The sequence below is a fragment of the Rutidosis leptorrhynchoides genome, chromosome 2, assembly GCF_046630445.1.
Source record: "Rutidosis leptorrhynchoides isolate AG116_Rl617_1_P2 chromosome 2, CSIRO_AGI_Rlap_v1, whole genome shotgun sequence".
NCBI classification, from domain to species: domain Eukaryota; kingdom Viridiplantae; phylum Streptophyta; class Magnoliopsida; order Asterales; family Asteraceae; genus Rutidosis; species Rutidosis leptorrhynchoides.
In genome coordinates this window covers 32,594,283-32,666,371 of record NC_092334.1, presented here as the reverse complement: position 1 = coordinate 32,666,371, position 72,089 = coordinate 32,594,283, and the positions used below count along the sequence as shown (strand labels likewise).

At 33.4% G+C, this 72,089-nt stretch overlaps 3 protein-coding genes across 3 annotated transcripts; 1 reads left to right on the top strand and 2 right to left on the bottom strand.

The window, feature by feature from the left end:
• Positions 1-28,080: 28,080 nt before the first annotated feature.
• LOC139890696 (serine/threonine-protein kinase STY13-like) lies at positions 28,081-31,452 on the bottom strand. The gene is made up of 3 exons (XM_071873603.1): positions 31,424-31,452; positions 29,963-30,924; positions 28,081-29,438 (listed from the first exon to the last, which is right to left on the bottom strand). The coding sequence occupies exons 2-3, from the start codon at positions 30,847-30,849 to the stop codon at positions 29,096-29,098; spliced, it is 1,230 nt and encodes a 409-aa protein (XP_071729704.1). The 5' UTR covers positions 30,850-30,924; positions 31,424-31,452; the 3' UTR covers positions 28,081-29,095.
• Positions 31,453-32,085: 633 nt separating this feature from the next.
• LOC139890695 (protein DAY-LENGTH-DEPENDENT DELAYED-GREENING 1, chloroplastic-like) lies at positions 32,086-36,691 on the bottom strand. Its single transcript, XM_071873602.1, has 7 exons — positions 35,878-36,691; positions 34,193-34,278; positions 33,770-33,943; positions 33,565-33,679; positions 33,146-33,243; positions 32,877-33,012; positions 32,086-32,356 (listed from the first exon to the last, which is right to left on the bottom strand). The coding sequence occupies exons 1-7, from the start codon at positions 36,481-36,483 to the stop codon at positions 32,288-32,290; spliced, it is 1,284 nt and encodes a 427-aa protein (XP_071729703.1). The 5' UTR covers positions 36,484-36,691; the 3' UTR covers positions 32,086-32,287.
• Positions 36,692-52,483: 15,792 nt separating this feature from the next.
• On the top strand, positions 52,484-55,422 carry LOC139890694 (glucan endo-1,3-beta-glucosidase 6-like). The gene is made up of 2 exons (XM_071873601.1): positions 52,484-53,047; positions 54,230-55,422. Exons 1-2 carry the CDS (start codon positions 52,698-52,700, stop codon positions 55,335-55,337), a joined length of 1,458 nt encoding a protein of 485 aa, XP_071729702.1. The 5' UTR covers positions 52,484-52,697; the 3' UTR covers positions 55,338-55,422.
• The last annotated feature ends 16,667 nt before the right edge of the window (positions 55,423-72,089 follow it).

The window sequence follows — 72,089 nt, the reverse complement described above, 5'->3', positions numbered from 1 at the left end:
ATATATACACCACGATTGTCTAGGCCACCACATGAGGAACCCAACCCGCAGGTTGATCTCTCCTACCGAGGCCACCACACAATAGGGACGCACTGGGCTCCAGCAGACAAGCGTCAACCAACATGCAGTCATCACAATGTACTAACTATCCACAACAATAACTATATCTAACAAGCATGGCAGTCATAATATAACATGCTACTATATACTATATTCTCCTGTTTTATTCGATTTTCTTCTTTTTCGTCCCTCCCAAAATGGTCCTGCAATTTTAGTTCTTAATGACATTTTTCAGTCTCAATTTCATCCCCGTATTAAGCAGCCCCAATCTTATCTTCATCATGTACCAAAAATTTCCTTTTTTCACTTGAAAAAAAAAAGAGAGAAAAAGTGAGAAAAGAAACAAAGCAACACATAAACTTATAACACCCCAGATTTTTTTTTTTATATATATATATAGCGGAAGACCAATTTATAGATATATTATATGTATAAAATCTCATTAATAATAAACACGTAAATAAATAAATGACTGGGTGTTATATTAAACGTAGTTACAACTTTTATAGAAAAGACGCGACATCAGAGTTCCGACTAGTCAAACATATCTCCCAAGAATCCGTCTTCCTGGAATCTATCAAGTATGCAACAGTCAACCTGCAGGGAAGAGGAGGGGGTTAGTGTAGTGACCCGAACTTTTCCATGTTTATATATATATTAAATGAAATTGTTATTTACATGATTAAGTGTTTCCAACATGTTAAGCAATCAAACTTGTTAAGACTTGATTAATTGAAATAGGTTTCATATAGACAATTGACCACCCAAGTTGACCGGTGATTCACGAACGTTAAAACTTGTAAAAACTATATGATGACATATATATGGATATATATATATAGTTAATATGATATTATGATAAGTAAACATATCATTAAATATATTAACAATGAACTACATATGTAAAAACAAGACTACAAACTTAATGATTTTGAAACGAAACATATATGTAACGATTATCGTTGTAACGACATTTAATGTATATATATCATATTAAGAGATATTTGTACATCATAATATCATGATAGTATAATAATTTAAAATCTCATTTGATATTATAAACATTGGGTTAACAACACTTAACAAGATCGTTAACCTAAAGGTTTCAAAACAACACTTACATGTAACGACTAACGATGACTTAACGACTCAGTTAAAATGTATATACATGTAGTGTTTTAATATGTATTCATACACTTTTGAAAGACTTCAAGACACTTATCAAAATACTTCTACTTAACAAAAATGCTTACAATTACATCCTCGTTCAGTTTCATCAACAATTCTACTCGTATGCACCCGTATTCGTACTCGTACAATACACAGCTTTTAGATGTATGTACTATTGGTATATACACTCCAATGATCAGCTCTTAGCAGCCCATGTGAGTCACCTAACACATGTGAGAACCATCATTTGGCAACTAGCATGAAATATCTCATAAAATTACAAAAATATGAGTAATCATTCATGACTTATTTACATGAAAATAAAATTACATATGCTTTATATCTTATCCATACACCAACGACCAAAAACACCTACAAACACTTTCATTCTTCAATTTTCTTCATCTAATTGATCTCTCTCAAGTTCTATCTTCAAGTTCTAAGTGTTCTTCATAAATTCCAAAAGTTCTAGTTTCATAAAATCAAGAATACTTCCAAGATTGCAAGTTTACTTCCAAGTTTTCTAAATCCATTCCAAGTAATCATCCAAGATCAAGAAACCTTTGTTAATTACAGTAGGTTATCTTTCTAATACAAGGTAATAATCATATTCAAACTTTAATTCAATTTCTATAACTATAACAATCTTATTTCGAGTGGAAATCTTATTTGAAATTGTTTTCGTGTCATGATTCTGCTTCAAGAACTTTCAAGCCATCCAAGGATCCTTTGAAGCTAGATCTATTTTTCTCATTTCCAGTAGGTTTATCCAAGGAACTTGAGGTAGTAATGATGTTCATAACATCATTCGATTCATACATATAAAGCTATCTTATTCGAAGGTTTAAACTTGTAATCACTAGAACATAGTTTAGTTAATTCTAAACTTGTTCGCAAATAAAAGTTAATCCTTCTAACTTGACTTTTAAAATCAACTAAACACATGTTCTATATCTATATGATATGCTAACTTAATGATTTAAAACCTGGAAACATGAAAAACACAGTAAAATCGGATTTACGCCGTCGTAGTAACACCGCGGGCTGTTTTGGGTTAGTTAATTAAAAACTATGATAAACTTTGATTTAAAAGTTGTTATTCTGAGAAAATGATTTTTATTATGAAAATAAAACTATATCCAAAAATTATGGTTAAACTCAAAGTGGAAGTATGTTTTCTAAAATGGTCATCTAGGCGTCGTTCTTTCGACTGAAATGACTACCTTTACAAAAACGACTTGTAACTTATTTTTTCGACTATAAACCTATACTTTTTCTGTTTAGATTCATAAAATAGAGTTCAATATGAAACCATAGCAATTTGATTCACTCAAAACGGATTTAAAATGAAGAAGTTATGGGTAAAACAAGATTGGATAATTTTTCTCATTTTAGCTACGTGAAAATTGGTAACAAATCTATTCCAACCATAACTTAATCAACTTGTATTGTATATTATGTAATCTTAAGATACCATAGACACGTATACAATGTTTCGACCTATCATGTCGACACATCTATATATATATTTCGGAATAATCATAGACACTCTATATGTGAATGTTGGAGTTAGCTATACAGGGTTGAGGTTGATTCCAAAATATATATAGTTTGAGTTGTGATCAATACTGAGATACGTATACACTGGGTCGTGGATTGATTCTAGATAATATTTATCGATTTATTTCTGTACATCTAACTGTGGACAACTAGTTGTAGGTTACTAACGAGGACAGCTGACTTAATAAACTTAAAACATCAAAATATATTAAAAGTGTTGTAAATATATTTTAAACATACTTTGATATATATGTATATATTGTTATAGGTTCGTGAATCAACCAGTGTCCAAGTCTTACTTCCCGACGAAGTAAAAATCTGTGAAAGTGAGTTATAGTCCCACTTTTAAAATCTAATATTTTTGGGATGAGAATACATGCAGGTTTTATAAATGATTTACAAAATAGACACAAGTACGTGAAACTACATTCTATGGTTGAATTATCGAAATCGAATATGCCCCTTTTTATTAAGTCTGGTAATCTAAGAATTAGGGAACAGACACCCTAATTGACGCGAATCCTAAAGATAGATCTATTGGGCCTAACAAACCCCATCCAAAGTACCGGATGCTTTAGTACTTCGAAATTTATATCATATCCGAAGGGTGTCCCGGAATGATGGGGATATTCTTATATATGCATCTTGTTAATGTCGGTTACCAGGTGTTCACCATATGAATGATTTTTATCTCTATGTATGGGATGTGTATTGAAATATGAAATCTTGTGGTCTATTGTTACGATTTGATATATATAGGTTAAACCTATAACTCACCAACATTTTTGTTGACGTTTAAAGCATGTTTATTCTCAGGTGATTATTAAGAGCTTCCGCTGTCTCATACTTAAATAAGGACGAGATTTGGAGTCCATGCATGTATGATATTGTGTAAAAACTGCATTCAAGAAACATATGTCGATGTAATATATTTCTATTGTAAACCATTATGTAATGGTCGTGTGTAAACAGTATATTTTAGATTATCATTATTTGATAATCTACGTAATGCTTTTGAAACCTTTATTGATAAAATAAAGGTTATGGTTGTTTTAAAAATGAATGCAGTCTTTGAAAAACGTCTCATATAGAGGTCAAAACCTCGCAACGAGATCAATTAATATGGAACGTTTATAATTAATATGAACGGAAAATTTCAGCTGGTATCCGAGCGTTGGTCTTAGAGAACCAGAAAATTTGCATTAGTGTGTCTTATCGAGTTTGTTAGGATGCATTAGTGAGTCTGGACTTCGACCGTGTTTTCTTTAAAAATGATTGCTTAACATTTTTGTTGGAAACTATATATTATTAACATGTATATATTATGTGATATATTAATCTCTTAACATGTTTGATATTGTGTGATAGATGTCTACCTCTAGCACAAATCCCATTGACTCACCTAATAATAACGAAGAGTCAAATTTATATTGGACTGATTCACAAGTTCTCGAAGAGGAACCGGAAGAAGAATCAGAACCGGAAGAAGAGGAACCGGAGGAGGAAATAGAACCGGTGGGGGAAATAATAAAACGGTTAAGTAAAAGAAAATCCTCAACCAACCGACCAAGGTTAATTATGGTCAATGGTGTTTCCGCCAAGGAAGCAAAATATTGGGAGGATTACCAATTCTCCGATGAATCGGATTCCGACGAGAATTCTTATGATGTTATAGAAATTACCCCAACTGAATTTAAAAAGGCAAAAGAAAATAATAAGGGAAAGGGCATAAAAATAGAGAAATCTAATTCCAACCCCGATGAACTTTATATGTATCGTCAACCCCCGAAGTCCTTAAGTTGTAACAATGACACGGGAACCTCTAAACCACCAGGTTTTTCTAAACCGTTGTGGAAAATGACAGCTAGTATTAGGGGAACATCATATATCCCTAGAAACTTGGCAAAACGAACTAAAACCGAAGAAGAAGAAACAAGCGAGTCGGAATAAGATAGTTATATTCGTATGGTGTAATATATGTAATATAGTGTGCTTATGCTTTATGATATATATAAAAATTGCTTGTATTAATAAGTATTTTTTTTATGAATCTAACTCTTGTCTATTTTACAGTATAAAAACACAAAATGGGTAGACAACCCAATATTTTAAGAGACCTACCCGGAGACATGATTGATGAAATCTTGTCTAGAGTCGGTCAGAATTCCTCGGCACAACTCTTTAAGGCGAGATCAGTTTGTAAGACATTCGAAGAACGTTCCAAGAATGCCTTGGTTTATAAGAGACTTTCGTTTGAAAGATGGGGGATATCACATTGGGAAACCCATAAGTTACGATGTGTTTACTTTGACGCATATATTGCGGGGAACCCAAGTGCTATTTTATGCAACGGGTTAAGAATTTATTTTGACTCAATGTATCCGAACATAGGACTTCATGATTTAGAAAAAGCGGCTAACATGCAACATAAAGAAGCATGTTATGCTTACGGGTTAGTAATGTTCGCTTCTCACCAAAGTGAGAACAAGAACATCGGGCTACAACTATTAAACAAAACATTTCCACAAGTAACAGACTCAGTAGTTGGGGTGAGAAACAAGGTTTTTAGATTGTTACGGGACTGTTGGACATTACGTAACCCTCGTCCCTTTGACGACGTTACAACACGCTGTCTTATCAACGACCATAACGGTTATGTTCCACAAGACCAAGGATGGGAAGTAGTCCTAGTAAAACCAGAATGCATGACTTGTTTCTGGACGTATGAATTACGTGTCTTTATTGCCTTTGCTGAACAACTTGTGTACTAGCTAGAATTATCTTCACAACTATCTTGTATCAAAGTTATTGTGTGCTATATTTCATGCTTTATGTAAAATAAGCGGTATTGTAAGTTTGTAAAATATTGTATAAAAGTTTGAACGCGAAATATTATTATAATCAGTTTTTCATATAGAATTGTAGTAGTTGAATTGTATAATAGCTACTAAGTATGAACTTAACGGGTAGGTACTACCCGAATTTAAACTTATAAAACGCTAATATGAAGAAAAAGCTTTTATAAATGAGTTCATATTATGCTACGAAATACTATTAACTACTCTTAATATTCTGTATGATTAACTTGTTCCATTTGACTATTTTGAAGGAAATGGCACCGACTACTCGACACACCGTGAATATGAATAAAGAGGAATTCCGTACTTTTCTAGCTTCAAACATAGCCGCAGTACAGGCTGCGCTACATACCAACAATAACCTTGGATCTAGCAGTACAGAAAATCGTGTAGGATGCACCTACAAAGAATTCACTGCCTGCAAACCTTTGGAATTTGATGGAACCGAAGGACCGATCAGATTGAAACGGTGGACCGAGAAGGTCGAATCGGTGTTTGCCATAAGTAAGTGTACTGAAGAGGACAAAGTGAAGTACGCTACGCATACCTTCACAGGTTCTGCGTAAACATGGTGGAATACCTATCTAGAGCAAGTGGGACAAGATGATGCTTACGCACTACCGTGGTCAGCATTCAAGCACTTAATGAACGAGAAGTACCGTTCCAGAACCGAGGTCAATAAGCTCAAGACAGAACTTAGAGGGTTACGAACCCAAGGATTTGATATTACCACGTACGAAAGACGATTCACAGAATTATGCCTATTGTGTCCGGGAGCGTTCGAAGATGAGGAAGAGAAGATCGACGCGTTTGTTAAAGGATTACCGGAAAGAATCCAAGAAGATATAAGTTCACACGAGCCCGCCTCCATACAACAGGCATGTAGAATGGCTCACAAACTAGTGAACCAGATTGAAGAAAGAATTAAAGAACAGACTGCTGAAGAGGCCAATGTGAAGCAAGTCAAAAGAAAGTGGGAGGAAAACGGTGATAAGAATCACCAATACAACAACAACAATAATCGCAACAATTATCCCAACAATCGCAACATCAATCGCAACTACAACAAATGGCCCAACAACAACAACAACAACAACAACAACAACAACAACAACAACAACAACAACAACAACAACAACAACAACAACAACAACAACAACAACAACAACAACAACAACAGCAACTACAACAATCATCCCAACAACAATAACAACTGCAACAACAACAACAATCAGAAGCAGCTATGCCAAAGGTGTGAAAAGTATCACTCGGGGTTCTGCACCAAATTTTGCAACAAGTGTAAAAGAAATGGTCATAGCGTGGTGAAGTGTGAGGTCTACGGACCAGGGGTTAACAGAACAAAAGGAACAAATTGTGTCGGAACGAGTAATGGCGGAGCAAGTAGTGTCGGAGCAAGTTATGCCAATGTAGTTTGTTATAAATGTGGAAAACCGGGTCACATTATTAGAAATTGCCCGAACCAGGAGAACACGAATGGACAAGGCCGCGGAAGAGTTTTCAATATTAATGCGGCAGAGGCACAGGAAGACCCGGAGCTTGTTACGGGTACGTTTCTTATTGACAATAAATCTGCTTACGTTTTATTTGATTCGGGTGCGGATAGAAGCTATATGAGTAGAGATTTTTGTGCTAAATTAAGTTGTCCATTGACGCCGTTGGATAGTAAATTTTTACTCGAATTAACAAACGGTAAATTAATTTCAGCAGATAATATATGCCGGAATCGAGAAATTAAACTGGGTAGCGAAATATTTAAGATTGACTTGATACCGGTAGAGTTAGGGAGTTTTGATGTGATAATCGGTATGGACTGGTTGAAAGAAGTGAAAGCAGAGATCGTTTGTTACAAAAATGCAATTCGCATTATACGAGAAAAAGGAAAACCCTTAATGGTGTACGGAGAAAAGGGCAACACGAAGCTACATCTTATTAGTAATTTGAAGGCACAAAAACTAATAAGAAAAGGTTGCTATGCTGTTCTAGCACACGTCTAGAAAGTACAAACTGAAGAAAAGAGCATCAATGATGTTCCTGTCGCAAAAGAATTTCCCGATGTATTTCCGAAAGAATTACCGGGATTACCCCCACATCGATCCGTTGAATTTCAAATAGATCTTGTACCAGGAGCTGCACCAATAGCTCGTGCTCCTTACAGACTCGCACCCAATGAGATGAAAGAACTGCAAAGCCAATTACAAGAACTTTTAGAGCGTGGTTTCATTCGACCAAGCACATCACCGTGGGGAGCTCCTGTTGTGTTTGTCAAGAAGAAAGATGGTACATTCAGGTTGTGTATCAACTACCGAGAGTTGAACAAACTTACCATCAAGAACCGCTACCCACTACCGAGAATCGATGACTTATTTGATCAACTACAAGGCTCGTCTGTTTATTCAAAGATTGACTTACGTTTCGGGTATCATCAAATGCGGGTGAAAGAAGATGATATTCCAAAGACTGCTTTCAGAACACGTTACGGTCATTACGAGTTTATGGTCATGCCGTTTAGTTTAACTAATGCACCAGCTGTGTTCATGGACCTTATGAACCGAGTTTGTGGACCATACCTTGACAAGTTTGTCATTGTTTTCATTGATGACATACTTATTTACTCAAAGAATGACCAAGAACACGGCGAACATTTGAGAAAGGTGTTAGAAGTATTGAGGAAGGAAGAATTGTACGCTAAATTTTCAAAGTGTGCATTTTGGTTGGAAGAAGTTCAATTCCTCGGTCACATAGTGAACAAAGAAGGTATTAAGGTGGATCCGGCAAAGATAGAAACTGTTGAAAAGTGGGAAATCCCGAAAACTCCGAAACACATACGCCAGTTTTTAGGGCTAGCTGGTTACTACAGAAGGTTCATCCAAGACTTTTTCAGAATAGCAAAACCCTTGACTGCATTAACGCATAAAGGGAAGAAATTTGAATGGAAGGATGAACAAGAGAAAGCGTATCAGTTATTGAAGAAAAAGCTAACTACGGCACCTATATTGTCATTGCCTGAAGGGAATGATGATTTTGTGATTTATTGTGACGCATCAAAGCAAGGTCTCGGTTGTGTATTAATGCAACGAACGAAGGTGATTGCTTATGCGTCTAGACAATTGAAGATTCACGAACAAAATTATACGACGCATGATTTGGAATTAGGCGCGGTTGTTTTTGCATTAAAGACTTGGAGGCACTACTTATATGGGGTCAAAAGTATTATATATACCGACCACAAAAGTCTTCAGCACATATTTAATCCGAAACAACTGAATATGAGGCAGCGTAGGTGGATTGAATTGTTGAATGATTATGACTTTGAGATTCGTTACCACTCGGGGAAGGCAAATGTGGTAGCCGACGCCTTGGGCAGGAAGGACAGAGAACCCATTCGAGTAAAATCTATGAATATAATGATTCACAATAACCTTACTACTCAAATAAAGGAGGCGCAACAAGGAGTTTTAAAAGAGGAAAATTTAAAGGATGAAATACCCAAAGGATCGGAGAAGCATCTTAATATTCGGGAAGACGGAACCCGGTATAGGGCTGAAAGGATTTGGGTACCAAAATTTGGAGATATGAGAGAAATGGTACTTAGAGAAGCTCATAAAACCAGATACTCAATACATCCTGGAACGGGGAAGATGTACAAGGATCTCAAGAAACATTTTTGGTGGTCGGGTATGAAAGCCGATGTTGCTAAATACGTAGGAGAATATTTTACGTGTTCTAAGGTCAAAGCTGAGCATCAGAAACCATCAGGTCTACTTCAACAACTCGAAATCCCGGAATGGAAATGGAAAAATATTACCATGAATTTCATCACTAAATTGCCAAGGACTGTAAGTGGTTTTGATACTATTTGGGTAATAGTTGATCGTCTCACCAAATCAGCGCACTTCCTGCCAATAAGAGAAGATGACAAGATGGAGAAGTTAGCACGACTGTATTTGAAGGAAGTCGTCTCCAGACATGGAATACCAATCTCTATTATCTCTGATAGGGATGGCAGATTTATTTCAAGATTCTGGCAGACATTACAGCAAGCATTAGGAACTCGTCTAGACATGAGTACTGCCTATCATCCACAAACTGATGGCCAGAGCGAAAGGACGATACAAACGCTTGAAGACATGCTACGAACATGTGTTATTGATTTCGAAAACAGTTGGGATCGAAATCTACCGTTAGCAGAATTTTCCTACAACAATAGCTACCATTCAAGCATTGAGATGGCTCCGTTTGAAGCACTTTATGGTAGAAAGTGCAGGTCTCCGATTTGTTGGAGTGAAGTGGGGGATAGACAGATTACGGGTCCGGAGATAATACAAGAAACTACTGAGAAGATCATCCAAATTCAACAACGGTTGAAAACCGCCCAAAGTCGACAAAAGAGCTACGCCGACATTAAAAGAAAAGATATAGAATTTGAAATTGGAGAGATGGTCATGCTTAAGGTTGCACCTTGGAAAGGTGTTGTTCGATTTGGTAAACGAGGAAAATTAAATCCAAGGTATATTAAACCATTCAAGATTATTGATCGTGTCGGACCAGTAGCTTACCGACTTGAGTTACCTCAACAACTCGCGGCTGTACATAACACTTTCCACGTCTCGAATTTGAAGAAATGTTTTGCTAAAGAAGATCTCACTATTCCGTTGGACGAAATCCAAATCAATGAAAAACTTCAATTCATTGAAGAACCCGTTGAAATAATGGATCGTGAGGTTAAGAGACTTAAACAAAACAAGATACCAATTGTTAAGATTCCATGGAATGCTCGTAGAGGACCCGAGTTCACCTGGTAACGAGAAGATCAGATGAAGAAGAAATACCCGCATTTATTTCCAGAAGATACGTCAACACCTCCAACTGCTTAAAATTTCGGGACGTAATTTATTTAACGGGTAGGTACTGTAGTGACCCGAACTTTTCCATGTTTATATATATAATAAATGAAATTGTTATTTACATGATTAAGTGTTTCCAACATGTTAAGCAATCAAACTTGTTAAGACTTGATTAATTGAAATAGGTTTCATATAGACAATTGACCACCCAAGTTGACCGGTGATTCACGAACGTTAAAACTTGTAAAAACTATATGATGACATATATATGGATATATATATAGTTAACATGATATTATGATAAGTAAACATATCATTAAGTATTTTAACAATGAACTACATATGTAAAAACAAGAATACTAACTTAATGATTTTGAAACGAGACATATATGTAACGATTATCGTTGTAACGACATTTAATGTATATATATCATATTAAGAGATATTTGTACATCATAATATCATGATAATATAATAATTTAAAATCTCATTTGATATTATAAACATTGGGTTAACAACACTTAACAAGATCGTTAACCTAAAGGTTTCAAAACAACACTTACATGTAACGACTAACGATGACTTAACGACCCAGTTAAAATGTATATACATGTAGTGTTTTAATATGTATTCATACACTTTTGAAAGACTTCAAGACACTTATCAAAATACTTCTACTTAACAAAAATGCTTACAATTACATCCTCGTTCAGTTTCATCAACAATTCTACTCGTATGCACCCGTATTCGTACTCGTACAATACACAGCTTTTAGATGTATGTACTATTGGTATATACACTCCAATGATCAGCTCTTAGCAGCCCATGTGAGTCACCTAACACATGTGGGAACCATCATTTGGCAACTAGCATGAAATATCTCATAAAATTACAAAAATATGAGTAATCATTCATGACTTATTTACATGAAAACAAAATTACATATCCTTTATATCTTATCCATACACCAACGACCAAAAACACCTACAAACACTTTCATTCTTCAATTTTCTTCATCTAATTGATCTCTCTCAAGTTCTATCTTCAAGTTCTAAGTGTTCTTCATAAATTCCAAAAGTTCTAGTTTTATAAAATCAAGAATACTTCCAAGATTGCAAGTTTACTTCCAAGTTTTCTAAATCCATTCCAAGTAATCATCCAAGATCAAGAAACCTTTGTTACTTACAGTAGGTTATCTTTATAATACAAGGTAATAATCATATTCAAACTTTAATTCAATTTCTATAACTATAACAATCTTATTTCGAGTGGAAATCTTACTTGAAATTGTTTTCGTGTCATGATTCTGCTTCAAGAACTTTCAAGCCATCCAAGGATCCTTTGAAGCTAGATCCATTTTTCTCATTTCCAGTAGGTTTATATAAGGAACTTGAGGTAGTAATGATGTTCATAACATCATTCGATTCATACATATAAAGCTATCTTATTCGAAGGTTTAAACTTGTAATCACTAGAACATAGTTTAGTTAATTCTAAACTTGTTCGCAAATAAAAGTTAATCCTTCTAACTTGACTTTTAAAATCAACTAAACACATGTTCTATATCTATATGATATGCTAACTTAATGATTTAAAACCTGGAAACACGAAAAACACCGTAAAACCGGATTTACGCCGTCGTAGTAACACCGCGGGCTGTTTTGGGTTAGTTAATTAAAAACTATGATAAACTTTGATTTAAAAGTTGTTATTCTGGGAAAATGATTTTTATTATGAACATGAAACTATATCCCAAAATCATGGTTAAACTCAAAGTGGAAGTATGTTTTCTAAAATGATCATCTAGACGTCTTTCTTTCGACTGAAATGACTACCTTTACAAAAACGACTTGTAACTTATTTTTCCGACTATAAACCTATACTTTTTCTGTTTAGATTCACAAAATAGAGTTCAATATGAAACCATATCAATTTGATTCACTCAAAACGGATTTAAAATAAAGAAGTTATGGGTAAAACAAGATTGGATAATTTTTCTCATTTTAGCTACGTGAAAATTGGTAACAAATCTATTCCAACCATAACTTAATCAACTTGTATTGTATATTATGTAATCTTGAGATACCATAGACACGTATACAATGTTTAGACCTATCATGTCGACACATCTATATATATTTTGGAACAACCATAGACACTCTATATGTGAATGTTGGAGTTAGCTATACAGGGTTGAGGTTGATTCCAAATTATATATAGTTTGAGTTGTGATCAATACTGAGATACGTATACACTGGGTCGTGGATTGATTCAAGATAATATTTATCGATTTATTTCTGTACATCTAACTGTGGACAACTAGTTGTAGGTTACTAACGAGGACAGCTGACTTAATAAACTTAAAACATCAAAATATATTAAAAGTGTTGTAAATATATTTTAAACATACTTTGATATATATGTATATATTGTTATAGGTTCGTGAATCAACCAGTGGCCAAGTCTTACTTCCCGACGAAGTAAAAATCTGTGAAAGTGAGTTATAGTCCCACTTTTAAAATCTAATATTTTTGGGATGAGAATACATGCAGGTTTTATAAATGATTTACAAAATAGACACAAGTACGTGAAACTACATTCTATGGTTGAATTATCGAAATCGAATATGCCCCTTTTTATTAAGTCTGGTAATCTAATAATTAGGGAACAGACACCCTAATTGACGCGAATCCTAAAGATAGATCTATTGGGCCTAACAAACCCCATCCAAAGTACCGGATGCTTTAGTACTTCGAAATTTATATCATATCCGAAGGGTGTCCCGGAATGATGGGGATATTCTTATATATGCATCTTGTTAATGTCGGTTACCAGGTGTTCACCATATGAATGATTTTTATCTCTATGTATGGGATGTGTATTGAAATATGAAATCTTGTGGTCTATTGTTACGATTTGATATATATAGGTTAAACCTATAACTCACCAACATTTTTGTTGACGTTTAAAGCATGTTTATTCTCAGGTGATTATTAAGAGCTTCCGCTGTCGCATACTTAAATAAGGACGAGATTTGGAGTCCATGCTTGTATGATATTGTGTAAAAACTGCATTCAAGAAACATATGTCGATGTAATATATTTCTATTGCAAACCATTATGTAATGGTCGTGTGTAAACAGTATATTTTAGATTATCATTATTTGATAATCTACGTAATGCTTTTGAAACCTTTATTGATAAAATAAAGGTTATGGTTGTTTTAAAAATGAATGCAGTCTTTGAAAAACGTCTCATATAGAGGTCAAAACCTCGCAACGAAATCAATTAATATGGAACGTTTATAATTAATATGAACGGGACATTTCAGTTAGTACGAAGCTAAGTGAGTATGACTAACTACAGGCAATAGTATACAGAAACCGTCATACTAATCATGTCACAAAGGCTAACACACAAACATCACCCAAGTGCCGTCTACAGAGACTCTGGCGGCTCGGCCAAACCATTAACCACCAGCTGATCGGACTGGGGCTTACCAGAAGTTCCTCCACCACCGTGTGTATATACATAATCCACACGCGACAGACGCATCATTCACATATATATACACCTCGGTTGTCTAGGCTACCACATGAGGAACCCAACCCGCAGGTTGATCTCTCCTACCGAGGCTACCACACAATAGGGACGCACTGGGCTCCAGCAGACAAACATCAACTAACATGCAGCCATCACAACGTACTAACTAACCACAACAATAAGTATATCTAACAAGCATGGCAATCATATTATAACATGCTACTATATACTATGTTCTCTAGTTAGTCCCACTCACCGATACCGACATCACTCGGTAGTCTAATGTCACCGAGTCTTCTCCTCGTCTGTATCACCTGAAAACAATACTCACAAGTTAGTTATAATATTATGATCATCAAAATACAAACGGGCAGCATAACGGCTAAAAAATCAACACTTAGTAAAATTTTACACTGCCAAAGACACTCGGTCGACTGTCAGAGACAGTCGGCCGACTGTCTACACACACTCGGCCGAGTGTCTTGTCACTCGATCGATAGTCTCTCACAGACACACTCGGCCGATGGTCGAGTCAGTCGGTCGATGGTCGCGTCGGTCGGTCGACTGTCAAGAGACAGTCGACTGACTGTGTTCATCTGCAGAAGCTGAAGACAAAGTGACGGGTTTCACCCAAAATCGACCAATTCTCGATCTAGAGCACGTTTTTACCCTCAAAACTTACCAAATCTGATACATTGAACATTTAGAAACACAAATCCACAAGGTTTTGACACTAACAACACCAAATTTAACCACTTTGACCCAAAATACACACTTTGTAAAAACTAACACAAAAACTCAATTTTCTCAAAGATTAAAGCATGAAAACTTGTGATTCTTACCTTGATAGACTCAGTAGATCACAAGGAACACGAAAATGTAAATGATTTGTGTAACGACCCGGAAATTTCCGACCAAATTTAAACTCTAATCTCTATATGTTTCCGTCACGATAAGCAAAACTTTTAATGTTGAGTCTAGAAAGTTTGAAATCTATATTTGGATAATTAATTGACCTTTCGACTGTTCCCGACGATTCACGAACGACTATTTGTAAATAAATATATATATATATTTAAATATAAATAGTTATGAAAATTTATACAATTATTTTATTATACTGTTATTATTATTATTAATATTATAATCATTACTCATATCATATGTAGTGTTAATTATAACTGCAAGTTAACATACTATTAATGTTATTACTTTTATTAAATTAAATATTGATAGGAGAATCAATAATAATAATAATATTATATATAACATATAGATATAAAATTTGATATGTAAAACTTATGATTATTACTAATAACATTAATACTATTCTAATTAGCATTAATATGGGTATCATTGATAATATTATTACTATCATTATGCTTGTCGTTATTATTAAAGATTATTAGACTTATCTGTAAATTTAAAATGTTCATTTTCTTTATTATTAATAATTTCTATTACACTGTGTTATTTGATATTGTTATTATTAATGATATAATTAATTCTATTACTATTTGTATTAGTATTTTTTTTACGATTATAATCATTATTATTATTAGAAAATAATATATCTTATTATTATTAACACTAATAATATTATATTATTATCATTGATTATTATTAGTATCATTATTAATTATTATTATTATTAATATAATTATTATGGGTATTAGTGATTATTATTATCATTTTTAATATTATCATTATTATAATTTTAATTTTTATCATTAGTATTGGTATTATATTTACTAATATGTTTTTATCATAAATTAATTGTATAATAGGTTAAATACAAAATTAATCGCATCACTATCAGGATCTGTTTTAAACTGTGCTCCTTGTGATTTTCGGTCTGGGATATTACGAGTTAAAACCAATCGAAATACAAAACCTGTATCGCTTTCAACTATTTTTTTCCCCTTTTCTCTTTTTGATTTATAAATTCTCGAATTCTGTTTTGCTATAAGAAAATTCTTTCCAGCTGTTATTAGATACATAAGACTTTACAATATCAAATACAACTCACAAATATCATTTACAGCCATTAAACTAACTGGATTAAATCAAAATAAAACCAAGAACAGCAGTTGCGTTGTTTTCTTTTTCTGATGCAATCGAGTCCCAATCCAAAACCACCAAACATCACCCACATCTATGATGATAATGGGACGGGAACGGCGGTGATAACAGAAGAGTAACGAATGATGTATGATGAATACATTTAAAGAGAACGATAGAGAGATTATGATTGGTAACCTGCAAATTTTTTTTTCTCTTTTTGGTGGGTATGGCTGTCGAAGACCAGGGAACAAGAAGAAGCACCGAACCTTTTTCTTTTTAATTTATAAAATACTGCAACTTGGATCAATTATTTTTATTTTCAGTATCGGACTATTGAGGGATCTTTTGGGATTTATTAATCGATAAAGTAAACTAGTGGGGTTCGGTATGTGGGAGATTGTACTGATAATGTCGATGCTATTATATTAATGATGAATGCGTACCATGTGTTTCTGCCCGATAACATTCGAACGCCAGATAACCTAAGGGTTTGTTTATATTGAGTTTCCTTTGGGCCACTAACTATTAGTTGGGCTTAGATAAACTGTGGGCCGAGAACTGGGTTGTAAATTTTGGGTCGACATCTTTTTCTGTGGAGGTCGGATTTATGGGATAAATAAATAGTGGATCCGTAAAATAATAGAAAAACCGAAATAGTTCAGTGGATTAGTGTGGTATCAGGTGAGCGGGAGGTTGCGGGTTCGAGTCTCGTTGTGGCCAATTCTTTTTAGAGAGCTTATTAAAGGGTATAACTATATTTTTTTTTCTCTATTATTATTATTATTAATAAGTGTTGTTATTACAAGTATCCTTAAATTTTATTATGACTACTAGCATGTGTATTATTACTATAATTATGATTAGGTTTATTATTATTATTATCCTTATAAATTTAATAAAAGTTATTATCATTTTCATTAATAGTAAAACAAGTATCATTTTATAAATATTAGTATTATTAATCTATTTATAACTAATATTATTTTCGTTATTACTATTATCACTACAAATATCATTTTAGTAATATTATAATAACTAGCAAACAAATGATATATATTTATATATATATAAATAAATATATTTAATACATATAACATAACAAAATTTATATTTTTAAAATATATAAAATAAATACATGAAACATATAGGTTACTAATATAAAAATGATATAATAAAGTTATATATAAACTTGTTCGATTATCATTATATGTGTTAATATTTATATAAATGATATAGGTTCGTGAATCCGAGGCCAACTTTATACGTGTTAAATGGTGTTATATGTATTTTTACTACAAAATACAGTATGGTGAGTATATAGATCCCTTTTTAAACTTTAAATATTTTGGGCTGAGAATACATGCGCTATTTTTATAAATGATTTACGTTATGGACACAAGTGACTAAAATTACGTTCTACATGGGTTTGAATCAAAAATCCCCTAGCTTGGTAACTTTAACTATTGGTTTATGAACTGGTAGGCGCGAATCCTAAAGATAGATCTATCGGGTTTTACACCCCCACCCAGATGTTGTTCTAGTCACTACTAAACTAGAAGAACGGGTGTTTAGTACTTCGAGGTTAACGGAACGCACTTGATTCGGTGCACATATTATTATAACTCAGGGGTATACACTCTTGTTAAGGCTAGTTACCGGGTGCCCACTGCTTGGAATGCTTTTCATACACTTGCGAGTGTATTATATTTTTATATATGAAATCTTGTGATCCATAATTTTAACGCTGCTAGCATCAAACCTATATATCTCACCAACTTTATGTTGACATTTTAAAGCATGTTATTCTCAGGTACGAATTAAGTCTTCCGCTGTGCATTAGCTCAAATTAAGGATATTACTTGGAGTCGATCATCGCAATGGGACCAACTGTTGATGACTTCGTTCGGGAGGATTAGTTCGGGTTACTACAGTTGGTATCAGAGCGTTGGTCTTAGCGAACCAGGCCTTGCATTAGTGTGTCTAACTAGTAGCTGTTAGGATACATTAGTGAGCCTGGACTTTGACCGTGTCTACCTGTCAAAAAGTTTTGCTTATCATTTCTAGTCGTAAATTATTTGCTTATTATCCTTAGGGAATTGCCTGCTTATTATTCATAAGTCTAGACACGTCTTACTGCATCTAGTGCATCGATAGTGTATAGACAAAATTCATATCTTAGCATATCTGTTACTTTGGACTTTAGTTGACATCTTTTCAAAGATTCTCCGTAATTTACGGGATTTTGGTATTATATATACATATGTAAAGTATGTATAGAAGAATATCAAATCTAACTTCTATAATCTATTTCATACTAAAAATTCATTTTTCCGATTATACAAGATGGATTCCGCATCTAGTTCGAATTCCTCAGATTATGACGGCTATGCCGATATGGATTTTCATTCAAGCTCCGAAGGCAGCATCACCGGAATGGATCAACCAATCTTCCATCATCTATTCTGGATGAATTGGGGGTGGGTTCGTAATATACTAAGTCACTGGAGACATGAAGAGGGTGATCCCTTCCATCCACCAAATTGTCCTCTTGGCGATGAACCTGAAGCACTTACCGGCGAACCTGTTCGAGAAACCATTTTCTCTCTCATTTCTAGAGTATCTCGTAACGATTATATACTATCCCATATTTCAGATCTTGTTCATTCGCTCACTCCAACCACCAATCATCCCGGTGTACTAGCAGAAGTTAACGAACTTCGCGCTCGCGTGACGGCTTTGGAGAATATGGTGCGAAGGTTACGAACACCAGCAGCAGCACCAGCAGCATAATCAGTACCACCATCATCGACGTCGACAGTACCCTTATCATCCCTAAACCATAACCGCGCCGTAACTCTCAACATCACAATTTGTACCTCGAATATCAACATCACACGCCTCAATATTACCATCTGTATTTCGAGTATGATCTTCGTTCTACATATCGTCCTACATCGATTAATTTCGTTCTACGTATTGTTCTACCTCGTTTACCTTTGTTCGACATGGCAATTATGTAATCTCTAATGTTTTAGAGATCATGTAATCCAGTATTAACGATAAATCAGATGAGTTTAATATCTTATTGACTCATTAAATCCATGATTATATCCGATGAAAATATATATACAAGTATATTTTCATAAATATTGTAATTAAAAATTCTTTTGTACAAACTGTTAATGATGAAAATATTTTAACGGGTGGGTAGTACCCGAGGAATATTTAGAATTCACATTAATAAGTTACACTGTACATTCTTCGAATCTGATTCAACGATCATTTACTATCCTACTTACAACTACCGATATACGTATCCGTTCACCACAGAATAACCATTTTTATTCAAATTTCATATTTGAATTTTTATCTATCAGAATCCAACAAGTGGCATAATGAAGAAAACATTGGATATGATAAAAATTTGTTAGAAACAAATGCGCTAATTAATTGAAATATTGTTAAGATTCCACGCTAACTGTTCCTAGCTAACTGTTCCCAGCTAACTATTAATTCCGTATTACATTTTATTTATTGCAATTTACATTCTCGCAATTTTATTTATCGTCATTTAATTTCTGTTATTTACTTTTATGCACTTTATTTTACGCACTTTAAATAACGGGACACGTACACAAGGTTTCGACCTATCATATCGACCCATCTATATATATATTTCGGAACAACCATAGACACTCTATATGTGAATGTTGGAGTTGGCTATACAGGGTTGAGGTTGATTCCAAAATATATATATACTTTGAGTTGTGATCGACACTGAGACCGGTACACGGGTCACGATACGTATTAATTATATATATTAAATTATATATGAATACATTGAACTGTTGAACTGTTGGACCATCGGACAATTGGACTGATAGACTGCTAACTATGGACAAGTAAAATGAATTAAAATATTGATTATAACATATGAAACTAAACTAATCTTCAAGTTTGCCACTTGATTCTATCTTAAACCTCATTTGTATCTCAACGTTTACAATCCGCGTACAAACCTATCAGGATTCTTGAAAATACCTCAATCGAGAAGTTGAACCGACCGCACTTCATCTACAGAAGAAAAGATCTATACACATGAAAAACTCTTGAACCCAAAGTCATAGTTTAACACGTACCGCGACTAATTCTTTAGCATTTATTAGCAAAAACAACCTTACGATTCCTTTTCAAAGTAGCCAATTTTGTCACAGCTTCAGCAGAACAACTTCGACCTTTCATTCGAAAAAGTCTTATTATAACTTTGATATATACGATTGGTTTTCCTCATCGTTACCGGGAAACCTTTCATACTCCGCCATTTTATCATCAGCATTTAATCATCTAAAAACACAATTCGCCCAAAAACACCTCGGATTGATAATCGACGATTCAGATATGACTGCATTAAATGCAGAGGAAACAGTAAAATTTAAGATGGCCTAAATGGCCAAAAGTTTGATGATAAAGAAGGGAATGTTAGGAACGCTCGATAGAAAATTTAGTGCTGAAAAATGGATTGAGCTAACCGTGAAGGAAACAAAGAACAAATACAAGGAATGAACCTGCCTTCAAATAATGCAAATGATTCAGTGTCTGTTGAAACCGTCAGTATGAACCCTACTCCTTATTCTAAACTTTTTCAGATAATATTATCATCTTATCTTAGATATTATAAGATATCTTCATATTTTCCGCTATACATATTCTCCATATTTCTAAAGATATTTTCACAACTATTCCTATCTGCAATCATCTATCTCCCCGTAATATCTGCGTTACAACATAAAAGAAACTGTGTTAGTTTCTAAATTCTGAAATCTTCAAGTTTAAAATATGAATGTTTTGAAGCAGTGTTGGGAACTGATGCATGATTTAGTATAATATAATGAAACTTGATCAACTTCATTATATTACAGTAAGTCATGTTAAGTTTCTAATGGAATGTGATGATTCACAGTACCATCATCATATGCCAGGTTACACGGCTCTTACATTCTATCCAATCTCCAAACATATTAGGAACATATCATCTTGATAGTTATATCTTTTCCAAGATATTCTGGTAATTTGACAAATCAAAATCATGCCATTACCATTCCTTTCTGAGAGCATTAGCTATGTTTATTCTGAATTCCACACCTTCAAATTTCGGACCATTGCTCGCTTGGCTCAAGGACGGGAAGAAGGAAAACGAAGGGAGTAGTTTTATAGTGAAATATCCGACAAAGAAATCGAAACAAATTACCGCATTAAATCAAAGGAGATCCTGTTTTCTAAATCGCCGAAGAACCCAATCTTATTACGTAAGATTTTCTTTAATTCCATAAATTCCAGAAATCAATTCTAATCATGTCATCAGTTAAAACGATATCATATTTACTCATTTCACTCTTTTGTGATAGCGTCGCTCGTACGCTTCACATGATCGAAATGTTTTATCTATATATATCCATAATGATAAAACTCCGCTATTACCTCATATTCGTCATGAAAACATCTCTACTGTTATTTATGACAACCTCTACCAAATTTCGGGGACGAAATTTCTTTAACGGGTGGGTACTGTAACGACCCGGAAATTTCCGACCAAATTTAAACTCTAATCTCTATATGTTTCCGTCACGATAAGCAAAACTTTTAATGTTGAGTCTAGAAAGTTTGAAATCTATATTTGGATAATTAATTGACCTTTCGACTGTTCCCGACGATTCACGAACGACTATTTGTAAATAAATATATATATATATTTAAATATAAATAGTTATGAAAATTTATACAATTATTTTATTATACTGTTATTATTATTATTAATATTATAATCATTACTCATATCATATGTAGTGTTAATTATAACTGCAAGTTAACATACTATTAATGTTATTACTTTTATTAAATTAAATATTGATAGGAGAATCAATAATAATAATAATATTATATATAACATATAGATATAAAATTTGATATGTAAAACTTATGATTATTACTAATAACATTAATACTATTCTAATTAGCATTAATATGGGTATCATTGATAATATTATTACTATCATTATGCTTGTCGTTATTATTAAAGATTATTAGACTTATCTGTAAATTTAAAATGTTCATTTTCTTTATTATTAATAATTTCTATTACACTGTGTTATTTGATATTGTTATTATTAATGATATAATTAATTCTATTACTATTTGTATTAGTATTTTTTTTACGATTATAATCATTATTATTATTAGAAAATAATATATCTTATTATTATTAACACTAATAATATTATATTATTATCATTGATTATTATTAGTATCATTATTAATTATTATTATTATTAATATAATTATTATGGGTATTAGTGATTATTATTATCATTTTTAATATTATCATTATTATAATTTTAATTTTTATCATTAGTATTGGTATTATATTTACTAATATGTTTTTATCATAAATTAATTGTATAATAGGTTAAATACAAAATTAATCGCATCACTATCAGGATCTGTTTTAAACTGTGCTCCTTGTGATTTTCGGTCTGGGATATTACAAGTTAAAACCAATCGAAATACAAAACCTGTATCGCTTTCAACTATTTTTTTCCCCTTTTCTCTTTTTGATTTATAAATTCTCGAATTCTGTTTTGCTATAAGAAAATTCTTTCCAGCTGTTATTAGATACATAAGACTTTACAATATCAAATACAACTCACAAATATCATTTACAGCCATTAAACTAACTGGATTAAATCAAAATAAAACCAAGAACAGCAGTTGCGTTGTTTTCTTTTTCTGATGCAATCGAGTCCCAATCCAAAACCACCAAACATCACCCACATCTATGATGATAATGGGACGGGAACGGCGGTGATAACAGAAGAGTAACGAATGATGTATGATGAATACATTTAAAGAGAACGATAGAGAGATTATGATTGGTAACCTGCAAATTTTTTTTCTCTTTTTGGTGGGTATGGCTGTCGAAGACCAGGGAACAAGAAGAAGCACCGAACCTTTTTCTTTTTAATTTATAAAATACTGCAACTTGGATCAATTATTTTTATTTTCAGTATCGGACTATTGAGGGATCTTTTGGGATTTATTAATCGATAAAGTAAACTAGTGGGGTTCGGTATGTGGGAGATTGTACTGATAATGTCGATGCTATTATATTAATGATGAATGCGTACCATGTGTTTCTGCCCGATAACATTCGAACGCCAGATAACCTAAGGGTTTGTTTATATTGAGTTTCCTTTGGGCCACTAACTATTAGTTGGGCTTAGATAAACTGTGGGCCGAGAACTGGGTTGTAAATTTTGGGTCGACATCTTTTTCTGTGGAGGTCGGATTTATGGGATAAATAAATAGTGGATCCGTAAAATAATAGAAAAACCGAAATAGTTCAGTGGATTAGTGTGGTATCAGGTGAGCGGGAGGTTGCGGGTTCGAGTCTCGTTGTGGCCAATTCTTTTTAGAGAGCTTATTAAAGGGTATAACTATATTTTTTTTTCTCTATTATTATTATTATTAATAAGTGTTGTTATTACAAGTATCCTTAAATTTTATTATGACTACTAGCATGTGTATTATTACTATAATTATGATTAGGTTTATTATTATTATTATCCTTATAAATTTAATAAAAGTTATTATCATTTTCATTAATAGTAAAACAAGTATCATTTTATAAATATTAGTATTATTAATCTATTTATAACTAATATTATTTTCGTTATTACTATTATCACTACAAATATCATTTTAGTAATATTATAATAACTAGCAAACAAATGATATATATTTATATATATATATATAAATAAATATATTTAATACATATAACATAACAAAATTTATATTTTTAAAATATATAAAATAAATACATGAAACATATAGGTTACTAATATAAAAATGATATAATAAAGTTATATATAAACTTGTTCGATTATCATTATATGTGTTAATATTTATATAAATGATATAGGTTCGTGAATCCGAGGCCAACTTTATACGTGTTAAATGGTGTTATATGTATTTTTACTACAAAATACAGTATGGTGAGTATATAGATCCCTTTTTAAACTTTAAATATTTTGGGCTGAGAATACATGCGCTATTTTTATAAATGATTTACGTTATGGACACAAGTGACTAAAATTACGTTCTACATGGGTTTGAATCAAAAATCCCCTAGCTTGGTAACTTTAACTATTGGTTTATGAACTGGTAGGCGCGAATCCTAAAGATAGATCTATCGGGTTTTACACCCCCACCCAGATGTTGTTCTAGTCACTACTAAACTAGAAGAACGGGTGTTTAGTACTTCGAGGTTAACGGAACGCACTTGATTCGGTGCACATATTATTATAACTCAGGGGTATACACTCTTGTTAAGGCTAGTTACCGGGTGCCCACTGCTTGGAATGCTTTTCATACACTTGCGAGTGTATTATATTTTTATATATGAAATCTTGTGATCCATAATTTTAACGCTGCTAGCATCAAACCTATATATCTCACCAACTTTATGTTGACATTTTAAAGCATGTTATTCTCAGGTACGAATTAAGTCTTCCGCTGTGCATTAGCTCAAATTAAGGATATTACTTGGAGTCGATCATCGCAATGGGACCAACTGTTGATGACTTCGTTCGGGAGGATTAGTTCGGGTTACTACAATTTGAGCTCAAGAACAAGGATTAAGGATTAGGCTTTGGTAGGTGAAGGAGATGAAGTACGGAGTGTGATTTAGGAAGAATCTGGAAAATGCAAGAAATGGCAACACTAGGCATCATATTTGGGTTAAATTCCCACACTGTGCAACAAACGGGTATTTATCAGTTATCTGATATCTTTCGTACTTAATTTGACTGCCCTAACGGAGTCCAAATTAAATAAACAAACTTGTTCTGTGACCCTTGTCACATACTGGTCCTATCCACATCATTAAATAATACAAAATATAAAATTAGAATAAAAGCATATAATAACACCACACAACCTGAGGGCAAAATAGTAATCTAACAGCTAGGCCCGCTTCGAGGGTGTTACAAATCTACCCCCCTTAAAGAGATTCCGTCCTCGAAATCTGCTAAGTCATAGTCAACACGGGTCACAGGTAACAAATACCAACACAATTGGTCACACCGGTAGCTACACCAAAACACATCCTAAGATAACAAGCATTGCCAAAATTCATTAGTTTTCACATCTGTCAATCCATAAGCCAAAAAACATCAATTTAAAAACCCACCGTCACTAAGTCAATGCCAACCCGTTCTGTTACGACCAACTCCACTCACGCAACACAACATTCAGATAATTTATTCCGCAATTGTCTATAGCATCACAATTATCGCTTGAAGGGGTAACCAAGCACCAACAATCTACTGTTTAACAAGGGTCGTGCACGTCATCATTTATCCTAAGTTAAACTAAGAGGATAACGATCAAACAATTCAACACTAGATGCAATCAACATTCATTCAAATACAAGACAACCCAAAAATATTATATAGACTCATCATCAACTTAATTGACTTCCACGAAACGGTTCACAACAAGTTTCCGCTTACATATCGTATTCTCAAATCATATGTAACTATCCATCATTTAGTCCTCCAATTTACATCAATTAGTCTGATTTCCTCGATTTTCCACGAAAAGTTTCACGTCAAACTGTCACTACACCCCACTTTCTGAAGATACCAACGGTTATACACTGTCAATTTCGTCGAATTGGACTGATCCATGACATTTCAAGATTACTCATAAAATAAATCCATCAAATCTCCCATTCAGTTTATTCTAAGTCATCTGTCAGTTGTCAACGTGTCACATGAAGACACAATTCAGTTAAGCCCACAATTCTACATCACTAAATCAACAAAGGTCATGGGTATTACAAACCACCAAAACGGGCCACAACGTAACCTAAGTCAAATCATGTTCTACGGTCATACGCCTTACAAAGCTCCGTCCATTCTCGTAGGTCAAAAGCTAACTTATCGGTCTAAGGCCAAACACATCATCTGCTAGTCTACTATCCAAGGGTCAAAGACCCGCCATACACCGATATGCAAACTTACTTACTCAAACTACACGATATCTGCACTGTTCCTCACATCCTGATCTTAGAGAACAGTCTTTACCACGAGTTAAAGAAATTCAATGCTGACAACCTACCGCTATCTAATAACTGAACAAATCTAATTTCGTCTAAATTCCAAGCTTGGTCTATCATTAAACTTACAAAATACCACAAAAATTCCATCTCATGTCTAGATTTTAAACACTAACTCTCGAGTCACTACTAATGACCCACTACCTGAAATCTGTCAATCATGATTTGAGGTTATCCCCGAGTCACCATCATCGAATCTCCTAGATCAACTCACTCTAAAACACTGAATAATGGTTATCATTTGCCTTAGAATACACAAACTTAGCTAGTTTCATCACTACAACATAGCCAAATCAACTCGGATTACACTAAATTTCCTAAACTCCGTAATTTATTACTTGTTTCAATCCCGATATTCAAGAATTTCATTGAAATTCGCTTATCTGGTTCAATATTCATCCAATTATTCAACGACTAAATCGTGATTCTGGTCTACTCAATCATAGTAGAAATGATTACCAACTCAATTTCAAATCAATTCAATCATTACATCACAAATCTTGAGTATAGAATAATCGTCCACACATTTTGAAAGTAATTATCCAATTATCAATTTCCTTAAGTAACATCAATACACATGCCCAACACCGATACAGTTACATCAGATAGATCGTTACTTGGTTAAAGTGCTACCAGAACCCGCAATTAAATACCTAGTTCAAAATCGATTTCTAAGGGTTTCGTCATAAATCACTTATCTAGGTTGATACTTACCCAAAATTCATCATTAGAAGAAACACTTACAAATGCAATATTAAACCAACATTAATCATTCGAACATGAATTTCAAGTCAACGATATCCACTACCACAAACAATAAACATCCATCTAACAATTAAATCCGTCAAATGATATCAATACACGCGTTTGACACCACTAAAACTATCTCTGCATCGACTTAATCTTGCTTCGAACTTCATCAGAACTCAAAACTAAGGCTTATACGATCATCAATAGCCTAGTCCAGATATGGTTCAACTAACCTTACTATGTCGGAAAAGTCTACTCTCGATCAACAGTTCATCGAAAATCACATTCATCGTCAAACAACACCCGATCTAACACTCGTTACATCTCTTCCGACTCTCGAAACTACTGTATGCTTTACTACAATGTATTTCCGTTGGCCAGACGTAATACATCATTCTAAATCACACTTTCATTTCGAGTATTTCGGAACAAGACCTTAATAGAGTTTATCGATACAACACAGTCTATTTTCTCAAATCACTGGTAGTTATAAATCTCCATTATACCCCAATCAAATAGATTTTACAATCTAAGCGGAAGATGTTATATTATGACTGCCATGCTTGTTAGATATACTTATTGTTGTGGATAGTTAGTACATTGTGATGACTGCATGTTGGTTGACGCTTGTCTGCTGGAGCCCAGTGCGTCCCTATTGTGTGGTGGCCTCGGTAGGAGAGATCAACCTGCGGGTTGGGTTCCTCATGTGGTGGCCTAGACAATCGTGGTAACTTGGCAATTTTAAGTTGTAGAAAAAACTGAAATAAATTTTAAAATAAGTTTGTAACTTATAAAATGATATCTTACATAAAATCATTAAACATATAATTTATTTATTATATAGTTTTATCATTATTCATTATTTGTTATCATTATATGTCACTTTACATTTCGAAGGTTTCATTATCAGCTCTTTTGTTACACACTTTCTAACAATAACAAATTTAAACTTCTAACTTTAAAATTAAACTTCAACTAGGTCTTTTACGAGCCTTATGCAAACATTTTTTAGTTTAATAGTTTAAGCTTAATAATAATAAAATTAATATTAAATTATAGCCTTCCTAATTCACATAACCCTAAAGATTCTATATAAAAGTAACTTATCTAGTGTAAATGGGTCAAAATTTCCACTTCTGTATATATTCATGGCATGCACCATGATGAGAGATTTTAGCCATCTTCTTTCAAATTTCAAGTAAACGCCAATGGACAGTTCAGTTCTGTGGTGTTGCTGAAATGATCGGGCCTGTAGATTTTGAAAACAACGCAGATCACTAGCAGCAAAATAGGTGGAGGCGCCAGCTCTGTGTTTAGTGGCACATCATCAAAGATGTCCCGAATAGTGGTTGCGCCATATACTTTTTGAAAACAATGAGAATAAGCCTGTAACTCAAAGTCGAGAGTCATAAGAGGTATTACTTAATCACCTGAATTAGATGTGGCAAGATCAGCACGCTGGGAGGGTTAAGTAACGGGTCAAAATGGGTCTGAGTTTGTTTTTTTTTTTTTGGGGGTAAAGGGTTTCACCTGGAGAATATTATTTCAAAAAATAATAAAAATGGGTCTGAGTTGAAAAGGTCATTCTAAGTACAAGTGAGTTGGGTTGATCACAGATTTTTTTGACAGTTTTTCTTATAGATTTTTTTATTAAATATTATAATGTGTAATTATAACTATAACTATATAGGTAAAAAAATGTATTGGTGCTATAATTACCTGCATTTTTGAATTTTAAGTACTACTCTAGATGATACTTTAGTTGGTTGTATGCATTTGTGATAAAGCACAACCCAGATCGATCCACTTATATGTAAATGAGTTAACATTGACACATTGCCACCCTTATATCAAAGTGTCAAATCGATCCAGTTATAAATTTGAGGAAAATGCGTAATATATTAATCATTAGTTACCATAAAACAATCGGTTCGCATCATAACTTTCAATCTTTGCAGAAAGAAATTATCTTTTAAATACATATAATAATAATATCATCACTTAACAGGAAGTACATTTTCGGTGTTGGGACTTTTAGTTTCGATGATGTCAATCAATGGTCATGGGCTGACTCACACAGAAACCTCTAAACCGAGCCTTCCTCACTGTTGTCATGATCTCGGTTTCAGCCATTTCAAGCATTTTAACAACTTGAGTGAACGAAGGCCTGGCCTTGGGGTCCACATCCCAGCAGCACGTCATTATTTTACGGAGGACAGGTAGGCAGTCATCCGGGATGGTTGGGCGCAGGCCTTTATACACAACGGAAAACGCCACCTGTACATCTTTTAGGTTTTGGTACGGTAGCATACCTGTAATTAGTTCCCATAGCACGATCCCGAAGCTATAAACATCCACTTTTTGAGTGTACGTTCGGCGCTGAATCATTTCGCTGCAAAAAGTTACATCAAAAGATAATATTAACAATAGATAGGCAAATTTAGTAAGAATGTTTTGGTTCAACCCAACCTGTTTTGTCTTGTACCAAAATAACCCGACCCATTTAAACCCTTATTCATAACCAAACATGGAAAACGGGTCGGGTTGGGTCAAGATCCGATAGGGTTTGAGTCGAAACGGTCAGATTTTTTAGATCGGTCAAACGGGATGGGTCTAAATGGGTCGGGTTGGGTCAAGCCCCTTTCTCGAAGTTTCTTAAACTTGTAAAAAGACTAGTTGGACCTTATATATATTTGTTTGGCTTCATATGGGTCTAAACTAGACCCAATTTTTAACTTCTTGTGGACCCAATTGGTTAAATACCTAACCCAGTGGACCCATTTTCAAGCTATGGGTCTCAATTGCCGGGTATAGTCACAAAGCGAAATAAACATCAAAGTCCGATAAATCAAAATAACATTGCATTACTTAAACTATAAATAAAAAGAATGATCAAATGGCGAAAAGAAAACTTACGGGGCCATCCATCGATAGGTTCCCATCTCCGGTGTCATATTTTCAGTCTGCGCTTCGATCCTTGCAAAACCAAAATCCGCAATCTTGATCGATCGATCAGAAGCAATCAAAAGATTATCCGACTTCAAATCCCGATGAATTACACCAACCCCATGAATAAATTCCATTCCTTTAGCAACATCCAAAGCTTGTTTAATTGCCAATTTCAACGGCACGGATTTTTTATCACGCCGCCTACTTAGAAACTGTCTAACCGAACCCCCCTTTGCATATTCAGTTACAATACACCATACCGTCGGTTTATAACACGCACCGATAAATCTAACAATATTTGGATGCTTTTTATCTGCAAGCATCATAACTTCTTGTTGAAATTGTTGTTCCAAAAGGTTTGCTTTATCTACATTATCTTCTGGCCTTTCCAAAAGCTTAATAGCAACATCTTCACCGTTATAACTACCTTTATAAAGTTTCCCGAATGTACCTTGCGCGAAAGCGGGCCCCATGTTTAGCCTTTTAAGGTCGATCGTCCATTCTTCGTAACCTTGAAGGCCTTGTGTCGAAAAACGAACGTCTAATAGAGATTGAGCCAATGCATCATCACTTGAACCTTGTGAGGCTTTTTTTAATTTGTTGTTAACACTATGATCAAAGGTGTAAGTGGGTGGATTATGGTTCGAGCCATACGTATTTAGGATCGGATGGTTGGAACCTACACTGCTGTGTGCAATTGAGACTCCAACCGAACCTCCATTGTTGCTCGTTTGTAAACTACTGAAACTTTCCATGGACACATCATCATCATTATCGAGCTTATGGTAGAACCCTTGTGTGATACCATGAAAATTGTTATCGTGGTTATGGTTTATGTTGGGACCCACTAACATCTTCTTAAATCAAAATAGTCCTTCTAACTCTGTTTACACCTTCAACATGAGTAACTGTTCTACACAACTAAAAACCTGCATCCAAATAATACAAAAGGATCTTTTCAAACTGACGCACAATATTTTTAAAAGCGATTCGAACTTGCTAAATTTATGCTTCTAAAAATGCTTTAATGAACCTTTAACCATAATTCACACCAAGAACAAATTGTAAAATACATTCAAATTCAACATTTTAAACCTGTAACTAACTTATTCACATAGTTGCACTCTTCTTACTTACAGATGAAAAATCATTAAGCATAGTAAAAAATACTCAACAAACCACCGAACCTTCAAATCACAAAAGCAAGATTTGTAATCTTCACACACTGGGCCCACTAAAACAAGAACAAAAATAGACGATGACTATGAACAGTTGAAAAAAGAACTCATGTAAAGCAACCATTTTTACAGTCAAAGTAGCGAACTTTAACCCAAAGTAGTCATATTTATTCGACTAAAACATTGATCAAAAGGCATAAAGTGATAAAGTAAGTATTACCAAAAACAGAAAGTGAAATTAAGAACTTACACATGTGGTGGTGATGATGATGATGATGATGATGATGATGATGATGATGAATTGATGAGGATGAGGAGGATGGAGTTTGAGTTAGAGAATTGTAACGGTGATTACAAAGTAGAGATTATGTATGTATCTATATCTATTTATAGATGTGTGTGTTGTTGGGTTCTACGAAGAAGAAGACGAAGACTAGATACAATTTTATTTTTATTTCTCTATTATTTTATTAAGTTTAGCTTTACATTTACATAAATAATTACAAGTACAATTTCTAAGAAGATTACTCCGTACTACTACTTTATAGTTATACTCCGTAGTAAAGTACTCCGTATAATATTAATATATTCTTTATTATTATTAAAATTTAAAATATAGTTAAACAGTTAGTTACTTATTGTATTATAATGATTTTGTAAAGTTTGATTGAACTAGTTTAACAAAGTTGCATTATATTTGACGAAGTTATAAAACATTATAACCATTTCTTGGAAAATCAATAATTCAATAATATCAAATATTGCGTAAACAATAGATATGGCATATGCTGAACAATTGCTGGTATACATAAATATATATCATGAATCTTGAATGAACAGAACAAATTTTTTTTTTTTTTTTTATCTGCTTTGACTGCAATAAATTGAATAGAATAACAAGGTCTTCAATATTCATTTATTTATATTTAGAGCCACAACACATGATAATGAAGATGTACGAGATTCTCATGGTGTTGAAGCCCAAATAAATCATAGGAAAGGCAAGTAGTAAAATCAATCAAGTATAAATATGGTTCAATGATGTAATAAGCCTATAAATATAAAAAATGGAAATTGAATCATGAGCTTTGATTATTAAAGCCCAGAATTGTGTCTAATGCCTCTTCATTTCCTGGAAAATATTCGACACCTTTGGCGATAATCTTGGAAGAAATTTGAACATCTAAGCAATACACAAAAGATTCACTATAAATACTCATCAAAAGTCATAAATGGAAAGTAAAAAAAAGAAATCAACAGAATTCAAACATCAGATGTGGAACTTGTACCAAGTACAATACTCTATGGTCAATTTTCTAACTGGATTATATTGACATTTTGGTCATTGTAACTTGAGTTTTCATCACCATTAGTCCATTAGTTAAACTGTGGAGTAACATTTTTGGACAAATTTACCCTTGATAAGCACTAAAAACTTAAAAAGTTAGCTTCTCACAAGGGCAAACAGGTAAAGTCACTTACTTTTATTGGACAGGAACAATACCACTAAAGTCAAATAAAGGTTTTATAGAACAATGACCATACTTGATATTTAATCTAATACCACATGAGCCAAATAATTATTTATATTTCTAGAAGAGCTGTCAAAAGTCTTGGTATATGCTGCTTTTAAGAAAAAAATGTTCAATTTAGTCAAATATTTTGTAAAATCTTTCGAACAAAAAAAAAAAAAAAAAACATACCCAAAGCTTCACACATGCATCAATGATCACAGGAATTAGGCAGACAAAAATGATAATGGCAGATTGATCGACATCAAAACCATAATGTTCGACGATTATTTCTAGCAACGTCTGCCAACCTGATTCTGAATGATACCTACACATTTCCAAATTCAACAACAAAAATTGATTAATTTGTTGATTTGAAAGTATTAAAAAAAAACTAGTTTGACACTCAAATCAAACATTGACTTATTTTGACTAGGGTAGTAAAAAAGAAAGAAAATTACCCAAGAAAAATATCTGTGATAAGAATGATTAAGAATGCCTTCCCCGTATCTGAAACGTTGTTTATTATCTTATATCCTGTAAATTTCAGCAAAGCTACCTACATGAACGATTCAAAAATGAAAATTTATCAATCTTCAAAGAAAATTTATCTATGTAACTTTTGTCGATCGAAGTTACTATAACTTTTATTTCAAGGTTATATGTTAATATAAACTTGCATAATCTGACAATTGATTTTATTGATTAATTCATAAAGTATATGTCTTTATACCACGCCGAAATACAGGGGTGGAAAAACTTGGTCTACCAACAATGTAAGATATATATATATATATATATATATATATATATATATATATATATATATATATATATATATATATATATATAAACAGAAAATAAGGAAACAAAAACACACCTGTTTTTGATTTAAGTACAAAAGAACAAATAACGAGATTCCGAATACCATATCGGACCATATATTAGCAAATGCACTACGGTTTATTAGTCTCCATTCTTCTCGCAGTTCTAACCTGTTAAAATAGCCAACAAACATCAGTACATACAGTATTTCATGACTTAATAATGAGGAAAAAAAGTATAAACATAAAAACATAACTTACGCTTTGTGACGTAACTCTAAATAAAGCTCTTCTTCAGAAATTGGTGGTGATTTCCCAATTTCAACCTCAAATTTATATCGTTCTTTTTCGGTTCTCAACTCCTTCACCATTTCAAGCTTTTGATGCTTCCTTACATCAAGAATCTCTGATGCAAGTGGTACAGTCTTCACATACCTGTTTAAAATCCATAAAACGCCCAAAATCATTTTATTCAAAATGAAAAAATGATAAAAGTTTTCGGGTCGTATTTGACAAACTAGCATTTTACCCAAACAAGACCACAAGTTATCATTTATGGAGAAAAGTGGGTCAACAAAGCATTGTATGGTTATGCCGTTCAAGAAGTACTCTGTTTAACTGATTACCCTTACCCATTTACCCACCTCTAAATGAATTAGAAATTACTGTGTAGTAAAGTTTTACCTATCTAGAAAAGGCATAAGAACATAGTCGTGAACCAAAAAATCCAAAGCCCAAGGTACAAGTATCAACACCGCCAAGAATTTTGCCTGCGAAAGGATGATTAAGGTGTAACTTGTAATCAGGCATTGTCATATGAAATACAAGAACTTATCACACGATGACCACAATTTCAAATTATCAACAACAATCAACTAGATATAGCATTTGCCCCCCCAAAAAAAAAAAAAAAAAAAAAAAAAAAAAAAAAAAAAAAAAGTCCCTTGTAGGTTTTTAATGAAAGAGATTCCATCTAAAATAAACAAATGTGATCCTGCTTTCAAAGGTTAAATCTGATCAGCGGTTGAATTTGTCAGCTTCTATTACTTGCAATAAGTCCACGGGTTAAGAACATATGCTATCTTAAAGACTAAAACGCCAATATGTTTAGGATTACTAGCAAGCACAGCGGTATTCGGTATCAAGGTGTATTAAAGGTGCTTCTCAACCAAATGATTAAGGTTTTCAGGTCCCCAATAGGGTGCTACATTTCGAATGTCAAACTGGTATATACCAATGAACTAATTTTAATGACAACAGTCTTCTATTTACTCTACGCTTTGAGAGCATGAATCGGTTTATGATGATAATCAGTTTGCTTTTTGTTACCTGCCTCCAATTTTAATTATTTTGATCAAAAAAGTTACAAGGTTTTTCCTGTTCGAGTTATCTGAGAGGGTGAGTATTCTGACTCCATACTCAAATGTACGTGGCCCATCCGGATTAATCCATGGCTGTTTCCAACCCATCACTGGCCACCACAAGATTTGAACATGAAACCTCTTGCGAGGATATTAGGTCCCAACCACTAAACTATCTTGTGAAGAGCTTTTGCCAGATACTTAAAAACTATTTACCATGACTTTAACCGGCATTAATCACTTTAGACACACATTTAAGCACCCCCTTGGAATAAGTATTTTCTCAAAATATTTTACGAATGATAACCAGGCGTGGCAGTTTCAACCCAATCCTAGAACGGATTTATACGAGGTGGGTTCAAACCCAGACGGATAACCTATACATACATATTTATATTAAAGACAAATGGAGAAATAGATAGATGGGGTTGAAATTCACTCGGAGTTTATTTTCCAAGCATAGAAGTCCTTGATTTATTCTAGTCTAAAGATCAGATAATAATTGTCATGAAAGTGTTCTTGTATTCATAACTAACACATTCACAAAAGAAATTATGAAGAAAGCATAATGAGTAGTGGCTTAACACAACCAGATCCTGATCATTTTCCGCATGTACTTCAAGGTGTTCGTTTGAACTCAGATCCATTTTAAACACAATGCTAACCCACCCGCCACGTGCCGCCTTTCCTACCCATCTTGCCACCTCTAATACTAACTCATATCTTACCAATTGTATACTAATAAGATCTAAATTACATCCATTGATCATGTAGAAAGGTGAAGTTACAAACTTACGATGTAACTTCAACTCTATAGGGCAAGAATAAAAAGTCTAAAATTACTACATCAAATGATTGATTTTGTGTACATTGCAATGGCTCTAGCTCCTGTGCAAACAAATTGAATATCTAACTGCCAAATGCTATATATGGATAAAATCTTACAAAAATAGTAAAATACCTATAAAGTGTCACAATAATAATAAAAGTACCATTAAACGCACTTACAGAATTCAGTGAGGCATAACGAAATACACGATCTTCATATAATATCTCATCATCATCTCTTCCAAACACCATATCCCTCACAGATTCAGCTAAATCTTTCCCTGGTATAAGATCACTTAAATCACGCTGTTCTTGAAACCACGAAGAACCATTACTATTACTACTACTACCATTTGTCCCATCAAGAAGCCAATCTTCCCACTTCCTTTCTTCTTCGTTTTGCACGTTTTCTTGCGCTTCCCTTAATTCCACTATCGCCTCGGCTCTTTTTTTCCAAGCTTCAAACTTTTCGACCTCAGATAACGCTTCATCGCTACTCGAATTCTTTCCTGCTTCCTCTTCTGCATCAAGCATCTCATCATCCTTCAAACCAAACCAATTCCCATCTTCATCAAAAAAGAACTTTTTCCACCAACTCCTATTTCGATTATGTTTTTTCTTCTTTGCATTTGGTACTAACCGTTTAAACCCCCTTCTTCCAGTACCACATAACTGAATTACACTATCTAAATACAATGGTTTATGAATGTATGATCTTTGATCAGAGAATAATAAATTGTTATAACAACAAACCATTGAAGTGCTCATTAAAAACATGTATACCATAAACCCACATCTTTCAACCTCATAAAACAAATAAAGTAAGCTACTTAACTCTAGTAACCGAATTGAGATAAACCCACAAATGAAATTGATGTTTATACTCAATTTTTAATCTTTTTGTCATTCATGAACTTAAAACTTTATAAACTTACCAGAACGAATAAAAACCCTAAATGCCCAGTTGAGATTGGGGTTAAAAAGTAATTGAGGTGAAAAAGGATAGTTTGAATGTGGATTTTGATGGGTATATCTTGATGGAGTTATTCCTTTTGTGTGGGGGATTTAAGGGTTTATCTGATAACTTTGTTTGCGTTTTTATTTAATATTATATTATATTATATTATATTATATTATTATATTATATTATATTATATTATATTATATTACATTACATCTAAACAAAGACATAATGAATAGTAACTTTATAATTTTCACAAACTTACCTCAAACTTTTTATTTTTCTATAATTCACACACACTCTTTTTAATATTTAAGTTTATACCTTTTATAAACATACTACAAACTTTTCTCATTTTATAAGTTAACCATTAAACTTCTCATTCATTATAAATCGACCACATAATTTTTCCTATCTAATAACCATTCATTATTATTATTATCATTACTATTACTATTATTACTCTACATACCTAAAAGACATAAGAGAAATGAATAGTGAATTTCATAAGGTTCACAAACTTACAACAATTTTTTTTTTTTAAATTCAACCACACCCTTTATAATAGTTAACTTTATAGCTTTTATAAACTTGCCACAAACTTTTCACATTTTATAATTTAACCATAAAACCTCTCATTCATTATAAATCGACCACATAATTATATTATACCTATATACTAAAATGTAAGACTTTATAAATAGTGAACTTTATGGTTTCTATAATTTTACAAAAACTTTCAATCTTCCGTAATTCAACCACAACCATTATTATAGTTTAACTTTACGTTTATTAGAAATCAAACAAATAACATTCCATTTACTAAGAATCAACCACATAACTTTTCACTTATTACAAATCGTTAATGTTGCTACTATTAATATAATTGTTATTGTTACGTTATTGTTATTATTTGATTTTTTTTTTTACTTTGAGTTTTTTTTACCCATTTCAGTTTATGTCATTTGCTTCTTCTTTTTTTTTTTTTACTTTTCATAATCGAATTTAGCTAACGTTCTTCCGCCGCATCGCGAGGGCGCCACAACTAGTTTATTTCTAGTTCTACTAGTTTATTCTCAGCAGGAAACGTTTTCTATCGGTACACACCAATTTAGGGATGGCAATGAACACCCGATCCGGTGGATATCCATCGGATCCACCCGCTTCGTAATGGATATGGACGAATCTAAATGGATATGGATACGGATATGGATGAACCTAAATGGATATGGATATGGACATGGATGAATAGTTTCATCCGTGGATATATCCATTACCACCCGAAATGCATATACAAATACATAAATATAGATATATGCTTACATATTTACTATTACAAGTTCATTTATCGTTAGATTTATATTTTGCTATCAACCTTATAATAAAATAATTATGATATATTACAGTTGAACACGCATATCTAATAAAATAAATTTACAAATTTCATATTTAATTTTTCATAATCCATGTTTTATAGTAAAATTTAACAAATTTTGTTATATCTTCGACAAAAATTACATATTCTTATGGATAGAATTTAATTATGTCATGTTATATTTATTTCTGCTATACTAAGTTTTTATTTTAATAGCATATTAGAAAATATCATAACATTTGTTAAATATCCATTGGAAATCCAATAAACCGCTTAATCCACTGGATATGGATATGGATGGATGACCTAAAACTAAACGGATATGGATATGGATGAACAAAAAACTAAATGGATATGGATATGGATGCGGCATCACCCGCACCATATCCGATCCATTGCCATCCCTACACACCATTCATGCACACTTTGTTCTTTAAGACCAGTTGTAACGGGGTAGGGGCGACGCCGTGGGAGCCCAGGTGGCAGCCGGCCACGCCCTGGTGGAGCTGGTAGCGGCGCGTGGAGGAGGCGGGGGAGAGGGGGCGTGGGTGTCACGCGTGGCCAGGATACGTGATCAAAAACGCGGGTGAATGGGTGTGATTGGTCCACGTGGCAGTTTGTGTTGACCAAAAAATTGAAAATGTAGTTGGGATATATCCGTTGCAATTTAATAAATAATAATAATAATAATAATAATAATAATAATAATTTTATTTACTTATATATATATATATATATATATATATATATATATATATACCAATCCCCATTTCACAAACTACACATCTTCATACTTCTCTATATTTCATACTTTTCTAAAAAAAAAAAATGTTTACTCCAAACACTCCTTTCACTTTGCAAGATGATAATGAAGATCCACAAACACCACTTAATCAAAGTGGTTCGTTATCAAATCTCATGGTGTTCGGTCGGCCCAATACTCCCGGATTATCATCCCCACCACTCCAAACCCTTAGTCCACAACAATTTACAAATATAAGTAGAAACTTATTCGGGTTCAATCAACCTCCGTTAACTTTAGAACAACAACAAGTGTGTTTGTTTTATCAACAACAAATGTTTCAACAACAACAACAAATGTATCGAATACCAATTCAACCATTGCAACCACCACAACAAACGCAACCAATGCAACCAACTCAACCACAACTACGATTGCGAGATGAAGAGTCGCAAGATAGCAAGTACAAGAAAGTCAACCACTAACACGGCCAACTCGTAGACACCGAAAAAAAGAAAAAGGTTTACTTTTTTTATTATTATTATTATTATTATTATTATTATTATTATTATTATTATTATTATTATTAATTATTAACTTACTGTTACGGAGTATTATTTGTTATTTTTATATATTATTATTATTATTATTATTATTATTAATTATTACTCCAACTTACAGTAGGTTAATGTTATAAACATATATACGTTTATTATTATTATTTAATTAATTATTGTTATGTGAATATATAGGGAAAGCGGTGGATGTAGGTACGTCGTCAAAAGGAGTACAAAAATTGTGGGTTGCGCAAGAGGTTTTGTGGTTGTGTAAATGTTTTTGTGATCAATCGGAGAATTCAATTGTTGGAAAATCCCAAAGACACGGAAGTTTTTGGGACGGGGTAATGGATAAGTTTAATGTAAACAATGAAGGATGGGTACGCGGTGAAGATTCGTTATCTTCAAAATGGAGAGATGTCAACAAGGCATGTACGGAATTTTTACCGATCTTTGTGGATATAGCCGAGCATTGGCGTAGTGGTTGTAATGATGATGACATTTACAAGAGTGCGGAGGACTCAAATATGAGTCAATATGAAAAAGCGTTTTTGTACAAGGAAGCATTTTTTTTCTTGAGAGATCATCCAAAGTGGAGGGTACCTAAAGATCCGGTTATCAAATCTCAAGAAAAGTTTATGAATGTTGATGACGTTGTGGGGGAAAGTCAAGGAGACCCGGTACGACTCTCGCAAGACTTTGACGAGGCGGAGTTGTTTGGGGAAATACCGATGCAACGTTCAATGGGACGTGATAGAGCGAAGAAAGCAAAAAAAAAATCGGTTTCTTCGGACGCAGGTGGGTCATCTCGTGGTAAGAGTTCAAATTCTTCAAATTCAAAGGGGGAAGAATTTTTTGACCAAATGGGTGGTGTGGTCTCGGATAAGAAAAGTGCGATTCATGACTTCAAAAAATATGTGAATTTGCAAAGCGCTCTAGCAAGTATGGATGTGTTGGGTAAATCATCTTCACAAATGGAGGATCCGGAAGATGCGATACGTCTTCACAATCTTAAAATGTATGTTCGTCGTCAGTTAAAAGAGGACTTGAACATTGACGGAACCATCTGGCACCCCGATGAGGATTAGTTTGTTTTAGAATTTAAATTATGTATCGCTTTATTTTTTAGGATCTAAATTAATGTATTTTTTTCATTTTAGGATTTAAATTAATGTTCTTTTTATTTTAGGATTTAAATTAATGTATTTTTTTCATTTTAGGATTTTAATTAATGTATTTTTTTCATTTTAGGATTTCTAATTATGTATTTTTTTCAATTTGAAGCGTATTAATATTTTATTTTATTAATTTTTAGTTTTTGATTACAACATAAAAAAACAGAAAAAATAAAAATAAAATGCCACATCAGCTTTCCACTAACTCACACCACTAACCCACACCACAAACTCACACCACCACTACTTCACTCAAACCACTCACACATCCTAGTCATCAAAAAGCAACTCACGTCCCCTACCGTTACGAATGGTCTAAAACTTACAATTATATCTCTGAGTTTATCTACAGTTGAACCTACATTATTGTAAATAAGGGTATAATAGTAACTTAAGTGTGTAAGGATCAAAAGCTAAGTGTGAGTATCACCTCTCCCTTTGTATTGTATTGCATCTAGGGATGGCAATGGATGTTCCATCCATGGACATCCACCCGATCCGATCCATTTAAGACCTTATTTAGTGGTGATGGGGGTGATGGGGTTTTTTGAGGTTTTTGTGGGGTATAGTGTTGAGTTGGCAAATGTGATGGGGTGAGGGCGTGATGAAATTTGTAGTGGTGGGCGTGATGGTTATGTGATGAGTTTAATTGGTCCCATATTTTTATTTAGTTTTTTCTTTTTGTTTGATTAATTTGATTTACAAAAAAGCATTTTTTTATAAAAATATAACATATAAAATGGTTTATATTAATAAAAACACACTTAAATTAATAAAATTAAACGATTACAATTTATTAAAGTCTTAAAAAAACAATACTTAAGAAATCCTAAAATACCATTACACCATTATTTTATTAAATTACTAGAAACTAAAACTACTCGTCGTCGTCGTCGTTGTCCTCGTCGCTTGAAAGATATTCTTTGTAACGCTCGGCCATCTTTCTCTTGAACTTCAAAGCCTTTTTCCTTTCTTTCGGGCCGTGGATGTCGTTAACATCAAGTTTAAATAATTTTGTGACGCACTCGTTTGCCGACCTCATTCGTTCTTCCTCAACTATACGATCAATACCCTTGCTTCGTTTCTCCAATTCTTTATCCTTTTTCTCTTCTCATCTAGAAGACAACTCATCAAATCTTGAAGAATTCGTACCACGTGAAGAGCTCGTACCCCGTGACGATGTACCCGCATCAGACGAAGGCGATTTTCTCGCAGCCTTCTTCGCTCGGTCTATTCCCATAGGACGTTGAATCGCATTCTCTCCAAAAAGCTCCTCGAGGTTGTTTAAATGATCTTCCCCGAGATTAACTGTTTGGTTTTCGCCAACCTCGTCTTCGATTTCATCTTCTATTACAAGTTGTCCCTTCCTCCTTCGCACACCACTACCACCAATTGCACGTGGTGTATACCATTTCGGCCTCGTTTTCAAAAACTCCCAAACATCCATGTAAGTCCTCGGCTTCGCTGCCCAACTTTGATATCTTTCCACCGCGATGTTATATACGTCTTGCTCGACACGACCGCTACGCCTTGGGTTACGATCTTCTTCATTATATAAGGCCGTGAAATCTTTGCACGCCGTATCCATATGTCGCCATTGCCCACTTATTTGGTCGTCATTTCTTAAATACCCAGAATCATTATCATTAAACTTATTTCGTACTCTAGCCCAAAAAGCCGTGTTTCTTTGCGAGTTACCGTGAACCCCATCTTCCGAGCAATCGATCCAACACTTAGCCAACCAAATTTCTTCGGGAGAAGTCCACAATTTTTTGTGTTGTGGTTCTTTTGCTTGTTCCTTTCCTTTTCGTTTATGACTTGGTCGAACCCGGACATTTGGTTGTTGCTCCCCACCACGAATTTCTTCCACTTCTTCATTATTTAGAGGTGTGAAGGTTTGTTGTGTTTGTGTTCATTGTTGGGTATTTGGTAGTTGGAATGGCACCATACTAGGTTGTGAGAAATGAGAAAATTGTGATGAAATTTGTTGTTGAAATGGTTGGTTAAATGATTGGTTAAATGGTTGACGGTATTGTTGTTGATAATTGTGATGCATTTGTTGTGAATTTAGAAATTGTGAAAAGAAGCTCGAATTATTGAAATCGTTAAGAAGATTTTGTTGAGACATATTGCCAGTTGGTCGAGTACCCCAAACATTTTGCGGGGAATTTGAGCTTGAACCGGGCAAATTCGGCGAGCCGAAATTGTAGAGGTTACCGGAACCGGGCTCGTTTGGATCTTGATGTTGAGACATTTTTTTGGATTTTGAGAAATGTTAGATTTGTAGAGAGAGTTAAATGAGAGTGTATATAGATATGAGATGTAGTGTGGTATATATATAGAGATGTAGGAGTATACATTTTAGAAAAGAAAAAAAAATACAAACGGCTCCTTCCAACGGATATCTGCAACACCAACCTGCACCACATTCCACGTGTCCCCTTCTCATTCGCAAATCGGCACTATCACAAACCGTGAAGCTCGCATCACGTCGGGGAAAGAAAACACGATCTCCCCCCATAGAGGCGCTATGGGGGCGACGGGGGCAAAATATATTAATGGATATGGATATGGATATGGATGATATAAATATTTCGTGGATCAGATATGGATGACACTTATCATCCACGGATATATCCATTACCACCCGAAATACATCTATATACACATGTATACGTATAAAAATATATGCATATGCATCTACATATGGATATACATATACATATAACCTACAAATTCTAAAATTATTAAAAGAAATAAGAGTTGTAATAGTTACAATTATTAAATTGTTACTAACAATATTCAAAGTTACGTATTTAGATTAGTTTAAACTTATAATTACTTATAATTATAACATATTTTGCTCATTTAAATTCACAATCAGCGACAAATTACAATCAAAACATAAAAAACATAAAGATTAAATATTTACATTGGTTATGATCTATATTAAATTGATAAAATCATCGTTAGATTAACATTTCATTTGATATCCAGCCGATATCCATTAACTCACTTAATCCATCGGATATGGATATGGATGGATGAACTGAAATTAAATGGATATGGATATAAATATGGATGAACAAAAATTAAATAAATATGAATGTGGATATGGCATCATCTGATCCATATCCGATCCATTACCATCTCTAATTGGATCATAAAGTCACAATTTGAAGCTTTGATTCTTTTAGTTATTGTTTTGGTTATGTTAGTTTTTTTTTTCTTTGTAGCATACTCCCTAGAATGCTATTCATCATTGTTGAATCAAGATCTCATAGTCTTATTAATAGAATAAAATTGACCTCGCGTTGCTCCGGTATATTTGAATATACATTGTTTATATATTGATGGTCTGTATATTGTGGTGAAATATTTTAACATTTTTCACGAAATTAATATTGAAAGAAAACTTAGGCAAAAAAATTGGGGAAAGAAAGGGGGCAAAAAGACTCGAATTCTGATTTTTTTCCTTTATAAACTCATTGACTTACCACTTGTTTTAGTCATAAAAAAAATCAAAAAAAAAGTCCGTTTCGAATATAATTATTTGCGTTTGTTTTAATAAAGTTATTTCGATTTGAATGGTGATGACAATTAAATTTAACTTGGGGCAAAAAAAATCCCGTAAATATGTGTATATATAATTAATCAAAAAATAAATTTTTTTAAAAAAGCTCCGTTTTGAACATAGGTAGTTGCGTTTTGTTCATAAAATTATTTCGAGTTGAACGGTGATAACGGATGAATTTAACTCGTTGCGGGAAAAAAAGATAAATCCCGTTAAAAATTTGGGTGGGATTTATTTAATGTTTATTATATTAAATTTGAAATTTCTATATTGGTCCCTAATCTCTTGCTCATATTTACTCTTTAACCCTAAAAGTTAGTAATAACTAGTAAAATGGGCCCGCGCGATGCCGCGGGGCCTTTCGGGTTACGTATTCATAGTTAACGGAGCGTTATCGGGTGATTTTTGATACACGTAGTTAGTATAGGTGTGTATATGTATTGAATATATCCGAGGTATTTAGCATTTTTTTAGAAGTGTCCGTTTCGCGTATAGTTAGTCTCGTTGTGTTCGCAAGATTTTTTTGAGTTGAACGGTGGGTTTGAAAAAATTTAACGCGAGGCGAGCGGAAAGATATGTCCCGTTAAAAATACGGGTGAATTTTGATTAAGATTTTTAATTAAAATAATAAGTTTCATTTTATACCCCTAATAGGGGGATCGAATTTAAAAAGTTTAAAATAGTGTGGGGGGTGTTTGTTTTTTTCCCCACTTTTTCCCCATGTTGTCGTTTTTACCCAGATTTGGGTGGGAATGGGGCAAAAACGACCAATTTTTTTGTCCCCATTAGTATTTAGGGTTAATTAATAATTATTACCCCTCAAGTTTAAGTCACCTAACCATTTTCTTCCCTGGCCAATACGACAATTGTGTTTGTGTGTTGAGTTGGTCCAAACGACCAATTTTTTGTGGGCTATTAGAATACATGGTAACAAAGACTAATTTAAGGTTTTTATTTTATTTATTTATTTATTTTTATTTGTATTTTTATTAGTGACAAACGTTGTATCTTTATTTGTTCTAACAGTTATAGTCGTTATTTGTTCTAACATTAGTTATAGTCGGTTAGGGTCTTGCTGCTTGATTGTATCAAACTAGAATAAAATTGACCGCTTGTTGCTGCAGTATATTTGAATATACATTGTTTATACTTAATATATTAATGGTCTGCATATTGTGGTGAAATATTTTAACATTTTTTACGAAATTAATATTAAAAGAAAACTTAGGCAAAAAATTGGGGAAAGAAAGGGGGCAAAAGGACTCGAATTCTGATTTTTCCCTTTATAAACTCATTGACTTAACACTTATTTTAGTCATAAAAAAAATCAAAAAAAGTCCGTTTCGAATATAATTATTTGCGTTTTTCATAAAGTTATTTCGATTTGAATGGTGATGACAATTAAATTTAACTTGGGGTGAAAAAAATCCCGTAAATATGTATATATATAATTAATCAAAATTTGTTTTTTAAAAAAAGCTCCGTTTTGAACATAGGTAGTGGCGTTTTGTTCATAAAATTATTTCGAGTTGAACGGTGATAACGGATGAATTTAACTCGTTGCGGGAAAAAAGATAAATCCCGTTAAAAATTTGGGTGGGATTTATTTAATGTTTATTATATTAAATTTGAAATTTATATATTGGTCCCCAATCTCTTGCTCATTTTTACTCTTTAACCCTAAAAGTTAACAATTATTATCCCTCAAGTTTGAGTCACCTAACCATTTTCTTCCCTGGCCAATACGACAATTGTGTTTGTGTGTTGAGATGGTCCAAACGACCAATTTTTTGTGGGCTATTAGAATACATGGTATTGCGGGAAAAAAGATAAATCCCGTTAAAAATTTGGGTGAGATTTATTTAATGTTTATTATATTAAATTTGAAATTTATATATTGGTCCCTAATCTCTTGCTCATTTTTACTCTTTAACCCTAAAAGTTAACGATTATTATCCCTCAATTTTGAGTTACCTAACTATTTTCTTCCCTGACCAATACGATAATTGCGTTTGTGTGTTGAGATGGTCCAAATGACCAATTTTTCGTGGGCTATTAGAATACATGGTAATGGTAATGGTAATGGTAATATATGTATCCTTCTTATCTTATCTTACTAGTTATATATGACTAAGTGTACATTTTCAAAGAAAAATATATTTATTCTTCTAAGATGTGGAATAGAGCTAAAGGCCAGATTCGTCTATCGATAAATAGCGACAAATGGCGTTCAATTACGTGTGCTAGTTCCATACATGACTCGTAATATTTCCTATGTTATTGTGGCTAAACTTGTTTTGCTACTTCGGTTTCGGTGTATTTCATATGGCAAGAAATAAATAACAAGATTTTCAAGAAGTTTCATAGAACAAAAGTGAAACTTTTTGATGATACTTTCTCTATGGTTCGTTTGAAGCTTTTATCCATTCAGTTTAAGAGCTCAAAGAGACTTGATGATATGAAGATTGATTGGCGCATGTAATTTAAGTTTTTTGGCATGCGTGCCAGTTTTTCTTCTTGTTGTGGTTTTTGTCTGTAGCTGTTTGATCTTTCTTGTAACTTCAAGTCTAAATTGTTCGATTCTTTTATTATTTTTAATAATATTTATCGGGGTTCTACCCTTTACCAAAAAAATGTACTTTGTAGTAAATATCATTAAACTCCCAAATTTACTTTCATTTATTACTTTCAATTATTTAATTATTAAATAAATTCAGTTAAACTTACTTAAGTATAAAGAAAAAACTCACATTTATCATACTTATATTAAATCAATAGATTTTTTTCTAGAGACAATCTTCGTGAAACGAAGAGAGTATTTGCTACAAGGTGCTTTTATACCATTCCCACGACATAAGAATAGTCACCTTAAAACTTGTTCACAAAATCAAAACAACTATTAAGAGTGTGTTTGTATTTGCGTTTAGAACTTTATTATTTAATTATCACGTTTTCAAATCGTAAATAATCAGTTTATTCAAGTTAACAATAAAATCATTTAATTGCAATTTGAGAGGCTCAGAACGTGAAAATGAAAAAACATGTCACTTCTTACTTAGGGAGTTAGGGGTGTTTGGATTTCCTTTTCCAATTTTGATTATGTGTTTATATAACTAGATTCAGATAATCAGCTGTACCAAAATATGTTATAAATAAATAGTGTTTGAATTTAATCATATTGTTTGACAACGCAATAACAAAATAATTACTCTCTTAAATATTAAATAAATATGATTATATGTTAAATTATCAAATAAAATGTGATAATCTAATAAATGTGTCAAAGAAAAAACTAACTTTTCAAGGTCCCACTGTATATCATCTACGCGATTTCTAAATGAAAAGTTATTGATTTTTCGCCAGCTTTCCGAAAACATGTATATCATATACCTTTTACCAGTAATATATGTATTTAATTCGTGATTCATTATAAACTGTTTAACGACGAAATTTAGCATACAAGCATGTATAAATATATACTCGAGCACTAGACATGGATACACTATTAGTATATAAAAGATAAAATATAAATGCTTACGTATCAATATTGTGATTCAATATTTCATAAAAGTACGTAGACGTAACGGAGATGATAAACACTAGGTTTGATTCATAAATATACCCCCGAACATTACCCATAATTTCCTTAGCTCTACCCCGCTTGAAAACCCATTTTGAAAGTGACACGCTCATAACCTCGTCGTAATATTTTATGTATAATAGTAATACCACTAATTAAGATTAATAATAATAATAATAATATTATTCATTAATAATAATAATAATAATAATAATAATAAGATTAATAATAATAATATTAATCTTAATAATAATAATAATAATAATAATAATAATAATAATAATAATAATAATAATAATAATAATAATAATAATAATAATAATAATAATAATAATAATAATAATACGGAGTAATATAGATAAATATGTGTGTGTATGAATTAAGCCAGAACTCGATCAATTTATAGAACCTTTTCTGAAAAAGTACCTCATGCGATCGCATGGGATTTGTGCTTCAAGGCCATGCGATCGCATGGCACCCTGGGACAGCTCACAAATTTTTAACTTCTTGTTTGTCAACATAATTTTATATTATATATATAATATATTTAATTTATATAATTAATTATATATTATATTAAATTCACATGCATAGTTGACTTGTAATTTTTGTTCTGATAAGTCGTACGTCATCACTCGACTTATGTCCCGGTTCCGGTTTTTCAAATGTCCTTTCGTACGCTGAGAAAACTTGCATTTTACGTTTCGTGTTACGTACCTTTGTCAAAATATAGCCTTAAATTATTCCTAAACTATACCACTCAAAGTATATCTTAAACTTTCGAGTATTTTGGTCATTTACTTCTATAAATCATCGTCTCACTATTTGTTAAAATATATATAATAACAATTCGTTTTTATGACCAAGTTAATATTATATTTTATCGTATTGTTAAATATATATTTTCAATATTAATAAACACGTTTTAAAATACATATCGCAAGTTATTCATATATCTAATTCCAACAGTTAATATTCCTTATTATTGTATGTGTCCAAATTACGTTATTTAAACAAACACTTTACCATTTATTCCGAATACCGTTAAGAATGAATGATTTCCCAAATCAACGTGGACCTCACAACAGAAACTCGTAATAATATTATAATTCTTAAGGGATTCAATAAATATCTTTTAATTCAATCGTTTGGCATAATCTTTTAACTCCGTAGTTGAATATATCAATCAGATAATCAAACCAATAAGTTTAATGCACAGTATCGTTTACTTAACACTTTGTTACGTTTTCAAGTTATAGTATATGTATCTATTTACATATAATTGTTCGCGAATCGTTGAGAACAATCGAAGGGTAACTGAATAGTTCAAGAATTTTAGGATTCAACTTCATAGACTTTGCTTATCGTGTCGGAAACGTTAAAGATTAAGTTTAAATTTGGTCAGAAATTTCTGGGTCATCACACTAAGGTAATTGATTGTTGTTGTGAGATGATTGTAGTAGAAGTTTACAATTTGAGATTGTTGATTACGTTTTGACAAAAGATGTTGAATTGCTCTTTATCGAAAGTTGCTAGCTTGATGGTTAGAATGTACGTGTCCCAAGAAGCTTTCTTGGCGGTATAGACGAGTAGGTTCAATGAAGTCAAAATAGTGATATGGTCATTCGTTCAAATTCTTCAAAGTGGAAGATTTGTTGGGTTTGAATATGTTAAAAGAAGGAAAACAAAAATAGTTTATGGACCAGTTGATCTCGCAAAACGTGAGATGGGTGAACCAAATGCGAAGGCAGGAGAGGACTTTTGTGGAAGCTGGAAATCTCGCATTCGAAAGCAGAATTTCGAGTTTGGAAGGTCTCGCAAAATGCGAGATTGTTCCCGTCCAGCAAGGTTTCGATTATACGAAAGGATTCGTTTTTTGCTCTATATAATTGTAACCCTATTCTCATTGTATCTGTAGTACCTACGAAAAATCAATAAGAAAACTCTCTCTGTTTAGTCATGGATTAAATCAATCATTAGATTAAACGGTTGGACATAACCACGTTAAATTCCTTTCTTCTTTACGTTTTCTTGCACTTTATTTTATCGTTCTATTTGCTTGTTCCTTTTAATTATATGTTTGTTGGTTGGTGGGTGGGTGGGTGATAACTTGGTTTATCATTTTCTTGTTTAGGGCTCGCTAAATCTATTAACATAAATACATTGAACAAAACGTAATACCCACAACCATTGAAACATACAAACTCCAACAAAACATCAATTGAAACATCAAAAAGCTCGTGTCTTCGTATTGCACGAACCAGGAATCATCCGAAAGTAAGTCGCTGACTTGCTTTTAATGGCAATAAAATGTGATCATTTCATGAAAACCGAAAGCAAGCCAAACGTACGAAGCGTCCCTAGACCTCTCGTCATCAATCCCACTCAACACCTACATAGATTAATGGCGAAACACCATGCATAGAAAACAATTGAAACAACCGAGATCCAATCACTCAAAATTCTTCAAATCTTCCTTTGCTCTAAAGAAAGTCAACTCCGCTCAGGATATCAAGAGGTCAAAATCTTCATGAAAAAACAAATTTACATAAGAATACGATATTGCAGTTAGTGCCAAATGCCAAATTTATAGGCATATCATGTCACAAAAATTTACAGGAGTTTTATGTTATCTTATTTAAAGCTTATGTTTCTTTTTAAGCTCCACATGTTTGATTTGTAAGATGAGTACATAATAAATTAATATAATATAACTTTAAAATACAAACATGATGAAATAATGAAAACAAATACATCTTTTCAAAATAATCTATCCCAAAGTGCTCTGTACAAGTGTAAAAGTTCATTATGTGGATTTGTATTGAAATTGATTTTGACCCGAACACGCTACAAGCCTCGAGAAGGCCAAATGCGTGGACACCAAATATATGTTTTAAGGACATTCTTTTGCTGCTGGCACTATTTTCGTTTTATATTACTCTCCTCTAATATACATTTTTGCTTATTTATTAAAATAAAGACATCGTGCTTACAACTAATTGGACGCATTTTTATTAAGAGGAGATAGTGATGCATAACATTGTTACTTATGTGTGTATAAAAAGTTAAATGATTATAAATTATTTTTTATATGTATCTTAATAACACACAAGATATAACTCACGACATTTCGCCAATACATATATAACTCTGTTTATTAATTGTTTAGATATATATACTTTTTATATTTTTATTTGTTACTGGTACTTTTTTTCTTTTTATAAGACCATCTGTAACGCGGGAGAGTGACCCCGTCACTTTCCTAGTTGGCATCAAGAAACGCCATATTTGCACCCGTATCCGGTCACTTTGTTCCGTTTCTTTGGCGTTTGATCGAAAGTGACGCAGCAAGCAACACCAGTTTCTTTTTTTTTTTTTTATTAATTTAAAAATATTATTTTTATCCCTTTTTAATATTTAACCCAATTATATTTTGACACATCATTACAATACTCCTAATTAACACCAAAAAGAAACACCACCACTACTCCACTCAGAAAAGTAACACTACTACATTTAGAAAAGTAACACGTCATACTCATCAAAAAAGTGCAAAAAGACAAGTGACACCAAAAGTGACACCGTTTACCATTACGAATGGTCTAAATGACATATATACTGACACGCATGTATCATAATTATATACATAGCTATAGTATATTAACCAGTGGTTAGTTTAGGTGAACTCTTACGGGGTCCTGTGACACCACTAGTTTTTCAAAATTTATCACAAAAATATTATTTTTTGTATAGGACACCACTAAATATAATAATGGGACCCCATAAAATTTTGGAGATTATAGTTTAATAGTTTGAACTACTAAAGTGTTTGAAATTAGCCCACTTATTATTTTTTAAAATGAGTCATTGAATATAGAATAAACAAACTCTTGTCAAATTCTAGTTCTAATTATTTTTTACTTCCTTCTACATCACAATTTCTTACGGTTTCATCTTCAATCTTTCATTTTAGGGATGTTAATGGATCTGATATGTATCGGGTGAGGGTGAGACCATTTCCATATTCCTATCCATTTAAAAGTATTATTACTGTAAAATTGCTATTGTGTAGGTCATGAGTTAAAATATTATTGTAAAATTGCTATTGTATATACCATTACTACTTTAAAATTGCTATTGTGAAATTGATATTGTGAAATTGCTACTGTGTATTCCATTAATTGCTACTGCATATGAAACCTTATATTTTGCGAGTATTATTCAATTTTATGTTTGTGTTTTTTGACTTGACCCGACCCGATCCGATTTGACCCGAAACATTCAATAATTTGTGCAAGAAAGTTATTGAATAAATTTTTGGGACCTCATTGAGTTTTGATCCTAGAATCGCCACTGATATTAACTAATATTGTCATATTTTTAAGCTTCAATAGGAAAAAGTTGTTTTTGTGTAATACAAATATTTTTTTGTTTGAATGTTTAACAATTTAACATAGCAAAAAATAAGGTGCTTTTTATCAAGTTAAATTCGAAATATAGCATTGCCAAAAATGAAAAAAATAATTGATGTTTTTATCTACCAATAATTAGATGATTAAATAATACTATATAATTAGAAATTAGAATTAGATAAGAAATGATTAAAGAAAAGAATATTTTCCAAGGATAGTGATTGAGTTCTTGTTTCTCAAGTCTTAACTAAGGAAGTCTCTTTCTAACATATTTTAGTACCCTGTTCTGCTTCTTTCTTTCTTTCTTTCTTTCTTTCCTGATTATTTTTTCTTCATTTATAAATCTGTACCTATACCTACATGTGCACACATATATCATCTTTGCACTTGTTTTTTTCTTACATATTTCTGCATTTTTAGTTAAATTATTTTGTGGGTTTTGACTGTACATGCACTAGCTTCATCTGGGTACCCTAAAAATTCAATCTTGATATTAGATACCTTCAATTCCAGTTTTCTTTTTCAAGAAAACAGAAAAGGTTCAACCTTTAGGATTCCCAGATATAAATTAACTCTTGAGGGTATCATAATTTCATACACCCATAATCGGTAACAAATTTTTCAATGGGGTTTGCAAAGAATTTTCAAGTTTGTTTGCTATCAGTAATCTTAATTCCATTCATGTGTTGGATGGAATCAGTAAATGGAATTGGGGCTAATTGGGGTACACAATCATCTCACCCACTTAAACCGGAAACAGTGGTGAAGATGCTGACTGATAATGGAATTCAAAAAGTGAAGCTGTTTGATGCTGATTATGGTGCATTAAAAGCTTTGGGTAATTCTAAAATTGAAGTTATGGTTGGTATTCCTAATGATATGCTTGCTACTATGGCAAGTAACATGAAAGCTGCTAATAAATGGGTTGCAACAAATGTTTCTGATCATATCAATAAAAATAATGTTAATATCAGGTAAATAATTCTCTAATATTTCCAACCTTTTTATCATTTTTTATATTTTGATTTATGTTAGTTTAGTTTTATAATCCTAGTTGTAACTTGTTATGTTGATGCCTTGCTGGTGGTGCTTGAATATGTAGTTTATAAATTAAGTTAATTACTTGATTTACTGTTTAGAAGCATTTGTTCAAAATGATTACTTAGATGATTAAAGAGAGTTAGGTTACATAAGTTTTGAACAGTAAAGATCACTTAGGTGATTCAAAATCTTATATAAATACTCTGTTTACATACTGAAGTTCAGTACATATCTATTTGAATATGATATAATCGGTTTTTGTCAAACTATCTTGCAATAGTCAGTTTAAGGCTATAGTTTAGGCTATTAAAACATCATGGTGCTCTAATATCCCCTGTTGTTCTTGGTGAATTTCGTTTACGAGATTAGCTTGATTTGGATGGTAACTTTTAAGGCAAACACTGGTAAGTTTGCTAAAACTTTGTTTTTTTAGCCAAAACATACAGAAAATAGTGATAATAACAATAATCACAATAGTCGGCTTTTATGAATACTATCAACTGATAAGATCAGCGCACGTTCTAACACCTTTATAATTCTTTTATGTCTTTCAAAAAGCGTCACCGAGCTTTATTATCCTATTGTTGCTATCAGTGGATGCAAAAATTTATTTAATTTTTCATTAAAACTGTGGTGAACATTAAAAAAAACTTTATTTTTTAGTATAATTTTTTTTATTTAGTGTAAATGTTATTAAAAAAAATTCAGCTGGGGCGGATGCTCCGCCCTGTCTCCACAATGCTCCGCCCCTGGTTGCTATCGCTATTAAAAAATTAGCTTTATTTTAGTGACATTTGATATTTGATATTCTTATTGTTACTGTTAAATTGTCATTGATAATAGAAAGCTTCAAAAGTTCTAGTCTTTAGTTCTTTACATATATGGTTTATGTGTATGCTTTTTATGGGTTCCTTTCACTTTGTGGACCAAGTTTATTATAAACAACACTGGGCGTAATTATAACTATATTTTTAAAAAGTCAACACAATACACACAATAGGCAAATATATAGTTATTGACTAAATTCTGGTTAATAGTTGACTTTGTGTCCAAAATGTCTTAAGTATAACAATTTACCAATATCTGGTTGACATAATTTGTGGATCTTTTTACAGGTATGTTGCAGTTGGGAACGAACCATTTTTATCAACTTATAACGGGACTTTTCTGAACACAACTTTACCAGCTCTCGCAAACATCCAAGCTGCACTTGTGAAAGCCGGACTCGCTACAAAAGTTAAAGTCACGGTCCCACAAAATGCAGACGTCTACGAAAGCTCAACAGGGGTCCCTTCGGGTGGTGATTTCAGAGCCGATATTCATGATTACATGGTCCAGTTAACCAAATTCTTGAACGATAACGGGTCCCCCTTCACAGTCAATATTTACCCCTTCATAAGCCTTTATCTCAGCCCCGATTTCCCAGTTGATTACGCTTTCTTTGACGGTAAAGCAACTCACCTACCCGATGGCGGGACCACGTACACGAACATGTTTGATGCTAACTATGATACCCTAGTGTGGTCCCTACAGAGGAACGATTTCACGAATATGGGAATCATAGTAGGAGAAATTGGATGGCCTACTGATGGAGACCGAAACGCTAATATTGACTATGCTCAAAGGTTTATGCAAGGTTTCATGACTCATATAGCTGGTAATAGTGGGACCCCGATGAGAACCGGCCCGATTGACGCTTATTTATTTAGTTTGATCGATGAAGATGATAAAAGTATTCAACCGGGAAACTTTGAAAGACATTGGGGAGTGTTTCAGTACGATGGTCAACCGAAATATAAATTAAACCTTGGAACAACTAATGCCGGAGCTTTGATTCCGGCTAGTAACGTAAAATATTTACAACGTAAATGGTGTGTGATGAAAGATTCGGCTAGTCTTGATGACCCGTCGATTGCACAGTCGGTTAGCTACGCTTGTGCGTTAGGAGATTGTACGAGCCTCGGTTTTGGAACTTCGTGTGGTAATTTAGATGCACGAGGGAATGTTTCGTATGCTTTTAATAGTTATTACCAAAAGAATGACCAGGCTGATGAAGCGTGCAAGTTTCCAAATGTTTCTGCAGTCACTAAACAAGATCCTTCCACTGGGACGTGCCGGTTTGAGATTATGATCGAGCCATATTTTTCTGGTGCAGATCGGTTAACCAGGTTGATTGGGAGCTTAGTTGCGTCATTTGTCATGTTTTTGTTCTTGGTCCTTTAAGTTTGAATTTTGTTGGTCAGCCCTTGGAGGGTAGATGTTGGATAGTTGACATTTTGAAGTGGATACTGATGATTTGAATTTTGAATGAATGCATAGGTTTTTTTTTTTTTTTTTTTGCGAAGAATATATATTGAATATGAATATGGATTTCGATGTTTATTGAATCAGTATATATTACATTACTACCAAAATTCATATACACAAATAATCCACATGAATCTACATATATATACGTATGCACCAAACTACTAGTGTGTTATGATAGTGAGGTGGAATGTCAATATGTAACGTCACCATACCCAAACTCAACAATGACTTCATATCTTGTCTCATTTATTTTTATTGAGACCATAAAACATTTCTGAACTTACAATATGAACATTACTGAACTTACAATATGAACATTATTAAATATGAACATTATTAAATCGTTATAGTTAGCTTAAAACATACTCCGTATTAACCAAACAAATTATAATTTTTCAATAAGAAAATTAAATTAGCAAATATAAACACTTAGTATTTAATTAACTAGAGACCTCTTTCCCATCCAGTGGCTTACCCCTACAATAAGAGCAGTTACGCTTTTTTTAATCCTAGATACATTTTCTATTTTCTATTCACTCATGATATGGCCTAGTCGACCCGATCATGATATAACTCACTATCTGGCCTTCTACGGCCAATTTGTGGAAAGCCTTTGATGGCTTCCTTATGAAAACATCCATTTTTATTTGGGTATTGGATATATAATTCAAGTCGAGAGTAGAATTACGAGAACAGTCGTATGATGAAACACGAATTTCACGTTATATGTAATTAAACAAATTATTGAAGCTAAATTCAATTACAACACAATAAATCTTACAAATGCATATCAATTGAAAACAAATTAGAAACTTGCCCTATCTAAAACGAATGCCCTAAAACATCCAATAACCCAATGCACCAAATAACAACTGCCAATCGCAATCAAACCCAAACTAAGACTCTAGACCACCTCTAATCAAAACATAAGCCCCAAACCCAGTCCCTTGTAAAACTTAGGAGTGTTCATTGGTTCGGTTTTCGGTTTCTTTGGTTCCGTTTCCTCGGTTTTGAAAATTTTGGGACAAAAATTGAAAATCGAATTCAATTTCAAAACCGAACCGAAAAACGAACTTGAATTCGGTTTGGTTTTGGTTAAAACCAAAAAATCATAATTTAATCAAAATAACATAAAAATTGACGTTGATTTTCAATTTTGGGGTTTAAATTGATTTTTGGTCCAACCCGTATTCAGGAACCAGGTCCAACCTGTAACATCCGTGTTACATCTGTCCTACATCGGTTGGAGAGGGGAACGAAGCATGCCTTATGTGACGACCCGGAAATTTCTGACCAAATTTAAACTTAATCTTTATATGATTTCGACACGATAAGCAAAGTCTGTAATGTTGAGTCTCAAAATTTTTGAACTGTTTCCATACAATCATTTAACTTCGACCATTTCCGACGATTCACGAACTATTACTTGTAAATAAATAGATACATATATATTTAAATATATATAATTTGAAATATAGTTTGATATAATATATGATTTAATTGTAAGAACTAAATTGTAAAATGATATAAGAAATAATAAAATCTATTATTAAAATAAATCTATATATACATAAAAAGTATATTAAATATATAATTTGTGATTTAGAAGTTTTAGTAAACGACGGTAACGCTTAATTGTCTTTCAAATTGATAACAAACGAGTTAAAAAGGAACTTATGTGATTTTAAAATAAATGGTGATTCGAAAATGAATTATATAAATTATAGGCTTATTAATAATATATTTAGAAGTTACTTCATAAATTTTAACAATAACTATATTTTATTTGAGGTTGGGAGTGAATAATTAATGTAATTTTTATTTAATAATTAATGACTGAATTTTATATCATAATGACCAAAATAAATAAATATAGTTAATTTAAAAATATGAGATTTTTCTGAACACTTTTATCCGCCACTGATTTCGCACGATACACAGTCCGTGAGAACTGTCGGTAGTATAACCAAGAAGAGTTCACGAGATTTAAATTATGGATATTCTTTTACTATTGGCTTTTTGACTCTTAACCCACTATCACATATACAATATACATATTAATATATACAGAAGATATAAGATAGATATATAGGTAGATTACAAGTGTAAATGGGAATCAACAACCCGGGCTACTTTCTTATTTCCTGTCAACTTGAGCCATCATACCACCTCAACCATCACTTCTCATAATCATCTCCTTTCCATTTCTACCTTCTTTTATCACCTTGTACGATCACCGAGAACCACCACAATAAACTATCACCATAAACTACAACCCATTTCCACTCCCGTTTGTTTCCATTTACGTTCAAGAAATCAAAACACACTCATTATAACTTTTACCATCTACTGTTGTTGCTGTGATTCGAAGACCCGTTTCACCACTTCTAAACCACTTCGATCATCACCTATCCTTATATATATAGTGTAACAACCCGAGTTTTTTCGTAAAACTTCCGTTAAATACTTGACGATCGTTAGTTAAATCATACAATTTTCATACGCCAATTTTTTTTTTCCAGAATAGTTAACAGTGGCTACGTGAAACTTTTTCGTATTTAAAGTAATTAAATGCGTACTTAATCCTTAGTGGATTACTTGAATTAATATGTTATATTAATTAGTGAACTTAATTCGGTTGACGAATTAAACTAGAAACGATACGATTAAAGTTAATCGCCTAGAAAACTTTTCAGTTAACGGAACTCAGAAAAACCATAGAATAATTATTCTTAATAATTATTGAACTTATGAAAGAAATTTAATTTATTATTTACTTAATGAATTAAACACGGTGATTTTGTTTCAACGACTAGTTAACGTTCCGGAGATTCGGTACGGTTAATGGCACTCGAAACGAACCACGCGCGAACGAGCTTTTACACAAAACGAGCCCGAGACTCGAGCCCGAGGTCACATGGCCATGACCTCATACCTCATCATCCTTGGTCCCATGAGTAGCCAATGCATGTTGACTATTAGTTTAGGCACATGTTTGTTGACTTTTAGTTTTTAGGCAACTAACTACATTCCCTTAAATTCTAAATAATAAGAGAACATGTTCCATTTTTTTTCCCTCTCATTCAGCCCCATCTTCATCATATCATCATCATCTTCAATCCCAAATTAAACATCACACAATTGCTTGATCGTTAAATCACTTTTGAATTCGTGTTCCTCTCGTTCTCCTCTACGCGTAGATACAAGTAATTGCTTGATTAGTGGTAAAATCTCTCAAACCCAAATTATTAAAAATCTGATTTTATTGATGTTTCATAGTTTATGTTGTCAATTGCTCAAGTGTATACGCGTTATTGTTGATTGGTGTCTTTAATTTGATCAATTGATGTTGTTTACATGAAAAACGAATTTTATTCTCTAGGATCTGATAAGAGTTGACTTTTGATCTGATCTTATAACATGTTTAGATGATTAGCTTTCGAAAAACTATTAACTTTAGGCTTTGGAATCACCTGATTTCGTTTCCGGATGATCAAGTTATGACCAATTGAAATTAACGTTGTGTTTTTGTGATTGATCAGAAATCTGGGTTTGATAGACCATGGATTGGATTGATAAATTTATACCATTGGATAGATAATTTAAAAACACTCAGTTTACACTAGGATATCATGTCGTTTGCTTATGTAAAACCCGAGATATGCTTGAATTAGTGTAAAAGTAGTTTTATACAGTACTTGCATGAAAACTACCTTGTATGATAAAATGTGTTAGCTTCTGTGATTAAATATTTGCATATTTGAAATCTACACAAAAAGTAATTCATCTTTTATGTAGATATCATAGGCTAATTGTATCTAGATCTTCGGCTAATCGCGTGCGAATGTGACTAGCGAAACTAGAATTGAATCTGTAAATTGCTCTCTCTTTTATACTCTGTGGATTGTGTTTATTGAATGAGCATGTAAGCTTCTGGAATATGAATTTTAACATGATATTTGACTTATTGTTAGTTTATGTCAATCTCTGAAACCTTATGCATTGGGCACAATAGGGCCATACTTTATGTAAATTCTGATTTGAGCTGAAAAACTGAATGTTCAATTTGCATGAATAAACTGTACAAATTGGCTAAACCAAAATTGCTCAATTTTTGATATGTGTTAGTTTAACTTGTTTGTGAACTATGGCCACTGGTCTTGTATCGATTTCATGTTCCTAACTCCTGTTATAGCTAAAACCAAATTAGTGCGCGGTCAGAAACTGACTTGGTGAACCCCAAATGTACCCCTTCTGATTCCTGACTTTTAATTATAGTATGAGACCCTGGCCGGACTTTTTGGAATCGATTTTTAGTATACTTATGATTTGGAGTTTGCCATGTTTACTTGAATTTTGTACTATGAGATAATATGCTAAGTTTGTTACATGTACATGAACTTTGTGCACAACGATAAACTGAAATTGTGAAATTGACCAATTATGATCTAAAACGTGTTGTTTGACTTAGGTTTGATATGTTGACCAACATTTGACATGAACCTACTGATGTTGACTTTATTTGACTACTTTGACCAAGTTTGACTTTCGGTTTGACTTCGGTTGACTTTGTTTGACTTGCATGAATTAGTTGACTGTATGTTGACTTCTACTTTGAAACGCGTCGATTCGAGCAATAAGACAACTTATACTATGAAACCACACTTGTTTAAGACATATTTATTGACCAACCTAAATACATATACTTAGGTTGCATTACTCGGCTATAAACCGTACAAGTAAATTGTCCACTTTTCAATCCGAGCTTTATTCAAAGGTGAGTCTACAGTCCCGCTTTTTACATGTTTTCAGGGATGAGAATACACGCTGTTATACTTACATTATCAAATGCTTTTTGTATTTACACGAGTACTATATCTGCATATTGAGTTTGTACACAAAGCCTCTAGCTTGAATACTTTAAATACCATCGGTGTAGGCACAATTTAGATGGACGGATCCGTTAGGTTGACAACTGTAACGACCCGACCAAAACCGTTATTGACGGCGCCGTCAATAACGGTTTTGGTCGGGTCGTTACAGATGGTATCAGAGCGTTGGTTGTAGGGAACTAGGACGTGCATTAGTGTGTCTAACAGAGTCGTTAGGACGCATTAGTGAGTCTAGACTACAATCGGATAGTTAGCCATTGCATTCTGACATACATTTGCTATAGATAGCACTTACTTGACTACTTATGCATTATACTTGAATCATTCTTAGGAAAATTTTTTTAATGGTACCCAACCTTCATCATACGAACTCGTATTCCGCCACTTTTTGGTAACACACGTAAATTCCTGATTCATACACGTATGGATGACGACGACTTCATTAGTCACACTCGTTCGGGAACTCTGACTCCTTGGTTGTTATTTCCCCCGTCTCATCTTACTATCCATGAATGTTGTAAAGTCACTGTCACTACTCTAGATGAGTATCGTCATCACCATTTATCGCTACGGTTGCGTATTACTTGTTATCATGACTCGTTACTCTTTTCATACCTAAATACAATATTGTCTGACTCGAACCACATTGACGTGAACAATCATTGATACACTTCCCTCGGGGGACGCATCTTTAGAGTTGCACTAATTCTTTCGATTCAATACGAATCATGTTTGAGACGTCGTTACATTTTGTTCATTTTAGATTTTCACGATGACACGAACTTGAACTCATGGAGTGATGTGGGAATGGAAGTATGATTTGGCGTAATATAACGACACTCGATCAACGTGGTTATATTACGGTAAGACATACCAAAGTTCTAGTGACGCGTGATGGTGGTTAGACTCGATCAACCTAAACACCACCATGTGCCATGTACATGACTTCATCCTTTCATGTTTGGACATCCGAAAACTCCGAGAATATTGATAACAACCATACCGGGGACACCCCTTCGACTTTTGTCGAACTATACTTATGCTTCCGAATGAATTACCGATTCCTCTCGACTTCAACCGTATGTTACACGTGTATACTATCTCGTCCTCGCTCAGTCTTATTGACTAATTACGATTTACTCGTTATGCTCGCACCGAGGCGGAAACTTCTTTTGCATCACCCTCGTACTTCCGGTTCAGGAGGTCCTTATTCTAAATTCCCAATGGAGAGAGACTCTCCACGTAATACTAGTATTCACCTCGAGGGTGAATAGTTCCGACGAACGTTTTTCTTTCAGAAACCGATGAGGACTTGCCCCGACGAACGTTTTTGGAAACTGATAAATCTTTCGCGACGCGAATTTTCTTGAGAAACTTGTCCTAACAAACTTGTCTAAATATACCTTACGGAATGTACTCCGTTTTGGACCGAGATCCTCATTTCATTTCTAGACTTCGGAGTGCCTCACAAAAAGCCTCGGGACCACGTTTAGACATGAGTACCGCGTACCATCCACAACCCGACGGACCGAACAAACATGCGATTTAAACCTTGGAAACCATAATACAAGTTTGTATTACCAACTTCAAATTTACTTGAGAAAAGTATTTTCCTTAAACCGAATCCTCGTACTACAATGATTTTCATTCGAGTTTTAACGTCACTCCTTTTGAAACCACATGTGACCGGAAACGTCGTTCTCCCTTGTCGAACCAAGTAAGCGATGATCAATTCACCGGGGCCGAGGTTATTCATGAGCAACCGAGAAAAGTTATTCATATTCAGGTAAAACCCTACGCGACTCGTAATCACCAAGAGCTACGCCGATGTTAGACGTAAACATTTCAAATTCCACGTGGAAAACCGCGTCACGTTAAGAGTCGCACCTTGGAAAGGTGCAATCCGTTTCGGGAAAACGTAGGAAGCTAAATCCGCGATATTTTGACCCTTTAAATTCTTGGGGTGTTTTGGACCCGTCGCTAGCCGTTTAGACCTTTCCGACTCATTTTGGGGTCTCCGTTATCCTACATTCGATGTATCAACTCAAAGACGTGTTTTGCGAAACGAGAACTTGTTATCTTCTTTGATGAACTCACTATCGACGACGAACCTCACTTCCTAGGAGGACCGGAAACCATAAAATCATGGAACCAAACCTTAAAACGACATACGACCCCGACCTTCAGGTTCGTTGAAATACCCTAGAACGTACTTCTCCTTCATTCGTAGAATTGGCAACACAAAATCTCGAGGAAGATTCAACAACTACTACTTCCAACTAAATTTCGGGACGAAATTTCTTTTGAGTTGTGGATAATGTAACATCCCGCGTTTTTCCGTTAAATTTATTTTTAACACCGTCTTTTTCTTTTAAATAATACCTTTCGTTATTTAAATTCGTAGTTTCCGTTGACTAACGTTCATAAAAATTCCGTCATTTAATTATAACATCTCTCGTTAACTTGCGTTTTAAAAATATTCGATCGGTTAAATCCCGCACCCGCTTTAAAACTCGAGGGACCGGAGTTGCCAAATGGGCAAACTAGTTGACTAGGTCAACTAGTCAACCCATTTCTCCTCCATTCAATCACCTCCACCTCTCTCTCTTTCTCTCTATCAAGAACACACACACAAACACCCAATTCAATCATTCATCATCTAAATTCAATCTTGGAAGCTCACAACAAATCCGATTACATTTTCGTGATCCTCTCTTCATCCTCTACATTTTGATACAAACTTCATCTCGTTTGGGTAACTTTCTAAAAACTCTAGATTTCTATAAATTCGTGTTTTTGACTTGAAATGGTGTTAGTTAGTGTCTATGGCTCGTGTATAACATGAATATATGTTTTGTTTGCTCGATTCGTTGTTTTGAGTAACTAGTTTGAACATTTGAAATGGGTTTGCTTAATCCTTGATTTTGGATGAGTTAATGTTGTTAGATTGTTAAAGTGCATGTTTTAATTGTGTTACTAGTATCACTAGCTTCGTTTTGATGCGTAGGTTGATTAAGAAAACTTCAAAAAACATGAATATTGATTTTGTGATGTTTGACTAGGGTTTGATAGTTCTTGACATGAACTTTTGGATGCTTAAATGCCATGGAGTGTTAATTGTTAGTGTTTAGTAGTAATGTATGCTTCATTACCTTCAAAACGGCGTATCGTATGTGTAAATTGGATTCCCGAATCATAAAATACGTTTTACGAACTTGAAACTTTGAAAATTAACCTTTCTTGATCAATTGACGAGTTTTCGGTTATTGTAATTGATGTTTTTGCTTGTGAAAGGTAGTTAATTGTATTCCTTGTCAAAAGAGCTTTCCAACGGTATAAGATACGCTTTCTAATTGTTTACGGTTTGAGTTTTGCGTTTGTTTGAAGTTTTGACCAAGACTTGAACATTTGAAACTGACCTGGTACCAGGCCACGGCCATTGTCGCGCCGCGGAGCAATTTGTCGCGCCGTGGCCCAAAGGGTGATTTTAGAACATGTTTTTCAAGCTTTCTGACCTTCAAAATAGGCATTTGTCGCGCCGCGGAGAAATTTGTCGCGCCGCGACAATTGCCTGTTTCATCCGAACTTCAGCAAACTTGTTTTGGCCATAACTTTTTGACCGTAACTCCGTTTTCGATGAATCAAATATCGTTGGAAACGTAATAAGATTTCCTTTCTAATGGTAAGGTTTTGAAATGTCAACTCAAACTTTATTACAATCGTTCTAACATGTTTTTATACTTGATTCTTGCATGAAACTTGACAACGTGATTCACATGCTATACTATTCGAGTCGTAACGAGCCATAGGACTAATTGAACACATTTCACCCGACCTTGTGTCGTAACCGGTTAATTGATACAATTTACTTGTTTAGGTCAAGGCTAAGCAACATTCATGCACACGTTTACTTTGTGAAGTACATTTATTACTCGTGCACTCGAGGTGAGATCATAGTCCCACCTTTTCAACAACTTTTATTCTTTAAATCGTGGGCTGAGAAACATATACATTACATACTTATATACATTTCACATGTATATATACTTTTCATACTTTTATACTTTGAACGCAAATACGAATACAAAGATACAGACGAGTTAGAACAAAAGTCCTCAATCCAATTATCATTAGTTCCACTTGCAGGGTGTAAGTGTAAGCGAGTGATTATGTTGTGTGGCCATACGGGTTTAACGAACCCTCATTCAGACGGTTCGCTACCGTTAGTGGATGAAATATAATTTCAACGTGCATAGTGTATGTTCTAACACTATATTCAAAATTCAGAGGGAAGATTCAGTTAAGCTTTGGTAATTGGGTGCTCGTAATACAAACTACATTCTTCGGAATAAATACGATTTGGATAATCATCTATACAAACTATTGTGGTTCAAAGTATACTTTTACAAATACATTTATGATCTCACCAACGTTTTTCGTTGACAGTTTTCTATATGTTTCTCAGGTTCATACTTGGCTATTTGATACATGCTTCCGCGTACATTCATACTTGCTTGGGGTCAAGCATACATGCATACACTCTGATTTCTTGCTTGGAGTCAAGCATACATACATGCATACGCTAGTGATAGCACCTTTGGATTCAAACATATTGTTTACATACTTACGCTATTTATAGCAACTGTGGTTTCAAACTAATTATGTCGCAAGTTATTTCATTCATACTTTATAACTTTGTAAACTTAAACTTTTTGTCGATCCGTTTGTTAAACTAAACTTTGTACCTTTCAAATGAATGCGACATAATTTTGGTCAACGAGTCTCATATAGGGACTACGACCACGCAACGGGACCTAAGTTAACGGCGCCGTCAATAACGGTTTTGGTCGGGTCGTTACAACAACCTCACCCGCTATAAAAACTGTGGTGCATTTACTTTGAACATAATACATTCGTACAAGTGTATAACAATTTTTATGAGGTAAAGGCGGGTATAGTGGATTCTATACTCGGGTCATTGCTAGTATTCAGGTGCTCATAGATTATGCAAACGTTTCGCAACTTGGAGTTGTACTTGTAAAATCTCGTGGTCAAGGAAACTAAACTATATTTCTGATAACTGTTTTTCAGATGCTATACAACGTTATTTAAAACTGTGGTTTACGAACAAATGAGATAAAACTTGACATGGTATTGTCTACGAATATTTGAAACTTGACATGGTATTGTCTACAAATGATTGAAACTTGACATGGTAGTGTCAACAAACTTTTGAAATGGGACACGGAGTTGTCTAACTTTTAACATTGAACCTTGGTGGTCTTCCACTAATAACCGTTTTCGAAATGTATTTCTTAAACATACTGTATTGTTTACCTAAAACCTGTAGATTCACTCAACATTGTTGTTGATCCGTTTTGCGTGTTTTATTCTCAGGTATTAATTGCTTCCGCTGTAGAATATTGCTGTTACGTAGAAGTCAAGCCAAGCACTGGGACCAGAGTTAACATTCTGTTAAAGGGATTTTTGACGGGGTGTTAAAGATGGTATCAGAGCTTTGGCTATAGGGAACTAGGATACATTAGTGTGTCTAACCGTAGAGCGCATTAGTGAAGTCTAGTCTATAGCCGTGTGTCTTGGATGACTTTTATACACATTACCTGCACCATTTGCTTCACAATATGACATATTGGGCTACACATTACATCCCGTACATATACACTCTATACCCATATGATATGGACTTGAACTAAACGTTATACTACGAATCACATACGTACACGCGACGCGAGATTTAACTAAATTAAGTTGATTACGCCATCTTGAACTTATGGAGTTATGTCGAATGGAAATGTGAGATAGCATAATGTAATGACCGGGATTACATTACGGTAACTTATATAGAAGTTCCGACATCGTAAAATAAGGAATTGAGAGCGAGTCAAGTAGGTTACTTGGATAAATACCGTTTAGAACATAAACCGTTTAATTTCAAATATGAGTAGAAATTTACACCGTACGATTTAATTGTTATTATAACCTATAAGGAGCGTGTAATCACGTCACAATTCGTCACTACCCGACACTGTCTGTCACCCCTGATTTCTACTTGGCACTACGAAGACACTGCCTGGACATACTCATCATCTTATACCACTACTCCTTGCTATTTATCGTTGGTTACTACTACTCAACGCCGCCTCTCACCACTAGTCGCGACCGATCACTACTTCTCACCGCTTATCATTTTTGATCCACCGACATCTTACTGCAATTATTGTACCAATTACATATAGGCTAATCCTGTCACTATCATACTTATTATATTAGATTTTGTCTGATATATTTCCTAAATTTCCTCCGTAAATTACGGAAATCTTTTTGCTATATACACGTATTCAAGGAGACAAACATAGCATCCAACACTCAATTCATATCAAACCCTATTCCAAACACATAATATGGATTTCTCATCTGATTCCTCGAGCTCCATGGACAGCGTAACCGGAACGAACGAACCTATTAGCCATCATCTATTCTGGATGAATTGGGGGTGGGTTCATAGTCGACTTAATCAATGGAGGCGAAAAGAAGGCGATCCCTTCCACCAACCGAATTCACCTCTTGGTGAAGAACCTGAAGCACTTACCGGCGAACCAATCCGGAACACCATTTTCACCCTCATTTCCAGGATATCCTGCCACGAATATCTAATATCCAGAATTCTAGATCTTATTCATCCACTTATCCGAACCGCCAATCATCCCGGAATAGTAGAAGAAGTCAACGAGCTTCGCGCTCGAGTAGTGGCTCTGGAGAATATGGTGCTAAATCTAAGAGCATCAGCAGCACCAGCAGCATAGCCAGCACCACCAGTACCATCAACATCACCACCAACAGCATCAGCTTCACCAACAACAACATCCGCATCCCACACCTCAACATCACACTCGGTACTTCGGATATCAACATCATACACCCCATAGATACCAAGGAATATTAGCAATTGTGAGTTAAGATGTATTGACTCATTCTTCCTGAAAAAAAAAATTATATATGTATACTTTATATATATATGGTTTGAAACAATAATAAATCTTTTCGTACTAAACTATTACGTGTGAATCTTAACTAGTATGTACTATTTGGTTAAATCATATCACTAATATGCTATGATGTACATCCTTCATGAATGACTTAACAATCATTAATCACTGCTTCAGCACAATAAACTCCATTTCATAATAAACTAAGTGTATTATTCAAATACATGTTTGATTTTTCACTTCTATTTTCGATGTACTCGAAACTTTCTAGAAAACATTATTCGTGCCTTGTAAATTTCACAAGAACTTCACGAGCATCGATATCATATACCGAGGTATATCAATAAATAATGAATGATGAAGTATTGATTCATAACTTCATTAGCGAAATATTTCGCGACAATTATGAAATCTCTAAGGTTTTGGAGATTATCTTCAACCGTAAATCAAATGAGTTTAATATTATATTAACTCATTAAATCCATGATTACATCTGAAGAATATATACGAATATATATCTTCATAAAGATTGTAATTAAAAACTCTTCTGTACAAACTGTAAATTGTAAAAATATTTAACGGGTAGGTAAAACCCGAGAAATATTTATATCTCACATTAATATGTTACATTATACATTCTTCAAATTCTGATTCAATAATCAGTAACTATACTAATTACACTCACAAGATATGTGTATCCGTTCACTAAAGAACAACTACTACATATTCTGATTTTGACGTATCGGAATCTAAGTAAAGCTTTAGCAAGTGTTATCTTCCTAAAGATCACTACATTCATGAATTATATTTATTTGTATTCTATGATGAATTATCACATCAAACCATCGAAATTATCATTCATTACTTTTGAAATCAACAACGCCTATTCGTCAACCATTAGATCCGTTAACGATTACAATCAGCGTTTAATCATCTAAAAATAAAATCTCTTGAAACCATCTCTGATTGATAACCAACGATTCAGATTCGTTAACCTTGAGAATGCTGACGAAGCAGCAAAAGCTATATATGGTCTTAATGGCCAAAAGTTTGATGATAAAGAATAACGTATTGAAAAAGGCTCAGATTTGGAACTGAAAAACGGATTGAGCTAACCATGAAGGAGACCAAGGACAAATACAAGGACCAAACCCTATATTCAAAGAATCCAGGTAATTCTGGATCCGATGACATCTTTAGAGAATATCTTGCTCCGAAGTCATGCTGAATTTCTAATGGAAGATGATGATTCACAGACCTTACAATCATCATGAACCATGTTACATAACTCTTTCATTCTATTTAACTTCTAAACATATCAAGGAAATATATTTCTTGATAATTCGGTCTTTTTCAGATATTCTGGTAATTTGACAAATCAAATTGTGCTATTACCTTTCCTTTCTACTTTGTATATTATGATCATTCGAAACTCCATACGAATTCTGGACCATTACTTGCTTAATTTAAAGTCGAGAATAGAAAACAAGGTGAAAACGGATACTATGACGATGAACAGCGAATGTTTCTGCATTATCACCAGCCATTGATCCGTATTATTTGACCATGTATAGAAGAACAAGTTGAAGATCTTCTTGGATAAAAAGCATGAGTCTTCGAAAAATAGGTCAGAATATAAAAGACAACAAACATGGAAGATCATAAACCATTTATATTAATAAGTATTAAAAAACAGAGGAGTGGTAGAATTAAAAATACTGTCACCCCTAGAGCATTATAGAAGAACAGAGATTCTTCTGGTGGTAGACTAAAAAGAAGAATGACTGTATACACAGTCAAAATAGTAACGAAAATCAAGAGCGGATGAAGCATCTTCACAAAATTTTCAAAAATAGAATTTTGAAAGTAAGAAGATTGAGGTTGAGAAAATAAAGACGCGGAGATGATTAATTTATATCAAAACTTTTTACCATAGCAACGCGTCAGTCGATTAAGATAATCGTATTAAATAAAAAAAAGGATTCTAATTTCCTTAATTACCGGATCCAAATCTCACAGATTTCAAACGATTATATTCAAATCCCTTAAATTTAGGAGATTCAATAGTGATTACATCGAAAAGTCAAGGCGGACAACTATTACTTCAATACATCCGTTAGTGACATATTCAGTCGTATTTTTACATGTAACCGAATCATTTCATTCATATTCTTGATGATAAGAAATTCTATACACTTAACTCGTATTCATTACGAAACCGAACGGACCTTAGAAGTCCATCCGTATAGAGATCTCAAAAGATTATTTAATCTTATCATATTATTTGACGAAACACTCGTATATGACCAAATTCTTTTATTAAAAGAATGTATGAAGGCTTACGTCTGGAAAGACAAACTATTCAAGCCAAGTATAAACTTTATTTGCAAACTTAGTTATAGAATTCAAGCTCACGTTGAAACGTGGATTTCTAATGATACGAAAATATTTTATTTTCATCAATAACTGCCAATAACAGGTGGGTAATGTAACAACCCGAGTTTTTCCGTAAAAACTTCCGTTAAATACTTGACGATCGTTAGTTAAATCATACAATTTTCATACGCCAATTTTTTTTTCCCAGAATAGTTAACAGTGGCTACGTGAAACTTTTTCGTATTTAAAGTAATTAAATGCGTACTTAATCCTTAGTGGATTACTTGAATTAATATGTTATATTAATTAGTGAACTTAATTCGGTTGACGAATTAAACTAGAAACGATACGATTAAAGTTAATCGCCTAGAAAACTTTTCAGTTAACGGAACTCAGAAAAACGATAGAATAATTATTCTTAATAATTATTGAACTTATGAAAGAAATTTAATTTATTATTTACTTAATGAATTAAACACGGTGATTTTGTTTCAACGACTAGTTAACATTCCGGAGATTCGGTACGGTTAATGGCACTCGAAACGAACCACGCGCAAACGAGCTTTTACACAAAATGAGCCCGAGACTCGAGCCCGAGGCTGAAATGTCCCGTTCTTATTGATTAAAAATGTTCCATATTAATTGATTTCGTTGCGAGGTTTTGACCTCTATATGAGACGTTTTTCAAAGACTGCATTCATTTTAAAACAAACCATAACCTTTATTTCATCAATAAAGGTTTAAAAAGCTTTACGTGGATTATCAAATAATGATAATCTAAAATATCCTGTTTACACACGACCATTACATAATGGTTTACAATACAAATATGTTACAACAAAATAAGTTTCTTGAATGCAGTTTTTACACAATATCATACAAGCATGGACTCCAAATCTCGTCCTTATTTAAGTATGCGACAGCGGAAGCTCTTAATAATCACCTGAGAATAAACATGCTTAAAACGTCAATAAAAATGTTGGTGAGTTATAGGTTTAACCTATATATATCAAATCATAATAATAGACCACAAGATTTCATATTTCAATACACACCCCATACATAGAGATAAAAATCATTCATATGGTGAACACCTGGTAACCGACATTAACAAGATGCATATATAAGAATATCCCCATCATTCCGGGACACCCTTCGGATATGATATAAATTTCGAAGTACTAAAGCATCCGGTACTTTGGATGGGGTTTGTTAGGCCCAATAGATCTATCTTTAGGATTCGCGTCAATTAGGGTGTCTGTTCCCTAATTCTTAGATTACCAGACTTAATAAAAAGGGGCATATTCGACTTCGATAATTCAACCATATAATGTAGTTTCGATTACTTGTGTCTATTTCGTAAAACATTTATAAAAATTGTGCATGTATTCTCAGCCCAAAAATATAAAGGGTAAAAAGGCAAATGAAACTCATATGGGCTGCTACGAGCTGATCATTGGAGTGTATATACTAATAGTACATACATCTAAAAGCTGTGTATTGTACGAGTACGAATACGGGTGCATACGAGTAGAATTGTTGATGAAACTGAACGAGGATGTAATTGTAAGCATTTTTGTTAAGTAGAAGTATTTTGATAAGTGTATTGAAGTCTTTCAAAAGTGTATAAATACATATTAAAACACTACATGTATATACATTTTAACTGAGTCGTTAAGTCATCGTTAGTCGTTACATGTAAGTGTTGTTTTGAAACCTTTAGGTTAACGATCTTGTTAAATGTTGTTAACCCAATGTTTATAATATCAAATGAGATTTTAAATTATTATATTATCATGATATTATCATGTATGAATATCTCTTAATATGATATATATACATTAAATGTCTTTACAACGATAATCGTTACATATATGTCTCGTTTAAAAATCATTAAGTTAGTAGTCTTGTTTTTACATATGTAGTTCATTGTTAATATACTTAATGATATGTTTACTTATCATAGTATCATATTAACTATATATATATCCATATATATGTCATCATATAGTTTTTACAAGTTTTAACGTTCGTGAATCACCGGTCAACTTGGGTGGTCAATTGTCTATATGAAACATATTTCAGTTAATCAAGTCTTAACAAGTTTGATTGCTTAACATGTTGGAAACATTTAATCATGTAAATATCAATCTCAATTAATATATATATAAACATGGAAAAGTTCGGGTCACTACAGTACCTACCCGTTAAATAAATTTCGTCCCGAAATTTTAAGCTGTTGAAGGTGTTGACGAATCTTCTGGAAATAGATGCGGGTATTTCTTCTTCATCTGATCTTCATGCTCCCAGGTGAACTCGGGTCCTCTACGAGCATTCCATCGAACCTTAACAATTGGTATCTTGTTTTGCTTAAGTCTTTTAACCTCACG

Excerpts from the sequence above, each read along its gene's own strand:
- LOC139890695 (XM_071873602.1), bottom strand. The coding sequence starts at position 36,483 with ATGGTATACATGTTTTTAATGAGCACTTCAATGGTTTGTTGTTATAAC. Across the intron at positions 33,013-33,145 it reads ATCACAGATATTTTTCTTGG|GTATCATTCAGAATCAGGTT; the intron begins GTAATTTTCTTT and ends GGAAATGTGTAG. Across the intron at positions 32,357-32,876 it reads ATGCATGTGTGAAGCTTTGG|ATGTTCAAATTTCTTCCAAG; the intron begins GTATGTTTTTTT and ends TGTATTGCTTAG.
- LOC139890696 (XM_071873603.1), bottom strand. The coding sequence starts at position 30,849 with ATGTTAGTGGGTCCCAACATAAACCATAACCACGATAACAATTTTCAT. Across the intron at positions 29,439-29,962 it reads ACCTATCGATGGATGGCCCC|CGAAATGATTCAGCGCCGAA; the intron begins GTAAGTTTTCTT and ends AACTTTTTGCAG.
- LOC139890694 (XM_071873601.1), top strand. The coding sequence starts at position 52,698 with ATGGGGTTTGCAAAGAATTTTCAAGTTTGTTTGCTATCAGTAATCTTA. Across the intron at positions 53,048-54,229 it reads AAAAATAATGTTAATATCAG|GTATGTTGCAGTTGGGAACG; the intron begins GTAAATAATTCT and ends ATCTTTTTACAG.